At 42.7% G+C, this 72,089-nt stretch overlaps 1 protein-coding gene and 1 long non-coding RNA gene across 2 annotated transcripts; both read right to left on the bottom strand.

Annotated features, from left to right (window-relative positions):
* Nucleotides 1-34,402: 34,402 nt before the first annotated feature.
* Nucleotides 34,403-37,591, bottom strand: LOC115006433 (uncharacterized). The gene is made up of 3 exons (XR_003832058.1): nucleotides 37,468-37,591; nucleotides 34,729-35,003; nucleotides 34,403-34,502 (listed from the first exon to the last, which is right to left on the bottom strand). It is a non-coding gene; the product is annotated as an uncharacterized LOC115006433 (long non-coding RNA).
* A 144-nt stretch (nucleotides 37,592-37,735) lies between these two features.
* Nucleotides 37,736-50,052, bottom strand: sall1a (spalt-like transcription factor 1a). Its single transcript, XM_029428005.1, has 3 exons — nucleotides 49,206-50,052; nucleotides 40,444-43,853; nucleotides 37,736-39,391 (listed from the first exon to the last, which is right to left on the bottom strand). The coding sequence occupies exons 1-3, from the start codon at nucleotides 49,276-49,278 to the stop codon at nucleotides 38,951-38,953; spliced, it is 3,924 nt and encodes a 1,307-aa protein (XP_029283865.1). The 5' UTR covers nucleotides 49,279-50,052; the 3' UTR covers nucleotides 37,736-38,950.
* Between the last annotated feature and the right edge of the window lie 22,037 nt (nucleotides 50,053-72,089).

Below are 72,089 nucleotides of genomic sequence, written 5' to 3'. Positions count from 1 at the left end.
TCCGCCCTTTCTTTCAGCTTTGGCTCCTCTCTCTGTCTCTCCATCTCCATGTTGCCCTCCCCTCATCCCTCCCTCCGTCCACAGCCCCTCACTTCCACTCCATCGGAGCTCTGAAAGTGATTGAAATGACAGCCTATAGAAAGAGGCTAATCAAATTGTTTATTATCAGTCTGAATCAATATGTATGGATTGTTAAAACATCAAAGTCAGCCCCTGGAAAAGTAATAGTCAACGGCCGGCAGCAGCTGCTCAGCCAAGGCTGGGTCCCTGGGAGCCTCGCTCCATTTAAAGCGACTTTCACTCTTACTTAAGTCCTGATGACCCGACGAGGTCAGTTGGCTGAAGGCGATGTACATGGTTGTGCCACAGCGTCGCTGAATAAAACCCCTCTAAACTTCCCTCCAGCTACTCAAATACATGTCTGTTCGGGCCGACTGATAAACAATCCATCAAGTGAACAAATGAGCCACCACGGTCCTGAGATAAAGACCATCGCTCACCTGCTGGGCTCCAAGCAATATTTTGGACAAGTGGTTGTTGGTTCCCCCTAAAATTCAATATTTCGCACCCGTCCTCTCCTTTGCATCCAACTCTCCCCTCTTCAGGTCCGGATTGCAAATGAGGTCAGGCTGATGAATGAGTCAACTGAAGGGATCAAATTGGTTTGAAATGGACATTGTAGTTGGCTTCAGGCCGCAAGACAAGCTGGCATGGAAGATTGATGGATAGCCATTGTCCATTCATTGGCGCTGAGTGTGAGACCTGACGTTGGTCGGGGTCTCCTTCCACCTCCGACGCCCCACAAACACAAGCCACATCGCGGTTTGATAGAATGATTAGACGCTGAATGATATCTTCTTCTGCGCCGCTCCATCTTGACCACTTTACTGCTCGCAAACATTAAGATGGATCGCAGCGTCTACAGCCAGCGGGTCAAACGTGAGAGAACCTGCGCGGCCTCACGTCCCGCAAAGTATGTAATTTCTGCTTTTACTTTTCTTACTGAGAAAGCGAACAGCTCTGCACCTCAGCAGAATATCAGGTCAGATTAAATCAGGTTTCAGCGTATTAAAAGTGACAGCGTTAGTAACCACCGTGTCATCCGCCCTCATTTTGCTCCCAATTTTTTCTGTCACTCATTTCAGTGGCGTCAAATTGCCAATTCAACGGTCACTACTAATCCATATCGCTGTGAGAGAAGCTTCCTAGTTGGAAGTTCACTCAACTCCTTATCATCAGCTCCATTACATGAGACACATAAAGGCACCATCATCCGTCATACACCAAATTTGTTCCGTCATTTTTCTTTTGGATGGGAGACAAGGTGCCAGGGGGCGTATTGATTTTATAAAAAACATGAAGCTGGGACTCCAGAAAGGGAATATTTGTCTCTTATCGATAATTGCTCTAATAACCATTACAGACAGACAAAAAAGAAGCACATCTGGGCCTCGACCCCTCGTAGAGAGACATGTCTGAGGCTCTGTGGAACGCTTTTCTTTTAATATTTTTATCTTCACCTCAAATTTGTATTTTTTTTACCCTGTTTTTCATCTTTTCATGTTGTCAGGTTATCGCTGCTGACTGCTGTGTTTCATACTGTTTAAAAAAGAAGATATATATATATATATATATTAAACAAACGTGAAAGTCACTCCGATGAACAGCACTTTACTTTTACTCTGCAGTATCTCAGAGGGAAATGCAAACAGTGTTGCGTATGTTGAGTCTTACTGGAACTATATTTTCTGATAATTATGAGATAAGTTGTATCTCCAGTTTAATACTTTGTATTCCTCCACCGGTTTATTGCACTCCTATAACTTATACTTATACTGGTGACCAGTTTTAAAGTCAAAGCAGCAGAAGCAGAGAGATGACCTTTTTTATTCCACATTTTCTTCTTCCTTCAATTTCAATGTCTTCGGCCCAGAACGACATGATATCCTTCAGTCTGGTTTCCTTCCTCAGGCTGCTCTTCTTCACCGTCTCCGGCTCATCCGGCCCGATAGCACCGACCTTCTATAGCTTCAACCTTCTGTGCAATGAAATCACTCGGGTGACTTCATGTTGCTCAGGTCACACGAGATACATTTACTTTAGTAATCTGTTCTTCAGGCTTCCAGAGAGACTCAAATGAACTGTTTCATCATCTACAGTTTTGCACAAATTCCATAGCCTCACCAATACATAATTATGCCCCCCACAAATGTGTACACTCTCATCGTCCCTCCTTCCTTTCCCCTCTCTCCACCCCCCACCTCTTTCTCTCCACCAGGCAGAGCCAGCTATGAGCGGTAGCTGATGGCAGGGTTACAGCAGGGTTCTTGCCAAAGTGGTGCTGGGCACGTCGCTGCATAGTAAACACCCAGGGCTCCTGCTCTTGACATGACGGGGGTCTCTAATTAAAGAGTGCAATGAGACACCCCTAGCCAAGGCTCTCCCTATCAGCCCTACACCCACAATTAAGTCCTCCATGGGATCCAAGGCGCTGCATTATTGATGGAGCAGAACGTTTGATTAGAAACTCTTAACACAGCTCTGGAACAGACCAGCCAGTCCACTGTCATTAAACACCACTTAAACCAAGTCAAAACATAGCAGTTAGACATGCTTCTTAAACATCCGGGTTATGATGGAGATGGGGGGGGGGGGTAACTGTATTGAATATCAATGCTTTGTGCAATACCTTCTGCTAGCATATGCTGAAGGCTTTTACAGGATAGCAAGATAAACATATATATACCTGCAGGCCAGTTAACAGACGTTTTCTTAAAGACTTGCAGGGAAGAAGAAAAATAGTGGATTTCACGTTCAGGAAACACATGTAGGAGATAAAACATAGCAAGTGAACCGCAGCAATGTCAGCCCTCCGTATGATGAGTCAGGGAATGTTTAAAATTATAACAACCCCTTCACCAGGAAATATGTACTCACATCAAAGCCCGGCTGCTCTAAGTGGGGCTAAACAGTATTACCGGCCCACAGTCAATCAACTGTTGCCCAGTGCGTAGATAATGCATCGCTTCATATCAAAAGCCCTGCTAATGAGAACAGCATGATGTATACAAAACATGCATACAGATGTGTGGATGTAACATGTAGATGGGGATGTAATGGGGTGTCACATTAAAGAGTGCATGCTGGAACATGCAGACTGAGGTGTAGGCTTCACTTTTAACATATATGCTTCCCCCCCCCCCCCTCAAAATAAACTACAGTGTTACACAGCACATGAAGCTTGTGTTTGTGTGGGAGGGGATTTCTGCACTCGTTTGCTCTGCGTGCGCATGTGTGTCTGCAGGAGAGTAGAGGGAATGCTTCGCCTCTGCAATAGGCCTAATTAATACACACTCAAGGGTTGATAACATTGTGGCTGAAAGTAGATCTCCTTAAGAGATACTTAATCCAGCTAAAGATTGCACTGCTCCCCTCTCTTCCATGGCATCACAATCAAAGGTATTGGGTGGGTCTCTAGTGGACTCATTAGCAGACTGCTCAGCGGTGGGGGTCTCGGCTAAGGCGCAGCTCCCCCCCCCACCTCCTCCTCCACCCCTCCCACGCCCAAATGCACGCACATAAACCTCATCCTCCCTACACACATACACACACGCACACACACACCACTCGCTGACCTGAGCAATCAGAGATGCTGGTATTATTATGACATTCATTAAGTATCACTGATGGAAACCTTACACACTCTCATCAGTACTGTGATTAATCACCACCTTATTGGCAAGCCTCAAACCTCCCACTATCTGTGTGCGTGTGTGTGTGTGTGTGTGTGTGTGTGTGTGTGTGTGTGTGTGTGTGTGTGTGTGTGTGGTTGAGGTCTCTTCTTACTAGGGCAGGGGTCAGATATCAGAGACAGGAGTGATCAGTAGCTACTCAGTGAACATCATCCAGGCTAATGAATGTTCTGGCATCGTCCTCTACACAAGCGTTGCCACCTGAATGTATCTCAAGGCAACGAGTCCAACACCTGATCTGACCAACAGGTATTTTAAGATGTAACATGTACGCTGTCTTGTCTGTGTGCTCCTTAAAATACAATTTATATACAGTACATAAATGAAGAGAAATAAATAGTTAATACTTGGTACATTTTTATATCCAACTAGAATGTGAGTGGGAGAGCGCAGACCTCCTCCAACGGTGCGTTCATGTGCTCCTTGGATATTTCCTTTTCCCGAGTTGGGAAGTCATTCTTCCTCCTGTAAAGTGGAAACAACATGGACTCTACAAAGAAGATGTGTTGTGGTTTATTGCTCAGAGAATTTGAATTATGATATGATATCTGTTGTCGGGGAGTTCATTAGTCGGGAACTCATTTTTACGATTACTCCGACATTGATTTGATTTGGACCCGCTTTAAAATTCTATGTGTTCTTCATCGTCCCGTTGTGCACACATCCACCAAGTTTCATAAAAATCGTGCCAAACGTTTGTCCGTAATCCTGCTGACAGACAAACAGACGATCAGAGGTGAAAAAGGTAAACAATAATGAGCAAATATATAAAGATAAAGTTAATAAAACATGCAGTCTCTATCTAAAAGTCATGACCCCTGTATGGAAAGTCACTGTGGTCTTTTTATCAGGAATAATCTGTATATCTATCCTTGTACCTGATGTGAATTCATAATACAGCAGGTTAGTAAGTGGGATCAGGTTAAAGAGTGCTGAGCCATGTTAAACCACTGCAACACAGGGAGCATGCATCATGTCCACGCATTAATAAAAGGCAACTATGCTATCATTATAAGCACCATACGTGCCCGGGCTCCACTTCCTGGCTGCTCTAATAGCTAACTGGTCAAGGGTGATTTATCTGATAAACTGCTTTTGTGTTCCACAAGCCTGAGAGATGGTTTAGTTTAGCCTAGTCTGCCATAATGTGCTTTATAAATACAAAAACAAATGGTTGCCTTGGGAGGAGGAAAGATGTAGCTTGTATATTTGTGTTGGGTGGGGTGGGTGTGGGTCAAATTGTATCCTCTTGTGCCTCCGGGGGGAGACAGGAAAAGCCTGAGTTATAACTCTTCCATCACCTGCCTCCTGCCCCCCCCCATGCATTACTCAGGATATAGCGCAAATTGCAGCCGGCATCCATTAGTTCTTTTCAGGGTTAATATTGATGTAGATATCATTCCTATCTGCTGTGTCATTTATTTGAAATACTATGTGCGAGGAGTAGCTCCGGCAGTGAATCAAATCAATTGATAGAGCAGTTAGCCTTGCAGCCCGGGCTGCCTGCGAGCTGCCGAGCGAGCATGAAATATTATGGAGATTGTTCTTTAAAGTGATCTCTTCATCATCATTTGTCTGCAGCCTGGGCGATCCTATCCCCTACTGCTGCGTTCCTCTTGGGCACCAGCTGTCATAACTAAATCAGCCGGATAATGCAGTCGTGCGCACAGTTCTCTCCCGCATGCCCCCTCAAACACCCGACTTCACCCCCCGCTTGCACCCGCCGCCTCCCTCCTCTGCTCCCTTCACCTCCTCACTGCTGCAGCCACACATGTCAAGGAGCATCCAGAGAGTCGCTCATCATCGCCACTGATGGCCCTCCTCTCTGGGGCCTGCTTGTTTATGTCACTTCCTATGTGCGGGGATGCTAGTTCATGTCACCCTCTGTAGCAGGGGAGGGCACGCCTGCTGTTTTACTTCATGTTTGGCTGCTCGTGATGGGCAGCGAGCTACAGCAGTGACAGTCCTCTTGGATGTTATGATAGCCAGTTGAGCTGCCAGTCTGCAATATGCTGTAAGTGAATATGACGGAGACAGTTTTTATGGCGCTCTTCACAGTCTGTTAGCATGCGGCAGGATGACTGTTTTTACTGCCCATAAATGGAGCGGCGTGCATATTTTCTGAGTCATTAGGAGGACAGTGAGGAGACATACTCAGAGGGAGACACACGCCACTTAGGCCAGGCCGTTTACCATTGTAAAACCCCATCACCGAGCCTCTCAGAGTGATGTAAACTCTTACTTGGGGAACATTTCCATGTGTCAGTGAGAGATGAGATGAGAGGGCATCTTCAATGACAGGGCCCAGAGGATACAGGGCCCCGGAGGAAAAAGCTGCATTATTCAGTGCCAGGACACCCAGATCCGGCAGCCAGTCAGTCATGCCATCCTGATCAGTGCTTCATAGCCTACTGATATTACAGTCAACAGACTCTGGCTATGGTGGCAGTAAAGACGGTGTATAAAATACTAGAAAAGTAACGCACACCAAGGGTTGTGATGAGGTGCTTTGAAAGTAGGAAGAAAGTGCCGCACACTCCGGCTCCTTATGCGATTCTTCTTTTATTTACATGACTTCTCCGCCCTCAGACCTTCAACAATAAGACGCAGGCACATATTTGTGGGCAACACCCCAATCACACATCTGATGGTGATTAGATAATCATGTTCAACCATCGGGGTGAGTCAAAACAATCAGGAGGCGAGTCAAAACTTCAAAACAAACAGTGCCAATCAAATGACATCAAACTAAATAGAGCCACTACCACATGCCATACATACAGATATCACAAACTGCTTTTTGGATAACACATATGTTAAAATGCACAAACATTTAAGAGATGTATAGTAGAAGTGAACATCATAAACTACAGTAAAGACGGTGCCAACTCTGCAGCTTTACAAATGAATAATAACTAACTAACTAACTAAATGCAAAACAAAACTATTTTATTTACATAAAATCCTGACATTTTATTGCATGTGACCTGATCTGGACACACGCACGATTACACCACCACCCCACAAACAGCCTGGATATTATTCTCTGGCAAAATAGTATCAAGTCATACATTTATACCGATTATGTGCTGACAAAATAGGCATTTATATTGTTGAGACAATGATGTCAGACTACAGCCCGTTACATTTATATTTTCTAAACAAGTCACTCTGGGCAGCCTGGCCGAGGCAGTGACATCTGCATGACTCTCAGTCAGAGGAACAATGAGGGCTCTTAGCAGAGAACAGAACCGCTATTTGTCACTGTACGCTGATAAAATTCATACAGGGGCATTGTATGGCTCTGAAAATGGATGTTAAATCCATTCATCAAAGCCAGATGGATTATGTGCTCTATGGGTTATGTGCTTTTGCTTACTCTAGGAGACACAGAGGTTTAAAAGGCCACGCTGTGTGTGTGTGTGTGTGTGTGTGTGTGTGTGTGTGTGTGTGCGTGTGAGCGAGTACATACATACACATGCACTTGTGTGTGTCAGTTCCCAATGAGTGATGATGACCACTGGCTCACCATATTGATCAAGAGAGCATGAGGAGGGGTGTGAGATAGATAGCCACACACACACACACACACACACACACACACACACACACACACACACACACACACACACACACACACACACACACCAAACAGCACAAGCATCTCTGCACAGAGTAAAACACGGCGGCGGTGAGAAAGTTCACGTGTAGCTCGGTGCACGTGAAGGCTATCATTTAAGTGTTGTTATTATTTTTGACATCATAAAATGATTAATTAAAAGGGTTAAAAAACTAAAAAGGTATGCAAGCGAGTTAAACAACAAGATGCTTAAAAAGCAGAAAGGAAAAAAAAGGATCAAGGAGGGAGCAAAGAATGCCAGGGTTAATAAAAGTAATGGCTTAGAATACCACGTAGACCACCCATCCTAAAAATGTAAGCTATGCACTCACGCCACTGTTGGCATGTGTTATGCAGATGTAACCATCGGTGAAGACCTGCATTAAAGGACTGAAGCTGAGTGTTGGCTCCATCTCAGAGAGAAACGTTTACAAGAATCAGAAGGTGTAAAACGTTGCAGCTTCCAGCTTGTGTTCAAATATATTGATTTGGTTCTGGTGTAGGATTTAAAACTAGAAGCTCAAGTCTAACGTCCATGTGGATGTATAGTTACAGGTTTACACATTCTCTTTCACGTTGCGTTTTTCGCAAATTCTTGAACTTGCCTGAAAGAAAGTTCTGGATCTACGTAATAACAGAGAACACGTATGTTGGACGGCCACAGCGGATTGTGACTCACACTGTAACACCAGCTGGATGCCATCCCTGCCCAGCTTCTGCTGCGTGACGGACGTAAGTAATATTGTGAGAAGATAATATAACTCTTTTTTTTTGGGTTTATTGCGTATTCTTGGAACTGTGTGCACGTAAATTGAGAGCCACTAGAAACCGGAGTGGAATTCCTTGTACGCGTAAACATAAACCTTTCTTTGGTTTTATTGGACAGGTAGACGCAAAGAGCGTGTTGCTTTTCTCCGCAACTTTCCACAGATTCAGCAGGAAATATTTTATAGTGCATTTTTTTGTCTCACCAATCCAAACAATGTGTGTGAGCTCCATACTGTCCTACACATGGCTCTGGTTTGACTTGGCAAAGTGGATTTCTCTCTCTTTCTTCCTGTGGTTATTAATTATACAGATATTGTTCTGGCACAGAGTGCACGAGGGCTGCTAGATAGCTTTGGAGGTTCATCTAAAGTCAGACTCTGAAGTTTAATTTCAGCGTCCGACTTTAATATCCCTGTGCGTGGTCTAAGTGGTGCTCTGTTCTGTCTCTGTCGGCTGCGCAGTGCTGGGACACGCAGGGCCCTGGCAGTGGGGGAACAGCCGATGTAGGACGGCCTCTCATGGCTCCCTGGGGGCAGATCTGTGCAAACTACACTACAAATTACACAGTGGGTTGCTGTGCACCCTGAGCCAGTGTAAACAACAACACCATTTCCCCTCTTACTATGAATCAAACTGAACTTATATGACCCATGTCTGAGTCCACACCCATACTTTGTACGCCCCCCCAAACCCTTTTAATGACACACCTACGTAGTAGTGCTCAGCCCCGAGCTAGCTTCCTCTCTCCTCCCCCTCCCACTGGCTTCATTCATGAAAACTCCTCCTCCCTACGCCCCACCGCTCTCAGTGTGTCACACTCTGCAGCTGTTTCATTTTAGGAACCGGGGTCTCCAGAAGTTTGCCTCGCAGCCACCAGACTGCTCTCAGAGCCAACTGGAAACCACAGCCAATACTTGTCCGAAGTGCTCTGGCAAAGTTAAATATAGAGCCTCTCAGTTGTTGTAAGAGATTTAATAAATTCCTCCTTCAAAGTTTGCATAATGCTCTCTGGTTTAAAAGACCAAAGTCCTCTCGTTTGTTATTTCCCAGGCCTATTTGCTGAGCTCTCATTGCTGGAATATAGCATTTCAGTAATGGTCTGCTGGAAACCAGCTGATGTGTTTAATACACTTTACTGAGCCTCAGTCTGGGAGCTACCTCCCACTTAGTTACACACATGCAGGAAGGCAGTGGGCCATAGCAGTGGAGAATGATTCATTAACACTGTGAATTCAGCAATTAAACACATATATAACTTAAACCTATAATCAATAACCTATTGGTCATAGCTTAGGATATTTATCGTAATTAAAAAAAACATAAAAAAAAAAAAGTCAGGTCCAGAAATGTACATTCGGTTGATTTAAAATAAATAAATATATATATATAATGCTTTTTAATTATAATTATATGAGAACAGAGTACTTAATTTAGTAAATTCATATAATATATGTGCTTATTTAGGATTTATTTATGCGCTGCTGTCCTGTAATGCCTCACATATTTTTCGACTGTTTTCAACAAAGTAATCTCATACAAGCGATCTGATTGGTCCAAGATGTGTGGTTACTCGTTTCCACGGCAACCAATGTGATAAACAGGAAAAAGGAAACAACAAAGTAAAAACATTCGTAAAATAAATTCTGATTTGTAGCCAAAAATATTGGGACAGAATTTATTTATTGACAGTAAAAATGTATTTGAAAAGTATTTTTATTTTAAATTAAAGAAATTAAAGAAATTAAAAAATGATAAATAAATAGCTTTCACTGTTTGTATAGAATAAAATTGCCCTCAGTAATTATAATTTTGTAGGGTTTAGTAGTGACAGGATTACAAATATTGGAAGGAAGAAATAAATAAATAAGTGCTTTTAAAAATAATATAGCAAAATGTATTTGTGTATTTATTGTGTTTTCTTGGAACTGTGTGTAAATACATTTAGAATTAAAATTCCTTGTATGCGTAACATACTTGATTTAATTATTCTGTCTATATTAAACAGTCTGTGCTTATTTTTTTATTTTGTATCCTTCAGCATGTAAAGCATCTTTGAGACCAGCATATCGCGTATTATTATCATCAGGAGCTCATAAAGCTGATTCAGATTCTGAGCTGGAGGTCACAGTTTCCTGACGTTACTACCACGCTCTCATATCTCACTTTTCCCTGTTTATCTAAAAGTATTTATCAGCGTTTATAAAAAGTCTTGAAACCTGCAGCCAGGGTGGCACATACGTACCCATCGTCAGATATCAGTAATAGTAGTCCTTCACCAATATGTGAACCAGCTGCGGGCCTCAGCCTGGCAGTGTGCTCCGCTCCAGACAGAGGGGGCTCTGTGGTGAAGGTCTGTGTCACGCCATCAGAATGTGTGGCAGTGTGCTGTGGGTCCTGAGAAAAAGAGCCCGGAGCTCTGCATTATCAGCTGGGTTGATAACAGCATGGAAAAACTGAGGCCAACAGGAAAGACACGCAGGGATCCTTCCCAGACCTGGCCACTGTTCTCTTTCCAACGCCAATAACCCTCGACATGGCTGGTGTTTACAAAGTGTCTTGCCAGGATGTCAGCTCAGAAAGTGGAGTCCGCGAATGCAGGTCAAATCGGCTTTAACCGATATTTTACACCCGTAATGTAGAAAATGACACTCGGAGTGATTCATCACGTGAATTCGCAGCTTCATGGCACGTTTCAGCTCTTTGTTTAGCAGATTTGACTGTTTTGGTTCATTCTCATCGCTCTCACACAGTCGTTTTCACATGCAGATGTCAGATGTTTTCTGCAAAAAAGCTCTAGAATCCAACTGTACACGACCTGCTGAGCAGCAAACAGCAGAACGACACAGTTAGAGACCAGCTGGTGAACATAGTGGAGCGTTTAGCAGCTAAAGAGACAAATATTTAGCTATAAACATGAGAAAGAACACTGGATTTATGTTCACCGGGTGACCAAACCTTAACTCCAGATGAATGATAATGTTGATCCGTTACTGTCCATGTTTAAAAATGCATCCAAGTAGACGACAACAATGAAGAAAGCACATTATATGGAACAAGTTTATGACATTTGTAGTGCTGTAAGTGGAGGTTTTAAATTGAAATTTGTATTTAATGTAAAATTATAAATGCAACACATTAAATACAACATTATAATTGGGACATTTTAGGTATTATATATATATCGACTAAGAAATGTCGAAATAAATAAATAATATTATTAAAACCAGTACGTATATATATATATATATATATATATATATATATATATATATATATATATATAATACATTTATTTTATTTATAAAATTATTAAAATCAGTACGTATATATATATATATATATATATATATATATACGTACTGATTTTAATAATGTTATAATATATATATATATATATATATATATATATATATACGTACTGATTTTAATGATTTAATTTATTTCAAAGACATTTCTTAGTCGAGATCTCTTCAGTGGAAAGGAATTCTTCTGCTCACATCCGCCCTTTTCCTGCAAAAAAAACAACAAATTCAAAGACTCACTGGGGGTCAAGCAGCTTGATGTGAACGTTACTGAATTAATAGGATGTGTTGCCACATGGAAAAACACCTCCATCCCGCTAACCCTCTTCATGTTGTGCGCACATGATGTTACTTCCATACATAAACACATAGCGGGAGCGGCCATGTGAACACAAGGCAGTAATTAATACCATGTACAATCTCCCCTATCCCTCTTCCCCATCGCACATCCCCCAGCCCCACATTAAGTTGTGGAGAGGAGCCGAACAAAACGCCCCTCTGCTCGTCTCCCCTCCCATCTCGTCCTTCTCAGAGGGGAAGAGTGCAGATGTGAGGAGGGTCAAATAAATAGCCGTGATTCAGCCGCAATTCCACTTTGACATCCACTTAGCCTCAGGTTCCCTCTGCCAGCAGCCACCTGTTGCTCTTCTTTAAACACTGCCTGCTGAGGAGGAAGTCCTCTCATGTGGAACTGACCCCCCCCCCCCCTTTCTGATACGCTCCCAGGAACTGTAATGGCTTAAATAAAATTGTACGGGGCCTCGGCAACGTCATTCAGGCCTTTTACATGCTTCAGAATTATGCAGACAGGAACAGAGAGGAAAAAGGGGAGACAGAAAAGGAGGGGGGGGGGGGGAGATAGAGAGAGATTCAGCCATGTGGCCAGATGCTAAGGCCATCAGGTCTGTGTGTGAACAGACAGACAAGAGGGATCTACTGTACAGAGCTGGATATAAAGTGGCAGAATACAGACATCTGGTGCGATGGAATTAAATATGAAAGGAGAAAAACACGCTGAGGGGTCAAAAATCAAAACCAAAATGCACATTTGTATTGATTTTTATTAAATTCTTGAAGGAGCTGATTATTTTTAGATATTTAATCTATACAATAGATTTTTATTTCTGTGTCATCTCACATGGGATTACAAGACACCACTGTTTTAAAGCCACTCCAGCTCCTTGCAGCAAAATACAATACGTCAGGTTTAAGGTTGTTTGTCATGTCAACGTTTTTATAGATGTGCAGCAACTTTGTGGAACTTTGCAACTTCAAATTACTCGAAATGCTCTTTTGATCAAACCTAATTAAACACAAGCAATTACCAAAGTGAAATTAGCAACATTTAAATGCATCCATTTACTTGATTAAAGTTAGATGAAGAGAGTGAGATAAGTGAAGACCAATACTGGAGGAGATGAAAGCAATAGGTCTAGATATTGGGTGTCAGGTGAAGTGCGCACGGACTCGGAGTGGGACTGTGACAAAAAAAAGAAGAAAGAAAGAAATAAAGGACCCACAGGTAAATAAATGAAGAGCGATGACCGTGTCACATCCTCCCGGTCGAGCTCCACTGGGTATCGTGTAAAGCTCAAAGCCTCGCCTCGGAGTGTCGTATGCTCCCACATGAGCCCCGCCGCAGATGCGACGGGCCTCTGGTTACAATGCAGAGAAATCCTGCCTGCTCAGACCCGGCTCTATTACTGAGGCCGGAACAAAGATTGAAGGGTAACTGCCTGCCTGGAGTAAATGTAGAAGCGTCCAGATTTATGGAGCTCAAATGTGTCAGAGAGGAGTTCTCTTATGTATGATGCAGGGCTGACAGGGCTAATTATGATCACATTAGCAGCGCTGGTGTCACTACTTCTTCGTGAACCTGGTGAACCAGGTATTTTACCAAGTGCCCACGTGTTAACCGCAAGCCGGACAGAACAAGCACCCAGCAGGGAGAAAGCAGTCAGAGAGAACCTATTATGTTACTCCACAGAGCCCCGGCTGCTGTGGATCTACGTGCGGGCTACCGCTAACAGTAAAGCATCTGTCACCCTTTTAAATCCCCAAAGGAAAGAAAAGCAGGTCCAGGATTTCACCGGCCGTTCTCACAGCAGATGTCATAAAAAAGGTCCCAGGACATTCATCCAATCAGAAGCATTTAGCAAAGCAACTCTGCCTAACCAATAATTAGCTCAAATTGACCTGTTTCTTCCTTTCTCTCCTTTGCCTCCTTCCCTCTGATATGAATAATGAGGCAAGGGGTTAACTGTGGGTCACACAGAGCTCCCTATCTGCCATGTTATTTATTCAGTGGAATGAGAAATTGATCACATTATTGTGTTAAGAGGGACCTGATTCGTTATAATCAGCCTGGTATTGGCAGGCCAGGCCCGCGGGCCTCACTATTGCATTAGGAATGCTCAGGCAGCCATAGGTCACCCTCACTCAGGCCGTTTTACAACTTCACGTCACCTCCTCGACCTTTTGATGACCACTGACAAAGACAAAAGAAGCGCAATATATGACGGCGCAATATTAGCCGCCGGTTGAACACCGTGCATCGTCACTGCAGGAGGCGAGAGATGTAGTTACTGTGATGTCTCCCACGACCGTTCACGTGTGTGTGTGTGTGTGCTACTACACAAAACACTCGTAGGCCGTGACCTATGAGCTATAATTCTGTCAAAAAAGATTGACATTTATAGGAAAGGCAGTCAAAGAAACTCAATCATTCAGCTATTTAAAAAATTTACAATTCCGAGTATCGGCTGGTTTGAAACGGTTTCTTTGACCCTCAACGCGGCATTTCTCCAAATGAATGAAAATCTGTGTAAACGACCAGGTGCACCAACCTATTTCCCCCCGTGGTTACATCATGCCAGCTCATTAATCAAATGAGTCTGCTGCTCTGTTTGCACTAGGCCAGAACGTATTGGTTAGTGCTTGTTGATTTAACCACAACACCTCAGCACATAAAAATGGCTTTGGATCCGAGTTTAATCTTCAACAAGACTGCAACATTTTTCATTTGATCAGCAGACACCAACCTGTTCATCAGCTGATTAACTTAGTTTTTCTTATTAATAGAGGATATCGGAGAGGAAACATGAAACCTAGCACGGTTATCACATGGCTCTCTACACTCGTGGTGTCCTGGTCCAACAGTGCCAATAAAGCTTTTTCAAAACAGATGCAGTGCATTCAAATGAATCAGTTTTATTTCCAACTCTGCTGCTCTGGATTGATAAAGTAAGTATTTTCTGAGAGAACTTGTGTTTTAAACGACTGAACTTTTTTTTCTTTCGTGACGTTTTAAAGTAATTACTTTGTGTTAATACTTACAACACTGTACACTTCAGCCTTGTTGGTAAGAGCCAGTCAGCTCATATTATTCCTGCAGAAACCACATCACAATGCACGTTTTGCATTGTGCAAATGTGTCGTGTTTAATGTCAACCTACAGTGTTCTTAAGTTCGCTTAAAATACTTTCTCGAGCCACCTCCGGACAAACTCCCTTACTTTGCTTTAATTAGAATTTAAACGACGCAGCACCACCACCGCCCAAGCAAAATATTTCAGTAAGCTCTCCACCTCTGGAAAACACTCATTCTCACTCACGCCCGCTTTCATCCTCAGACTCCCCCCAGATCGCTACGGCTGTTTACAGTGAAAAACATCTGCATTGAAATTATTCCACTTCCTGAGGCTTGAATAAAATCAAGTTTCCACAAAACAACAACAGGAAGAGGGCCATTTTTACAATAGCTGTGTTTAAATATGTGCAAGAATTTCCGAGATGCCTGTGAGCGGATAGATATAGTGTCAGCAGGGACCTGGTGCAAAATAGCACCCTATTTACACATTAGCAGACAGCGGGAGAAATATCAATAGAATATCAAACCTAAAACAACATCTGTTGTTTTGTTTTACGCACACAAGCCGGGGAGTAGATCCATTTTCAAACCTTAACCGTTGACAAATCAGAAAATCACATTATTGATTATTAAATCTGCATTATAGCCGCCATTTTGACACAGAATCGTTTACTTAAATTACGAAATAAAAACTAATGCACTCCTAAAACACCTTTTTGTCTTTGCAGTACACGTTGTCCATTTTCTTGTCTCCTGCGCGTCTGTGAGTCTACTTCCCATGCGGACATATAAAGAGCACTAACTGGTCAATCATTAGCCACTAGCAGCCTCTGCCTTACCGTAGGCACTTAAACACATACAGGTCGGATTTGCTTCCCTTTCGCACACTGAACGATGGAGGAGAACGAAAACAACTCCAAATACTGTATTTCCATTAAAGGATCCATTAAATATAAGCAGCTGAGGTTACAATGAAAGAATTTCTGCTGATAGAATCAATGTAGAGGAGAAGAATAAGTTATTTATTGGCTGCACTGGACCACGTATGAGTTGTGCAACTTATTGAAGGCATTTCCAAGGTGGCTAAGCGAAGGTGGCAGCAGTTCATAACAGGAAATGATATGAATAGCTGTTTTTAAAAAAGTGCTAATTTTCCTTCTGTACTTTCTTTAACTTCCTTTTTTTCCAAAATGAACAAATTCAGCCTCAGGACGTTCAGCGAAAAAGCTACAGGTACTGGTGTAAACAACCCCCGTCATTCTTCACGCCGCTTGAAACTTGTTTAAAAAGGTCTCAGCGTCACCCTGAAACGTTTACACAAGCAATTGTGCACGCAGAATTAATCTTACGGCTTACAATGAGGAATTTCCCTCGACACGAGATGAGGCTGGCAACCTTATTCTCTCCCCTAACAGTAGCCTTGAGAAAGTGTGTGTACATAAACCTCCTGTGGTTACTCAAATGTTGTAAACTGTATAACTAAAGCTTAGGCCTCATTCATAAGCTGTTTACCTTGTCGATAAATCACCGTGTCCCTCAAGCGACAAGTAGTGACAGGAGGCTTAGCTGTAACCAGAGACCTGGATACTTTAAGTCAGAGACAACAAATAGAAATTATCTGCTCAAATAATTACATTAAAATCCAGGCTTTGGGCACAGAGGAGAAGGCTGTGAATTGGGCACAGGTACAGCTGCTACAGCAGCGGCTGTGGACCGCCGTGTGTGAGTGCATCAGAGAGCACGGGCCCGTGTCTCAGGGCATCGGGGAGACAAGATGTGTTGGAGATTTTAAAGAGTTCAACCTTGCGTGAGATATATAAGTAGCATAAATGTGTGAAAACAAGAGGGAATCTTTACTTATTTATTTTAGCCTATTTGATTTGATTATTTATGGATGTACAAAAGCAATACAATAAATAATATGTTAAAGTGACAACATGTCCTCAAGGTGTTAGAAATAAAACATGTGACGCAAAATCAACAGAAATCTTAAAAGCAAAACCACATCAGTGCAAATTACACAAAACAAATAAAGAAATAACCACATTAATAGACATAAATACAACAAATACACATTAATAGACATAAATACAACAAATACACATTAATAGCTCAAGTAAGAATTAATAAGCTCGGACATTACTTGTGTTGGTTGACTCTAACTTTATGTTAAAGTAACAAAAACGAGCATCTGGCTCCATTATTTACTCAAACAACTGCACATGAACCTGCTCTCTCTCACACACACACACACACACACACACACACACACACACACACACACACACACATACACACACACACACACACACACACACACACACACACACACACACACACTGCAGCTTGTATCGCAGCATCACTGCAGCGTTACTCACACACTAACGTCTTCTCGTTGCATCTCAGCGTCTTGTCACTGTTTTGTGTTTTGGGAAACGTTTGTTGTTAATATTGTGTATTACTGCAGTCAGGTGGAGCTCACACAAAGAGGACAGAGAGGTGTAGTCCCAGACAGACTGAGATGTGTTTACAGGCTGGTGAAAAGGCCTAACAGGTTCCTTACAGGCTAACCCTCTCGTGCTCAGGGAGAGAGCAGATTACACTCACACATTCCTGGAGACGCTGCAGTCTGCTGGACACCACAGCGCCACATTCCTCGTAGTTGCAAGTAAGTGTTCACTTGATACCCTCTTCAAAAGGATAGCACGAACGACCTGCGCCACGCGTCACGCAGGGAGGTGATGGATGATCTTAAACATTTCAATTGGGTCTCCAGACAAAGAGAGCTAAATATTCAGAGGTTGAATCTGATCCACAGTTTGTCTTCTGCCATGATTGTGAAGTGACAGGCCGCATTATCCACAGATGAATTAAGTGCATATGAAACTGTCAGTGACAAAAGTACACCAGTGTCCAATTATTGAGGCACAATAGTATCATATCTCTGTGTCTCCATTACACCTCTGAGGAGAAGCACCTGCTGTGACAGAAGCCCCAGGGGGTGTCCAGGGTCAGCGTGTTCGCTAACCCCACCTTTGGTCGATGAGTCTTGACCCAACTCCACTGAAAGTCAGTCAAGTACGCAGCGAAGGAAGACTAAAGACTAAAACACGAAATATTTTGTAAAAAGGAAGTCACTGCAGCCTGTAAGTCAGGGGTGTCAAACATGCGGCCCGGGGGCCAAAACCGGCCCGCCAGAGGGTCCGATCCGGCCGGCGGGATGACTTTACAAAGTGTAAAAATGAGTTGTTTTGATCATAAAGTAAAATCCTGTTCCAGATACCTGTGACTGAAATGTGTTGTGTCTTTGTAGACACACTGATCTGTACGTTGTAATAATGTTTTGTAAAAGATAACATTTGAACATCTTCAGAATGAACTTTCTTGCACTGACACGAAGGGAAACATTTGGAGATGTTGTTATTTACAGGTTATCATGCTGTGATGTTACTGCTCCGGCCCACCTTGACATCATATGTTGCTGCATGTGGCCCCTGAACTAACATGAGTTTGACACCCCTGCTGTAAACCCTGCGAAGAACAACAACTAATTTGCTAAATCGTCTCTCCACGCAACACACACACACACACACACACACACACACACACACACACACACACGTGTTCCCTTTAACTACACCTGGAGGAAGAGATGAAACTCATACAGGATTCTACATGACAACAGTTTAGTTCACTCACATTGTTGTTACACCGTACTTATTGTGTCGGAGCTGGAACTGTACCAAGGTTTGAAACTCCTCGTTTCTGTCAAACTTAATATTTATAAAACACAAACACAAGTAATTGTATTTAAATATTGATGTTTATTCATTATGGTGCAGACAAACAGTGGCCACTGCACTATTTATCACTATCAGTGTCATATCACTTGGATATATGCTGTTACTATCGACTGAAAGGTCCTGAACTTTTATTCTTGTAATGAATAAGTCATTTTGGAAACCTGCCCTCCAGACTGCAGACATTAACAACAGGAACCTCCCTGCAGCAGACCTGCCGCTGCACCAGCAGTAACATTGTGTTCACCTGGTGTGTAGCCCACAGCGAGTCTGGCGGGGCCGACGCGGCGTCTGAGAAAAAAGATACCCGGTCCAATTTACGACTGGCAAGCCCAGTAAAGCTGGAGTCAGTCTGCAAGCGAAGGGTGGAATAAAGGAGTTTCTCAGGTTTGGAGAGCGCTGAGCCTCGGTATATTACACTCTCACTGCTCAATTAATCTATAAACTATCTGATAACACACAACTGCTGCATCTGCAGGGAACACGTATCATGTAACTCACGCCATAAAGCTCTTGATTTAAGTCACACGAGGATATTTCAGGAAATACATTTTAAATAATGACATTTTAACTCAAACAATCTGCATAAACAAGTTGGAAGTGTTTTCTCTCTAAATAGCTGTTATGGCAACATATGGGATTACAGGAATTACTTAACAAGCAAAAGTGCTTACAAACACTCTTTCATTATGTATGATATCACTGAGAAAGTATGTAAGTGGAAACGACTAGTTTTACATTTCTGGTCATGGAACTCTGCGGCGGCACATGGCCCCTTTGTCAGAGCGGGATTATCAGGAGCGAGCGCTCACAAAAGGAAATGCTTGTGGAGCTACAGTAACAGAAGGATAAAATCAGCCGTGTGATGATTGGGGTGACACATTTGTTTGGCTGTAATGGAAATAAGCCCATTGATGGTGCATTCAGTCATAGGCCAGAGCCCCCCCACTCCACATCCTGTCTCTTTATCCTTCATACAAGTGGCAGACAGATAGCGGCTCGGGGGATATTGCAGCAGCCAGTGGGTGAGAGGGGCTCAGTGAGTGTGTGTGTGTGTGTGTGTGTGTGTGTGTGTGTGTGTGTGTGTGTGTGTGTGTGCAGACCTGTCAGCCTGTCACTTTGCATATACTGCTGATGTGTATGACGGAGCTGTCTCTGCTGCTGCCCACCAGCTAATCAATTTATGTTAATTTGCCGGCTTTACAGGCTTTAAAATACCACACTGAGTGACATGAAAACAAGTTAATGCAGCTCTTTTAAACTTTAGCGCACTTTAATAGAAGTTAAAAAATGAAATACACCTATTGTAATTTGATTCGATCCACGCTGAATGAAATAAAATAGTGAATGTGAATTATTGAGTATTAGAGATTTTGTGTCTTTGGTCGATCCCACTCGTGAAATTAGTTTGAAAACTAAATGTTATGCAGTCTTGTTTGAATACACCAGTAAAAGAAGTGCAGGAAACACAGCCATATAAAATCTTAGGCCGCCATCTGGCACAACGTGTGAGACATCGCAATGAAGTAAAAGTTGAAATGTTTTTGGGCCTTCTCACCGTCCATATCACTGAGCCATGGCTGAGGACCACAGTGCTGATAAAACATCAGGCCTGATGGTAAACCCAGAGCCCACTTAAAGCGTTTGATCCTGGGATAGCGGCTATATGACTCACCCCTCTGTGTGTGTTGCAGCCACTGGGCATATGAAGACACACACACATGGTTAGAACATCCCTGCCAGAAAGCGGCCTTCAGTGTACCACAGGGCGACTGGATTCAGACTCTGCATCCGTCACAAAGCTGCTCCCCAGCCGTCTGCTCAACCAAAGCTCAGGGCTCAGACATGCAACACACAGGCTTCAGATCAGCGTTCAACATGCACATGTTCACACTGCCAAATGTCTCGGTAGCTGCATGCAGCTGTTGTACGAAGACTACTGAAGTGGCTCCGACGAGATGATAAAGAGAGCAGCAGGCCTTCAAAAGAAAAGCATCGCTCTGTTCTGGTGACGTTGAGCAAGACAGTGTGTGTTCTGGTGTCAACAGTGCACTCACACGGTCTGATGCAATTAAGTATGACATTATTAATATTATCAGAGCATATGTTACATGACGACAGCTTGCATGCCCTCAAGCGCAAAGCTGGAACGCTTCCACTGTTTCAAAACCGCTCTGATAATGTGAGTGAATCCCACTTCCTTTCCCCTCGCGCCGTAAACAAGCAGTTTACAGTTACAGAGTCTGAGAATCCCTTCGGATCGGAGATGTATTCATCATGTCCTGCGTGTTAAATGACCAACAGAAGGCACACAAGCTTACAAGTTAATAAACCCGCCATGATGATAATAAAAACATTTATAAATTAAATATATTTTGTTCTTTTATTTATTTATTAGTTTCTAGAAAAGCGCTATACAAGTCAAATGTATTATTATTATTATTATTATTATTATTATAAATATTAAACAATAACAATAATGATAATAATTTAACCTACTTTGAAATATTTAAAATGATAAATATTGTAGTTTTAAAGTATTTTGGTGGGACTTCATTATATATGTTAATTATTTAATTATTTTAAATAATACATTGCTATATTTGGAAATTAAATCCGTGCGTACTTTCTGCAAACTAAACCCTGAGCAGAAGCCTTCAGTGTCTGCGGCCCCAACCAACTAAATACCAGAACAATAAAACCATTAATAGATGAGCGACAGAGTATTGGCAGTTCTCTGACAGGTAACCTCTTGCAGTTGTGTGAGTAATGACCGCGTCTCCAAAACCACGACACAAAGAGTTGTCAGCAAAGTAAGAACCGTTGAGCCCAGAGTCTGCATGTCTCCCAAACACACTCAACGTTTTGCTTTTATTAACCAGAGAAAATTACAAACGTAGTTTGGTTGCCTAAACATAACCATTAATTTCTTTTGCATAAAAACAAACTGGATGCTTCGCATGAATCATAAAATAAAGTAAAAGACGGTACAAGCAAAGAACACGATGATATTTACCAGCACAGACACAATATATATATATATATATATATATATATATATATAATATATATCCTATATTTTCAGTGGCTTCTCTGTGCTCGGGCATCTCTAAACCACCGGCCCCCACCTCTCCACCCCCAAAATGTCTGTGAGCGCTCTGACATCGTGTTGGTGGTATTAGGTGTTACACAGGGGTCCATTTCCCTCTCAGTTGTCTGAGTGGAACACACCCGCTGCGGCAGGGCTCCCCCTCAGCTCCATGTGTGACAGTAATTTTACACAGCCGGGGCCCTTGGTCCCGGAGGTGGGCCATTAAAGTTCAGGTGAGGTTAATTACAGAGAATTGTTAAGCCTGCTGCTGTGCACTGGACGGGTGGGAGGGATTTGACGCCTCCAATGTTGATTTCTGTGTGACACGGCTCTGCCGGCTCCACGGGTGTTCAGCAGCAGATTTACACACAGCACCTACAAGCGCCAATCATTCACCGAAACAGCTCCAAATTAAAGCCCACAACACAGCCACATGAAAATACTACAGCTTGTTATTACGCTCGACATATAAATTACCACACACAACATGCAATTCTCCACATGAAATACACTGGAATTGAGTGTAACTACCTTTAAATGAACAGCCAAATTTAGGAAACTTATTTTATGCATGCGCAGAAAGACATTTATACTTTCCAACGAGAGGATGTGTGTTAACCTGAAGCTGGAAAACAAGCAGGAAAAGAGTGACTCAAAGATGCAGTCTGCTGTGTTTGAGTAAGGATGAGATTATATTGGATTAAAGGGGATTTTTGCAATGCAAATGAATGCACCTCAAATCAATAAGGCCTGTTCTACTCAATATACAAACTAATTAAGAGGTAATACAATCAAACCAGAATAAAATAGATTGTGCAGCTTCCTCAGAAAGAAATCCAATCAAACCTTTTTATGTGAAAAGATAAAATCTAAAGCGATCTTTCTTTGTACGAATAATGACCTCGGCTTTGTGTCCATTTAATAAGGAAAACTTGTCTTAAGAGGTTACGCTCAATGTGCATATTCTAATCAATATGAATTACATAGGGTTTTATCTATGTTATCTGCTCCAGACCGCTAAGCTAATTAATGTTTTATCGAGTGTTTTAACTCAATTATTTCGCAAAGTCAAAGAGGTTCAACACAATTTTCTATGAGCAGCCGGAACATTTTCAGTGAAGGGGAGGTCGTCGGATTCTGCAGCTACCGACCACTAGCCATGTACTAAACTTAGAAATGTTTCAAATACTGAAATGAAACAAGGAAAGGGCTTGTGAAACTCTCAGTGTAGTGGACTATTGTGCTTGTGTGTCGAGCACAATGCCTCTCCAACACGGCGTTACATTTTGCGTCGTATCTGTCGGGTCTCATTACTAAAGTTTGCAGAGCCCACCCTCCTCTTGCGCTTCATTCCAGCTGATTGCTCATTTTCTAATGCTAATGGTGCTAGGCTGGGGCTAGGGTTTCTCCCCTGTCAGCTGGCCACTGGGGCTGTGGGACGGATCTAATGGGCTCTGACAGGAGGGAACTGATCTCATTCAAAGGGGATTTGATATGTGGCATGAATGTGGTGACCCTCAATGGACATATTAATGACCGTTATCATTCACAGACTTTGTGCCATTCATAAAGCCCCTTTCTGTTGGATGCCCCGGTGCTGCGCCAAATGCCATGACTTATGGATGAGCTGGCCATATATTGTTTTCCCCTGCCTTTTAGGTAACACGTCAAAGTGACTCAGAGCTCTGCTCCGGTGGCAGAGGCGGTGGCTGGTCGAATGGTTTGAGCAGCATAGCGCAGTAAATAATAACATGGTGGGTGTTGTTTACAATTCAATTACGACCACACGCTGGCGGAGAGAAAGACAAAAGCCTACAGTCACAGGAGACATCAGTATGGAGTCACACAGTCAATATTTAGCTTCACCCCCCCCCCCCCCCCCCCCACTGCTATTTATGACTGAGGCTTCTCGTCACGCATTCAAAGTATTGTTTGTGCTCATTTCTCATTATTACTGCCTTTACCCCAAGGTAAGCAAAGATGAGGAAAGTAGATACACAGTGAGGTAAAGCACTGAGACATATGGTGGTAAGATGTTCTTCATAAATTACATACAATTCAGCAGCAAATGCTAAAAAAGAAAGTTGGCAAAAATGATGAATGAAAAGTCATTAATGACAGATTACAGTTCATGAAATAAATTATAATATAAATAATATGATTTATATCAAGCAGAATCCTTCCCATCACGATCCAACACGGTTCCTAAAACCCTGAAAACAAGTGAAGCCAAAGGAAGGAAAAAACAGTTACAATCAACATGTGGACGCTTTTGAATAAACAAGCCCTAAAAAGGCACGCCACTGCTTGTGCACAAAATGGAGCAGCCACAATTAAACGTCTTGGGCAGGATGTTCATCAGAGTGTGGTTTTTCCAAAAAATTCCAAACAAATCTAGCCGGTCTATAAATGGGAGAAGCAGCCAGAAAAGTCATATTCAGCCATACGTGCATCCAGTGAGAAGTGAAGAGGAGCGGTTCTTCTTTACACGAGGGCGACCGCTGCAAACACATGTTGGCCGAGTGGCTGCAACTTGAGCTAACCCTCCTGGTACCTGGCTAAGATATCTGTCAAAGACCCACAAACCCTTCAAAAGAACAACAAACACATGATGCAACATTCAAAGCTCCGTGCATCCTGTATTAATCAACAATGGGAGAAAATGTATTCATTCATTTTAACAAAAGGAAACAAACCAAATTAAAGTCTGCTTTGAAATCAGAGAGATGTATTTCTGAGAAACCAAACGAAACGGTTACTGTTACAAATGTATCATCGTCCTGTGATTTTAGGGTTACTATGATTAATTATCAGCATATCCCGAGTGTTTTCCACTCCCCCAGTTCCCCTGCATGCTCGATGAGCGGAGCTGAGGTGCAGATTCGTGCAGCAGCAGCTTGGGAGGTGCTGGGAAGTGTTTCTTGGCAGCTGCACAGGAAGTTACATCCCTCCACACGTCGAGGTGTCTACTAGCAGTATTTTAACATTTCCAATTTTAATCTCAGATTCCTGCCATGTGTCACCTTCAAAATGAAGTCCTGCTCCTGCATCCTGGCTGCCTCCAAATAACAATGTGTGTGCTGCCACGAGATGCCACGACGATGCCTGGCCCCCGCGCACTTCTTTGTTCCGCTCTTCTTTTTACTTCATCTAAACAACGATGCAACGTGAAATCTACTCACAATGAATTAAAGTGCAGGGTATACACATGGCTGGTACTTCATAATTAGCTCATCATTAGTGATGAAATATGAAATATTAATAGTATTTATGTTGCTTTATGCTTACTCCATTATTTAAAATCTATACTATATGATAATCTTATGAAATAATGAGGCATTTTTAAATCTTAAATGACCAAAGTAGTCATAATTAGTTACACACTACAATATTTAAATGTTATTCACATATCAACAACATATATACTGCTATAGTGCTAACACAGTATTTGACGCTTACCTTCTGCTTATTACGTTTATACTCACACATACAAACGATTGCTTACTTAAGTAAAGGATGCACTGTGAGTATTTGGAGAATCTTTCAAGGAAAGACATCATCTGATACACAGGTGCATTGTGTTTCACAGTGAGCGTATCATTAAACATCCTGAAGCAGATGTAACACAAGAGCACCATCAACATTACCAACACGCTGTTCTTCACTTCGAGCCGGACATTTTTTGCCTGGCTTCCTTCACAGCCTGGAAAATCCTCCCCACTCTACTACCATTGTGAGAGCTACTTTGCTTTCACAGTCCAAAGATCAAAACAGCAGCCATGTTTTGAAGGAACAAATGTCTTACCAGCTGGGCTGGTGTGAACACAGATATAATGCTGACAGGAAGCCGAGGCAGTCACTTGTAGAGCCAATTATGGGCAGAGCCGTGGGGGAAGGTTTACAAACACTGCATTTCTTGTGTCGCGCTGCTCTGAGGTATATGATTAACTTCCTCAGAGTCTGCCCTCTTTGTAGGTGGCAAAGCTGGTGAGTCGTGGCACAGCTCCGCCGACACCAGACTACCGAGCAAAACAAAAAAGTGGGCTGTGTCCAAAAGGGTTCATTTTGTTGTTGTTTTTTATTACTGACTGTATTTCCACATTCTTTGGCTTTTAATGGTGCTTCTTTAGGACATGTTTAACCGTTTGGTGAGGTTTTACAGTGTTGCTATCACTGGGAGAATGCAGGTTATAGGCCCCAGCTCAGCGTTCTCCATTGGAGTCGGGAGGAATTCAAATTGACCCATCCGAAGAAAATACCTCTGCTTTCGGAAGACTAATTACAGGCCTTTCCCATGAATGGAGGTTAAAGGAGCAACTTAATTAAGCAGCCTCTAGATTACGCCGCATTATTCCACTGCTGCATTCCTCCCAATCAAAATCATCTTCTGGAGGATTTTTTACTGAAAAGAAAATAAGTAATTCCCTGGTGTTTGTCTGAATCAGAAATACAGAGCGTCCACAGTGAATGCCTCTTCCCATGTGGCATTGTCATGGTGGCAGAGCAGGGTTACCGGCAAACAACAGTCTTTTAACTATCCATGGTCCAGCAGCCCTCCTTCACTGTCGAATTTAAAAAGTTCCTTTCACCACATCTGCCCTATTTGTGCGGCCTTTTCTTCACCTGACTTGCTCAAGAGATTCCCTTTATCTTAAAGGTCATTTCATTCAACTGGGCAACAAACAGAAGTGAATATAACTGTCCCCAATCTTTCCCTTGCAGAATTCATGCTTGAGTTGCCTCAAATAAAGAAGGTCCCTGCCAGCTAGAAGAAGGAGCTCACAATCAGCTCTATAGGGGCAGCTCTATAGAAAAGACTCCCTGTATCATACAGTCCCCCTTTACAACTCCACATTTCCATGTAATGACACCCTACATATTAACCCTGGTCAGCATCCAATTACACAGAATAAGTGAATTATCTGTGCCAGCATGCAATTTGAAAATGTTTTTCATGAAATGCGGGGACAAGGGGGAGCGGGGGGGGGGGGGGGGCCTTTTCTTCATCAATCCAGCGTTTATTAAAGTGCGAGTTATTTCAAATCTATTCATTCTAAATACAGGTGATTCCCAGTCCCCTTTTTTTACACAAGACCACCGAGATTCCCTGTCATGGAGTGTTACAGGGGTGTAGAATGACACCAACTAAACTGATTTGATGAGCTTTTCCTCCCCAGGCCAGCACTCAACCAAACAAACTGGCCGGGCAACCAACAGCACTCCATTCATATTTAATTACAGCCTGCTAACATCGCTCGCGGATAACATTACACCCGGCAAACATGGAGGAAAGAACTGCTATGACATTCTTAAAAATATAATGAGGATTTTATTTGTGAGGGGTTAATGTGATATCATTTTGAATTCAGGTCACACAAAGAGGGTTTCTGATTATTTTATCCAAATCAGATAAATAGAGAGTCAATGAGGGCAGCACCCATCTCTCGTTTAATGGCATGTAAATAACACCAGGTGGTGAATATTAAGTATCAAACGTGGGACACAGCAGTCTGTGTCACATGACCCACCTCTGTGGGTGTAAAGTCACTGCTGGCCTCCCAGGCGACAAGCTCGTGTGTGTGTGCGTGTGTGTGCGTGTGTTGTGTGTGTGTGTGTGTGTTGGGGGTTTAAGTTAGCAGAGATGACCAGATGAGAGGTGGCTGAGTCCAGCCAAGGCATGTCAAGTTACTGAGTGCTGCTCTGAGAGCACAAACCTGCTCCTTGTGACTCACGGCTGAGCTGTAGATACACACCAGAAGAAAAAGAAGTTGTTTAGTGGTGTTTCTTTTATATTTCCATAATATGTAGCCAATAGTAATAGAATACAACCTGCAGCCTGTCTAAATCTAAAACATCATCAGTGAATATCAGGTTTTGGTGTTGATATGATCGTTGCAATCTGCCATTTCCACTGATGTTTTTGCAATCACACAGGTGGAGTCCATCCAAATAGCTGCCATTTTCAAGCCCCCCTCCCACTTGTGTTTGTGGTGAGAGATTTTCTCCCATATTCTAATCACATTTGAAATCCTGAAAAACTAGCCTCTACACTATACATTGTAATGTCGGAGAATATAGACGAGGCAGGTTGAAGGACATACACACACACACACACACACACACACACACACACACACACACGCACACACACACACACACACACACACACACACACGCACACAAAAAACCTGATAGCAGTATTTGATCACAGAATAATTCCTGGAATACATCACAGAGTGATGATAACAATTCAAGAGTATGTGATGGCCCTTTTATATCTTGCTGTTTTGCAACCATGAGGTAGCTGTCTGTGCAGCGGTCGGTTTGCCAGAGATCCATAGAGTGATCAAAGAGTGTCCCTCTTTCTTTTCTGTATTGCATTAAATTATCAATACTCTTTGTAACAAACCACCAGACAGGATACGTGACTAACTGATACATCACCAGCCTTATGCTTGTATTCCTGCTCGTCCATATGTGTAGGATAGACTGTCATTAAGAGTCGATATCTCTGCCATGGAAATGAGACACTCACGCACACTATTCCACCTTGTGCGTCGTAGTATATATACAGTAGGACAGGTTCACTTTCAGCTGAGAGCTATGACATGGAGAAGAAACTAATGATATGGGATAGACACGTACTGACACACACAACACATGTCTCTCACACACACACTCACAGTGTGTCATCGTCTCTTGGCGCTCTGGCGCCTGTCACTCAGCGGGGTCCTGGAATATGCACCGGGGCCATCGACAGGCGTCTGTGTCAATGCCTGACAAACCTCAAGGCACCAGGCTGTAATTGGAACGACTGGCCTAATCCTCAGATCAAGACAGACTCATTGACAACCTAAGCGGGCAGCAATCCCAGCAGCGCCTTATTAGTGGAGCTGGCCTCTTCGCTGGGAGCACTGATGTCATCGCTGCCAGCCAAAAGACGCTGCCCTTGGCCAGTCAAGACATTTCACGAAAACGCACAGTAACACAGTGTTTTGTATTCTGGACGTATGATATAGGCTGGGGTGCTGCATATTTAACTTTCATATTTCAGGTTTGTCTTCATGTTTTCCCTACACACAGTCACACCTGCAAACTACAGAGAACAAGCAGGTTGGGCCAAAGCTAGTTCATACGTGGTATGTACCTTACCTTATGTAGAAACATAAATTATAATTACACTGGCTACCTGGACACTACATCAGATTTGAGTGATTCCCAAATAGGGCTGTCACAAAAATCTGAATTTCACTAAACGATTATTGTTGCCAAAATAATTCACATCCACGATATTATAGGGACATCAATCGTCTTTATTTTATTTCTTGTGTGTTTTGTCTCCTTTTTGAAAAAGGAATCCACAAGGCCTAACATCGGCCAACACGATATTATCATAGTGTATTATTAACATCAATATTTAGGTTTTTTAATATTGACACCTTAACTAATGTTGGAGAAACCTGCATAGTACTGACGATAATCTAATCTTCCTCATCACTTTCCTGACTTGTCTTCAGATCAACAGTGACTGTCTGTGTACTGTTTGAACTTTGAGACTATTGATGGTACCATCCCTAACCAATGTGTTTTGTCCAAAACATAGAAAAGTGAAACGTCAGCTTTGGAAGAATAACCGACCAAGACAAGCTTTCTGCCTGCAGACGATGCGGTACATGTAAGGAATCACTCCAACTAACACAGCTCGCATCGCTTGAAGCAGACAGCTAGCAGAGAGGCTCTTGCACCCCTTCAGTCTCAGTTGAAATAGCCACAGTGTTCTCTCGAAATTGCCCTGTGTCCCTCTGTCTCACCTCCCAGACTGGTAATCTGCTCTCTGATGGAGGGGAGCATGTAGCAGAGGTCGGCTCTGACACCTTCTTGGCAGAGCCACAGACCCTGGCTCCTAATTCCATTCTCAAAAGCCAAGATGCCCAAAAACTCCAGACACAGTGTGTTTGTTTGTGGCCCCTTCTGACTGCCTGAGATCTCCTGTCGATTAGCATATCAGAGAGTTTGACAAGAACAGAGACATACAGTATGTACACTCAAGATATAACACGTTTTACACTGAATATCTTGCAGATAAGGTGTCACAACTGTGTGAATGCATCCCTAACAGACCAGCAGAGGGAAAATCAAGTGGAATGCACATGTAGAGATTATTTACCTTCATGCAATTATCATGTTTCACATCATAATATGCTGCAGAGGCTGATATGGTCATATGATATTGCAATTAGTTACAGCAACTCATTACAAACAACACAAGTGTACTTTTCTTTCAACGTGCTAAGAAGTCCTTGGCAAAACTTAAGCGCCATCAACCTCAGGCTGAGCACGACATGAGTGTTTCTGTGAATGTATGTGTGTGTGTGTGTGTGTGTGTGTGTGTGTGTGTGTGTGTGTGTGTGTGTGTGTGTGTGTGTGTGTGTGTGTTTGTAGTTCCTGGCTTTTGTAAAGGCACCGGGAAGCTCGAGCCGTCCACCCAGGCATGCCTGTGCAGTGTAACCAAGGCTGACTGGCTGACCTCAGACTGTGTGGGCCCTTTAGCAGAAGATGAAGGAGCTTTTTCATTGACACAGGAACAGGAGGTATCGCCTTCCCCTTGCAGCAGCACTCATTCATGCCAGACACAATGCGTTATTATTGGTTTTGAATTGAAATGTTAATTTTGGGAACTGGGCAACTGGGCCTGAGAGCTTGCCCTGCTCATTTCTCATTTTTCACTTGGCTGAGGTCGTCTGTTTCGATGGGGTGGGGGGGTGGGGTTAACCCTCAACTCTCCTTGTATTACAACATCTTGGTTCAGCTAGGTAAAGGCCAGACACACCCAACTGACATCATGGAAACTACCAGCGAGGAAGTCCGACTGTTGCGTCGCCTGTGTCCCGATCAAAATGTTGCACTTGAACACATCGCAAAGCTTACAGTCAACTAGCACGTACGTTCTGCGCCTCCGTGAGAGGAAATAACTCTCCTTACCAGCAGGAGGCAGTCGTCTGTATTCATCATTCAAATAGGGAACCCTGAAGACCTAAGACTACTGCAGATGTACAAGCTGTTACCATTTTAGCCATTTTCACCACTTAATTCCAGATGGCCTTGTCTTCAACACATTTGTGTATTGGAATGATCAGATGAGATGAAGATGAACAATGAGAAGAGCTTTCTGTGTGCGCCCTCTTTCCTCACCTCCGTTTCTCTTCTCATACACTAATTTGCTTAAGCTGAACAGCCAGTCAGAGTGATTCCTCTAACTGATGGGTATCACCGCCGATTCAACAATCGCTCAATCGGCCGAAAATGTCGCCGACAAAGGCTGACTATGGCCAAGGGTGCGGAACACACCGTGAAACCTACAGCCACATATGCTCGGCCCAACATTGGCCAACAGCCAACTGCAGCCTGGTGTGTCAGGGCCTTGAGGGCTGAGGGCCGATGAACAGTGCTCCATCATACAAGAGCTGAGAGGTTAGTGGTAAGAGGTGAATACACCGGTCCATACCCAGGGAGCAGTCACTATTGATCCACAGACCACAGAGGAAAAACCAGCTCTTTCAGGGCCGGTGGTGTGAGGTAGGCGGGTCAGCATTCTGCTGTACAGCCTCACAGAAATGAGTGCATCAGCAGGCCCGGCAGATCTATATGACGGGAATTAAACAGCATAATCAAATTGTTTGCGCAACCATTTAGCATCTCATTCCCTCACTGCCCTGGGCCAGACTGACCACTGGAGACCGGCCATCCACAGCAGTAACAAAGTAGGGCAATAACTAACAGCGATTAAGGGAATATTGATGGCCTGTGACACACAGCATCCTGAAAAATGCTATTTGGTCAAATAGCTGCAATAATTAAGTATATGAGGGTCAGTCAATTTTATCAGCTGCTTTTATTTGGATCGATTATTTAGTAAACTGGCCAAGCCTCAGAGAGCATTATTGCTGAGTGGGGTGTTGATTTCATAGCGCAAGTGCTTCAGCCAAGTCACACAGTAGCAGCTCACGCTGGAAAGGAAACACACAGTTGCAGTAGAAGTGTGGGATGTGGGGAAAAGAAACAAAATATCACCACTATCGCTGTAAAACGTTTTTTGATATGAGCTGGGACTTTACACTGTCACTTCCTGTACAGGTTGACCTTGTTCTGTGATATTTTAGCCCTTAAAATCTCTTCATTCTGTCCTTTCATTTCAAAACATCATATTCTTGATAGCTGTAACCTTTCTTACTTTTCCCAGATAAACAAGCATAAAGGCCTGGTGTAACATATTCTCACCACAGATTGATAAACATTAGCTGAAAGCTAAAATAATGAGATTTGACTGCGTAAAAAACCCTCTGTGCATTTAATGTGATGCAGTGGTTAAAAATAAACTAGGCCATTTAGAGGCTTCTCTCCCAGATGATTGATTAAACATTAACTCGCTGGATCTGGGATATCTCTTATTAATCACAGGTGGCACAGACTTAACCGAGCATGAGGAGGGCATGTACAGCAAGGCCCAGGCAGCACACTATAAAACACACACATTTACATGTGCATGGAATCATGTAATAACAACATACGCCATTTAGTGGATGCTTCAATCCCACGAGAGATGCCGTGTTAGCGCTGGTGCGCCCAGTGGGAGTCAAACATCTAATGCTGGTGGTTCAATTGAGTTATACACGCAGACTCACACACACACACACACACACACAGGCACACACATCTCCATATCAAACAGCACATTGTGGGAATTGCCATGACCTAATGCATTTCTTATCTTACATTTGATTACACTTTTCACAGAGGAAACCATTTTCCTCTTGCCTACATCAAGTAGTCCAATGAAAAAAAACCAACCTTGACTAAAGAAGTGTCGTATTTAAAGGAGTGGGTGGCAGATCTGCAGATCTTGACCTGTTAGATATACACTGTACAGCCGCCCAAAGTCCCATTAAAGACAGTAGAACAGAACAAAATCTCTATCAGACCTTCCTAATGTTCCCACAGTCAAAGAACCTATCACACTCCAATAACGTCACTGAATATTCAGCCACTGTAGCAGGCCGCTGCTTTGATCCAAGCATCTAATGTGGGTGGCCGGTATCCACAACTACAACAGTCTTTAATTTGGGTTTGACAGAGCACTGAACCTGCCTCTGAAATAGCTACGTTTTTCTTGCTGTAACCACGGGTGACTTTCTTGTGCCTGAGGAGGCTTTTATGAGAAAATTGACAAAGTAAATATCCTTTCAGCTGTTTCCCTGATGAATAATGTACGTGGAGGCTGATGGACTGCTTTCAAAGTAAAACAAAAAAAAAACCTCCTACAGCTTCAGGGTTGTCCCTGCACATCAGCTGTCATCGTGTGATGCGGGTGGCGGTCCTGGCGCGGGGGCTTACGGCAGCACACAGGTGCCCTTTTCACTCCCAGGCCGAAAATGACAAATTCAATAAACTCAAGACATCTCTCCGGAGCACCTATGGAATCAAACACACCTGACAAGCAGCTGAAGGGCTTCTTCCTAGTCGCTCTGACACCCCGTCTTCACGCTCAATATCAATATCTCTGCGGCCGTGGAATATCTTTCCATCTCACTAGCATGGTTTGACAGTGTGAGAAAGAATACGAATATGTGTCAGAGGTTGTGGGACTTGTGGTAAGACTGCGATGAGGAAATTGAATCTGTGAGATGACATTAACAGAGAGTGTCCCCAACTCTGTGTGTGTTTCAGCCCCAGAGCAGACAGGCCTGGCTAGGGTTACCAACCGTAATTCTGATGGTGAAAGGGCCACAATCAGCCTACTTAATCTCCAAGCTGTTCTTTAAACCCAAAGAAAGACGATCTGTCTCCATTCTACTGTACAAAACAAGGAAACGTGATTCATCTTAAAATGGAAATGCACATTAAATTAAATTTGCCTTCAGGGGCAATGAGTGCAACCCTTGACTGCAGGTTTTTCCGTGATTACAAAAAAGGTGCTTGTACTCTGTCAAAAGAGCCAGTCTCATAAACCTATCGTGACCTGAAAGAACAAACCCTAGACATCGCATTTTAAAGAATTAGCATCACAATGGGCTAAATGCCCCCTCCCTTGTAGTAAAAGCCCAGTAAAACGGGCTTGCAATTTCAGTGGTGATGATAAACTGGGAGACGCAGATAGCGGGAGCACTGTGCGTGAGACAAACCCTCACTGTACGTTCATTAGCATCCCTGAAGGCTCCCATCTGACGAGGAGGGAAACAGAGCACTGTGGCCGTTCTGCAAGCATGAGTGCGTTATTAAAGAACGGGCCAGGGAGCCTCAAGTTGGGTGAGTCTGGCCCATGAGGATCTCACATTAGGGCTCCCACCTGTTTGTCTGGGTACTCATTTGACACAATAGGTCATGAAATGCAATATGGGCCTGTGCCTCTCTTTCTCACCACACAAAGCCAAGGAGCGGATGGACTGCAAGATAAATGACCTTGACATTTGGACAGTCTCCAGATTGTGGTGCCATAAAAATAAAGCATGCAAAGACAATCTCATAAGACCAAAGCACAACTTCAATGCAGAGCAAACAGGAGCAGAGAGAAGGGGGGGGGGAAAGTGTCTGGTTTTGAGCAGGATTGATATTTCCTAGAAGACTTTGATTGCTCGTCTGTGATAACTGTGAGAGTGTACAGGCCTGAAAGATCCTGCTCCATGTTTGTACTTACAATCTGGAGGTCTTGTCTTTCAACCAGCTGTGTACACGCTGCAGACAGGCTCCTTTTTTCCACAGGAAGCACGACAGGAACCACAGGGAGATAAAACCAGCATGAAATGGCTGGAGGAAAATGACAACGCGGATTAGGGTGAGGCACTAATATAAAAGAATCATTTTTTATACGATAAAATACATTTAAAGGCCATATTAGGGAAATTAAAGGCATGTAACAAAATAACTCATATGACATATTCATCTTACAGTAATATATATTTCAACTTTATATTATAAAAGCACCAGGGAAGTATGTTGTTGCAGGAAGTAGGCCTCTGAGCAGGTCCATCACCTGAGCGTGATTGACAGCGTGGGCAGGTGTGGCGGTGCATCCGGACAAAGTGAACCACGGCCGGCTAAATAAGGCTCTCCATTGTTCTCCGCAGGTCTTTGATCTACCAGCGGTGGTCCAGAACCTCAGTGGGGAGTCCAGGCCGGGCCCCAGGCTACGGTTTGTATCGACTCAGGAGGGCTGACAGCACAAGGCAGAAGGTGTGGGAGGGGGCGCCAGCTTCCCAGGAGTGCCTACGTGCAGCTTCTACTCAACCTACCCTGCACACTGTACGACTGTGGAGCGTGGAAACAAGATATCACAATAACAGAGTTGAGTCCAGAAGCAGTTTACTTGTTTGTTTCCTTCGTTTTTACTTCCTGTAGTTTTGCTTTTTCTCCTGACAGAGTGACACACACACACACACACACACACACACACACACACACACACACACACACACACACACACACACACACGACCCATCTTAACTTGCGAGGAGTTGTAGAGCTCATAGTAACAAATGATTCTATTATTCTAGCTCCAGTTTTTTCTTACATGTTTTTTTTCTTTCATTCCTAGTCATAAGAATATCCAAACCATTAAAAGCTAAAGAGAACTAACTAAACTTGTATTAGAAAAGATGTTGTGCAAAATAAATTCCAACTCAAGTTAAGTTATAATGGAAACAAATGATCTTATTTTACAGCGTGGCAGCTGTGCATACAGCCCGTACCTAAGGCCAGCCTTTTAATGAACCTTCAAGTGTACAGTAAGTGGACAGGAGTGGCTTACAGCTTAAGAGAGTAATGTTTCTTTGCTGATGGTTCCCATCCTCTCCAGACACTGCAGCAAAAAGCCATCAAGCCATTTAACTCAGACTAGGGGTGGTGGGGGGGGGGGGGGGGGGGGAATAACCATCACTAAAATAAAAACACATGAGATAAAATGTAAAGAATAAATCAATATATGCAGGAGTGTGTTTATGTGAAGCTGGGAAGGTGCAGTGTGTGCACATCTCTCCTATGAGTGTGTTTATAATAAAAAGTGTACATAATCTCTGCAGCAGAAAACATTGTCAGTGTAGCTGCAGAGCACGAGGCTCTCAGCTCTGCGATACACTGTGACAGTGAACAGGGCAGACGGGGGCCTGCCCCTCTTAGATTCAGTTTCAGTGTGTTCGCCCGGCTCTTCCTGTGGTGCTCTGTGTTGTGGAGCAAAAAGCCACTGCTGGGAGCCACAGTGGAAGAGATCAATTGTACACATTCCTGCCACCTGAGATTCAAGTGTTTCTGTAATACTGCACAGCTCAATCGATACTTAAGCGAGGAGCCCAGTCCATGCGTAGTGGTGGGACTACTACACAGAGATAAAGCGTGTATTTACTCCTGTATATTTCTGCTCCACACTTGTTAATAGCCCACAGAAAGAAATGAGGCATAATGCTTTTTATCTAAACAACTCTCTCTCGCTCTCTCTCTCTCTATATATATATACGGTATATATATATATATATATATATATATATATATATATATGCATATATATATATATATATATATATATATATATATATATGCATATATATATACGGTATATATATATATATATATATATACATACTGTATATATATATATACCGTATATATAATCATGTGCAGTATTCCTGTTAAACTACTGTAATCATTAGCAATTTTGTGAGTCTTCAGTATGTTGGAATTTGCATTTTTCTCCTCTTATTCCAATTATTAGGGTACTTTTATTTATAATCAAATAAAACATTAGAAATAACGTCTTGAAAATAATAATAATAATAATAATAATAATAATAATAATAATAATAATAATAATAATAACAACAATAATAATAATAATAATAAAAACAATAACAGCAATATTAGTATTATTAAAAATAACAATAATGATAATAATAAAAATAATTATAATTATTATAATAAAAAAGAAATAGCAGAAGAAATGCGGACTTTTAAATACATGTGGAAGTTAAAGTAAATATGAACGAAGTATTTGTCATAATCAGCAGAACGGTGAGAATTTGGAGCAGTTTTTCTTTTTCTTTCTGTCCTTTGAAGGAATCTGTGAGGAAGCCGATGAGCTGCACAAACACAGCTCAGGGAGCAGATGTGACTGTTAAAAAGAAAACAGGCACTGTGGGCAAGGATCATTTAGCTTCGAAGTCTTGAAATATAAAACGTAAATATTGGAGATTTCGGCTTTGTGAAGAGGAGGGGAGAGCGCCGAGGACAGAAATTAACAAATCCTGTATTGCAGGATGTGCAACGATGTGGTAAATTAAATGCAGCTGTTGAAATACAAAAGGGGAAATTTTTCGGTTTGCAAAGGAATAAATGCAAGGAAAATGCCTTCAAAGGGTTGATCCGGATAACCGTGTGATCGTTTTGACAACTTCTTTTGACGCTTTGTGGCAAATGAGATCGTCGCATTCTTAGTGAAAAGGGAAAAAAAATCCTGAAAAGACATATTCAGTCCAACACTTTAGTAATGCTGGATTTTGTGTGCACACACCATAACATGTTTTCCCCGCTGAGACTTTATTTATTACAATCTGGTGAACGTGCATAAATAAATGGCAGAAGGGAACCTTTTCCTTTCCGCGTAAAAAGCCTCGAGTCTACTTGATTCCGAGGATTAGCGATTAATGGTGAGTTCAAGGATTGGCAGCGGAAATTATGAGGTTAAAACTGAAATCATTTTAAATTAAAGAGCAGGGAAACTCACACCATTAATGACTCCATCCAAACCCCCGTTTCTGCTTCTGCTGCTGGTTAGGGAAACTGAACAGAGTTGCACGAGCTGCACGAGCTGCACGAGCTACACGACGGCCCTGAGCACACAGTATTCCAAGATAACAAGTTATTGTTTTTAAATTCTGCTCTTCTTTCAAATGATTGTCAATGTTTGATGCGTCAAAAAAAATTGTCAGCATATTTCCAATGATATAATAAATAAAGATGGAATAAAAGCACACACGCACACACATTGTTTCTTTTGGAAAACTGATGTATTTGATTATTAGAGTAAAGAATTACAGTATCTTAGTTGTTAGTAGGTATTAAAGTGTAGAGAAACTGGACCCATAAAGATCTTCCAACTTTCCAAGAAAGTGCATGTAACAGTCCGAAGGTTGTCAAACCCAATATATATTTATATTTATAAAAACACTATCATTTTGTCCCCTGGCCGTGATGGACTTCTCTTGTGTGAGCTCTATGTACATTTTCTTACGGGGGAAGTTTGTATTTCCACGTCTGAACATATTTACAGAAGCTTCAACACATAACTTTGCACTTGATGTCAGTGAGGATGCTGGGACATAGCAGCAAGTGGAAATCCAGCTGAGAAACTGAAGGAGAATCCTGCTCATTTGATTGGCTGTCTCAGTTCCAAAAGCCAGGAAATAGGCCAGACCGAATGTTCCCTTCTGTCTTGCTTTCAACAACACCAAAATACGAGCAACGGAAAAAAAAGAGATTCAGGGAAATAAAATATGGAAGTAAACAAAAAGTAGAAAGTACAATACACAGAAACGGTAACAACAAAACAAGTTAACACTAAAGAAACCCTTGAAACGTAGCAAACTTCAATGTTTTGTCTTCCTTAAATAAAATAAAGGTAAATATCAATTAGAAAGAAAAGAACGACCACATCATTTAGTCCCTTGCCTGAATTTCATTGTTTTGCTTTGATGAGGGGAGGGGGCATGAAAACACAGATGTTAGACCATCTACAGAAGATCAGTGTACATTATTTACAGCAAGTCTGTTTGCTTATTACAGGGCTAATGCATCACATGAACATCGACAGTTCGGTTATAGCTACTACAGACAGAAAATAACTTAATGCCAAGGTAAGGTTATCTACCCAGATATTCTAAGTTTCAAAAGCACATTTTTTAAGCACCCATACATACCCATTCTGGCTTTAAAACAAACAAAAACCTAACTGTTAATGCTTCCACTTGGTTTCAAGCAAGGTTATAATCACTAATAAATAAGCTCCTTAAAACTATAACATGTACATTGTACAAAAAAAGCAACTTGTCTTCACACTCATGTTCGTAAAGATTCAATGGCGAGCAAAGCAGTTCAGTTGATTTTGTCCCTGTCTTGTTCTTTCTTTCTCTTCTTCTCTGTGTCTACATATGTATACAGTATGCCTTCAGGCATCTTCATGTGTCTGTGCGCATCTGAGGACATACACCCTAACTGGTGACAATTTCTTTATTGTCCTCCATGAAGCGTGTGAACCGGAAGTGGGTCCCATTCTCTGTGTTGGCCATTTTCTCCAGACCAGCAAGAGCAGCGTTGGGCTCCATGCTGTGCAGCTTGTCTAGGCTGCCGGTCAGGCCACCAATGGGAGAGTTGCCCCCATTTCCCACACCACCTGACATGTGTGGGATGCCTCCATTCTGGATGACAGAGATTTCATTTGTCTTCATTGCCAGGCCGTTGGAGAAGGCTGCAGCGTACTGGTTCCAGAAACTGGCCGGGTCCCCATTGCTTGCCCTTGATGCCATGTCCTTCTGAAAGATCTCAGGAAACTTGACCGAGTTGGCACCCAGGAAGGCCATTGGCCCATCCACGGAGAGCCTGCGGCCACGTCTGGCAGGAGCGCTGTTCCACATGTGTGTGCCCATGTGGACCTACAGAGAGAGAGAGAGAGAGAAGGGGAATAAAAAGGGAGGAGGGAGGTGAAAGACAGAACAATGAGAGGGATGCAAATTAGTGATGCTTACAAACTTGGCCACAAGAGCTGCACATGAGATGATGCAATGGAAAAAATAATAATAATGCTCAACTCCAAATTAAAATAGCTTCACACCCTGTGTGCAGTAGACCAGTTAGTTGCTTATTCTGTGAGAGGTACCAGCATGGTGTAAACATCTTATTTTGGCAAGACTGATACATGCTGTTTAATCTAAACCTAATTTAGATTTGCCACCCTTTGGGGTAAAATTGCACTGTCCACTTTCATTGCTCTGGCCAGTATTGCATGTGACATTTCACTTCTGCCGATACCCTCTACATGACAAAGGCAATACATTTTTTCCTGCTTTATAATCTTTGAAAAACACATTCAGGTTTTAAGATATTTTATGTACAAACTACTACAAAAGAACCGGTGTGCTTTAGTTAAGCAACTAAAAATGCAGATCTCTATGACCAGTTTTAACCAAAAGCCAGACCTTTATAAATTAAAAATTAACATGCAACCCAAATTCCTCTCTAGGATTATAGATTGACGCACTAAATAATTATTCTCCCACGTTTCACATAATTAAGTTACCATAATTCTCCCAAGTTTTTTGTAGATCATTGAGCAAGATTCCTTTCTTAATGATTTAGGCCTGTGACAGTTTTCAAAGAGTCCGTTATGGAAAACTACAGACTGACGTAGCGGACAATGATTGCCTCTGATAATTAATTATGTGCACTGAATCATTCTTAGCTGATTACATTCTGGAATTCCAACCCAATAATCATATTAGTTGCATGATTCAGCCTTTCCACTAAAGTAACCTTTTCTCATAGAGCTGTGCCTTTCATTAATTATACAACATTACCACCTCTTGATGCCTAGTGCACTGACACGCCATATAAAACTAAATAGGGGCTTGGAGACTCATTTTTCAGAAACATTCTCACGCACAAACTTTTAGGAGACCAATAGTTTTCTGGATGTTTCGACATTTACCTTGAGGTTTCCTTTGGTGGTGAAAGCCCGACCACAGATACTGCAGGCAAAGGGTTTCTCCCCTGTGTGGGTTCTCTCGTGGATCTGTAGCGCACTGGAGGAGGAGAAACACTTCCCACAGGCGTTGCAGAAGTGTTGCTTGGGCGTCCTGCGTGGTGGAGCACCAGAAAGTACAGGGGAAGTGGAGGCAGATGATGTGACCAAGCCAGAGGGCAATTCCTTGTTGTTTTCTGGGTGGAGGCAATGGAGGAAGCCGTTGATCTCTGGTTTGTGAAAAGAGCTTATAGAGAGGAGGGAAGGGGTTGGGCTGCAGGACAGGCTGGTGTTTGACGGCTCAAAGAGCTGTGAGGGCAGGTCTCTCATTTGATGGGTTAGCATGTGCTGCTTGAGGTTGCCCTTGGTGGAGAAACCCCTGTTACAGGCCGTGCAAATAAATGGTCGTTCTTTGGTATGGCTTCGATAGTGAATGTCCAAGGCACTCTGACAAGCAAAGGTCTTCCCACAGATGTCACAGGATGTGTTCCTGATGATGCTACGCTCACGGAAGGGGAATAACATGCCCAGGGGATCTTTTGAGGGATTGACAGATGTCAGGTCCAATGCTCCAATGTTGGAGGGGTGAGAGTGCAAGAGGCTTGCAGTGGTGTGCTCCAAGGATAAGGCCCTCTGGTGCCTTTCTTCGAGGCTAGGGGATTTGCGTGGTTGAGGCTGCATGCTTGTGGGGGATGGCGCCTGCATGGAGGAGGTAGATTCTGACACAGCTGGACTCCCGGCGCTTTGGCTTTCAATATCCCCTCCCAGAGACGAGGAGTCATTGGTAAAGCAATCCCCCTCAACTAAGCCATTTGCCATAGCCTTCATTTGGCTGACTTGTAGCGCCTCTGTTTCATTATAGAGGGCAATCTCTCGGCCAAGTCTCTCTTGCTCTTCCTGGATAGCCATTTCAAAGGGGGCTGGAGAATTACATAAACTGTCATGGGAGGCATCAGCAGACATGGGTGTGTCTGGCACACTGCTATCTGGGCCCTCCTCCATTCCTTCAATATTGTCATCAGAGAAGTTGTCTAGATCATCAAAGTTTCTCTCCTCAAATGAGCCTGTGTCAGAGACCATGGACTCTGGATAACTCTCTGGCAGAGGGGTATTGGGGATATGCCCACCCATGTGCATGCGGATATGTTGCTGTAGAACCACAGCATTTGTGAACTTCTTCTGACAAATGGGGCAGGAGTGATGGACTCTAAGAGGAGGCATGGCCCTATGGACGCTGTAGTGGGTCTTAAGATTTCCCTTGGTGGTAAACGCCCTGCCACAGATTTTACACTTAAACGGCCTTTCCCCAGTGTGAGTGCGATAGTGCATTTTCAGAGCACTTTGGCAGCTCAGTACCCGGTGGCATATGACACATTCGTTTGGGTCTGTCAACTTCCTGTCAATGTTCTCCACAAGCTGCTGTAGCTTTGAGGTCTCTGACCCCTGGAGAGGATCCAGGATGCCTCCAAAAGGGAACTTAGCCTTAAAATGATCCGACATAAGAGGCATGAGTGGGTTGGTCATCATTGGTGGGCTGTTAGATGTTGTGTAGTCAGCAGTGCTCTCTGAGGCAGAGCTCACATTTGTCATGAAGCCTGAAGAGTGGCTGCCTTCTTCTGTTCTCCCATTTGAGGTAGGCAGAGTTGCACCTTCACCCTCTTCAAACACTCCATCATTACTTTTAGCTAAAGGCTCAGCAGCGCCTGAGACACTATTTGCAACCGGAGGGCTAGTTATGGCTATTGAATGATCTTCCTTTTTGATGAAATGTGGCAGGCTCGGCATGGTTGGTGGCAGCAGCATGCCGACTGAGGACGTCAGTGTCGGCAAAACGGGTTTGCTGTCCAGCCAGCTGGTGACAGGTTTCTCAGGGGGCATAGACATGCCATATGGAATGCCGGTGCTTGTTGGTATGTTGTCTAAATGCTCAGGAACAGGGTAGGGGTTCATCTGGATGTGTGGGTATTTTTCTTTATGACGCTGGAAATGCACCTTCAGGTTACCACGGGTGGAGAAGCGGTTGCCACAGATATTACACTTGTATGGTCTCTCGCCAGTGTGAGAGCGCAGGTGGATTTGCAAAGCACTGTCACTCCCAAACACCTTGCCACAAAACCTGCACTTATGCTTGAAGAAAGACTCGTCAGTGCTGCTCTTGTGTTCAAATGAAGTGACATTTGGCGGCTTGCCTTTCCTCTGCTCGGCCAAAGCTGCTAAAGAGTTGAGGTCCTCTTCGGTGGTGCCAATACTGGGCAGAGAGCAAGAGAACATGGGGTTTCCAGGTGGGGGCTGAGGTAGAAGGGGATTCACTGCAGAGCTTAACAAGCTACCGATTCCAAATGCTGGCGTGGATGATTTAGTTAGTGAGGAGTTGCTGAGCTGAGATTGGAGGCTACTCATATGACTCGGCCTCTTGTCAGAGGACTGGGTATTGACTGTTGATGGCCCCAGTGTGCTAATGCTCTGAGATGTCTCACTGCTGCTTGGGTTGGACTGAGGTAGCTGTGCCGCTGCAGCCAGCTGCTTTAGGCTGCTAATACTGGCTGACTGACTAGCCAGGTTCTGCGCTAGGCCTGCGGCTGCAGCCAGCTGTTGAGAGAGATGTGAGCTGAGTGTGGTCAGTGGACTGGCAGCAGGCCCCATTGTGCCTGAAGCAGAAGTTGGGGGTACCTGCAGTTCTGGGGACTGTGAGGCCAGTAGCAGTATCTGATGCCGAATCTGCTCGATAAGCTGCAGCTGATGGATCTGTTGCTGTTGTAGGGCTAGGAGTTGCTCCATAAGGGCTGGCACTGCCACCCTTGGACCCCCTGTGTTACGGCCCTCTTGGGAGAATTGGGCCACAGCCACTTTGGTGCTCTGCAGATTTTCAATTATGACATTGCTGTTGATCATGGAGAAGTTTCCCATTTCAGTCAGGTTTCTGAGCTGAGGTAGAGGGGCAGGGATAGCCGAAGTACCTAAAGCAGGGCCAGATGTGCCCCTGCCACCATGGCTGCTGAATATGTTGATGGGGCTCCCACTCTCTGTATGACTGCCTTCCTCTTCATGACCACTGCTCATTCCAGAAACGTCGACGTCCATGGCTTCGTCTTTGTCAAGATTGTTAGGCTCCAAAAGGTCACTGAACTCTGTTTGATCAGTGTTATTAGCCGTGTCATTCATCTGGTCATCGGGATTTTGGGGAGGAGACCCAGGCGAGAATGTTCCGGTGGGGGAGGCGTGGTTTTCATTCACTATCAGAACTAACTGATTCTTAGTGCAATTCTTCTGGTGATCCTCAAGATCTGATAGTTCAAAGAACTCTGCACAACATCTGCTACAGACATGGGCGTCTGACTCCTTGCAGGGGGGGTCCTCTGAGCAAAGTTCTGTGTCCCCTGAAAAAGAGGAAACAGAGGATTAGTGATTAGAAATGTTTTGCAGCTGAAGAAGCAGCTTTATCTCCTCAAATTCCATTGTTGTTAATCTTAAATTAATCAGTTTTACACTTATCCCCTTGATGTGTTCACAAGAACAACGATCGAAAGGCAACAATAAGCCAACAGAAAGGAGAAAAAAGGGCTCATTCAATGCAGTGGCCTCTGAAACCCGATAAGAGAGGATACAAAATCAATGCAAACTACTCAAATATTGCTTAAAAGTGATCTTTGAAGAGGTACATCTGGGTTTCATCAGCCCAACCAAAGGTAATCATTTTCTCCAGATAATCCATCAAAAATATAGAATAGAGTGAAGTGAGGACATTGGGTCTTAATGAAATTTCATAGAAAGGCATTGATTTCCTATATTCCATGCCCTTCAAAGTCTACTTGTCCACTCGGCGCAAATCAAGCATTTGAAGGACTTATTAGACTTTCAATTTGCTGTCAACTTTGCTCATTTTCAGCCAACTATGGGCATCTTGGACAGGTTATCTATGTCACTAAACTAATTTGTATCCACTCAGGCAGCAGTCACACTGAGACATGAACATCAGAGCCTGTGGCGTCTAGGCTGGTACGTGCACACACTAAACACAACAAGCAAAACAAAAGAGGAAAACAATTAAATAAAACGTAAGTTTATGTATTACATATGATATGAATTTATTTGCCGTGCCTGAAATGTGTGCAATTTAATGAAAGGGAAAATATTTATTTAATTTTTAAAAGTCAGCAGACTTTTGTTCAATAGTTGTGAATAAACTGTGAACCCAACACTCATCAGTAAGTTCTTCAGGGAAAATGCAACGTAAAAAAACTATTAGCTTAAATAAATGACGTGGTGAAAACTTAAGAGAAGGGCAGTACATCAGAATGTATCACAGACTTGCCAAAATAGAAACACCAGTTCACAGATTGTGACATGCAGACAAAGCAACTTCTGTTGTTAGTGAGATGAAAATTCAAAAGTAATGACCGCCTTTCAAATCCACACAGAAACGTGTTTTTGAATTTTCCATTTTGATAAACAGGACGAGTCAGGGAGTGGAAAGGCAAGACGACACCCTGCCCCCAGAGCCACTGCTGTGCTCCAGACTTTCCTGATTCTTTTCCCTCTTTGTCACACTAAAATCTTGCTGTTTAACATACAAGTTGATTTACAAATTGCATTTCTCTATGAATCGCTTTCATTGTGGCTCCGGCCCCTCAACACTTTCATCAGGGCCAAGAATTCATTTGCAAATGAAACCCAGAGAAGTGCAGCCCTGCCCCACAGAGAGACAGGATGCCTTCCCATTGTTCGCGCAGCATGGGAGCGGCGGGGATCGTCGGCACAGCCTGGCCCTGCTCATCTCAGTCGACTCAAAGCAGATCCTGTTTAATTCAGGGATTATCTCCCTCAATGTTTCTCTGCTCAGAGACATCAGATAACGCAAAGTTGCCATGACAGTAAACCCTGGCCCTCACACCAGCAAACCATGCAAACAGGGAAGACTCAACTTTAATGATAACTTTTCATGTTAAATCCCCCCTTCCACCCACCCGTCTACCTACACCCTACACAGAAAAAAATGAGTTTGATATATAGTGTGAGAAATGTGAGGATTAAATAAACACCATTTCTCTTTTCTCCAAACTGACTGTACACAAATCAGTGTGAAGAAAATCCAATCCTATGACACAGAGTGGGATGAAAATAGGAGCCATAAAAAAATAAAACTTTTGTCTAACAAACTTCTGGAGATGCAAAATTAATAAATATATAAAATATGTGTGTGTGCACGCTAAAGTCAATTCACTGCATAAGAAAAAAATACATTTTCTATTTGAAAAAACTATAGTGCATACTGAAATAAAATTAATTCACCATTTCAAACATACTAAATAAGTATGCTTCTTTGAAAAAAATAATTTCTGAACAAAGATAGCTAATATTAACTAATATTTTATGCAGTGTGTCTTTTCAAAGGTTCTGCAAATAAAAAGATTCTCAATAATAGAGTTTTTAACATGCAACTGCAAACAGTAATAAAACTATCCCTACAATATATAATTACAGAACAGAGATAACAGATTATATTTATGCATTAAATCATTTGTGGATTTCAATTTCACCAAATAAGGAACTGGAGCAAAACATTTCCAACCATATTGTGCAATGCAGCAGAGGACAGTCTGCTCTTCACCAACTCTCTTAAATTTGAAATTTGAGAGAAGGAGAAAAAAAAATTCCCTTACAGCTGCAAAACACAACATATTACATTAACGTAAAAGCTCCACATATCTTACAGATTTGCTCTTTTAACTGTGCGACACTATGTTTTACTGTACTTGATGATAAAAAAGAATCAAAACTAAATCAAAGCACTGAGTACAAATCCACTGTCCACATCAACTAGAATAGCAAACAACGCAGATGCTAGCATTAGGCTTAATTCCCAAAATAGCAAGGATTAACTTCCAATTAAAATTAAGATAAAGTCAAGCTTGTATAAAGATGGAGTCTGTAAAACTTCCATTGAATCTCTATCAAAAGCACAATATAAGCAGTGCGCAGGGCTAAAGGGCGTCAGGAGAGACAAAGAGCAGAGGACAGAGCCTCAAAGAGACTGACCAAAGTCTGAATATGAGAGACAAGAAAGCGAGGATTAGTCGGAAAAAGTTGACGGAGAGCTTTGAGAGATCCTACATTATTTTTTCGCAGGGGGCCTCTGTGAGCCTCTTGACACTTGTAACTTCAGGAGGGTTTCTGCTCTCATCGTCTCCAGCCCTCAGGACTCATCCCACTGAACACTAGATGGGGTTCCACTAACGCTGCCGTGGTCCAGGACAAGACTCACATCTGAGAAGCTCTGCCCCGGTGACATGCTTAAAGCTCAAGGGGAGGGAAAGAGGCAAAGCAAGTCCTTTAGGCTACACCTAGACTCACACCACATAAACACTGGCAAAATGACAAGCAACTGCACTCTCTGTTTGCAGGGAACAACAGAGCAAAGTGGGCTGCCCTGCCAATCTCCCCTCTAGGGGGGCCACTCTGATAGGGCAAAAGGGGGATGGCCACAACATTGATAAGGCCTCACACTCACACACTTAAATGAAAAGACGAGGCCTCGCTGGGCCGCCTGCAGCTCCGATCAGCAGGGTCAATGGCGAGGTAGAGAGGAACACACTGGGCCCTGAACTCACATCACCTCCAAACAGAGGGACACTGGCAAAGGTTAAAACAGCTCAACATCCCACCCTCTGTGGCTCTCACTCCGACCTCCCAGTAACTACGGCCCCTCAGCATCACTGATATTCAGCTACAAATACAATGACTTTCTGTTTTCACTTCCGACTGCCACAACTCTGCAGGACACACACACACACACACACACACACACACACACACACACACACAGCACATTTTCCACCAGCTAAATACTCCCCAAACCTAAAGACAATGTGTCCATACCTTTAAAATTAGACACACAAGACACTTGCCAGCAATTTTAGCATGTGGCATAGAATTGGACATAATTAAGAAAGGTTGCATTCTGCCAGGGTGGATGACAAAGTAACTCTTCACTAAGTTTATTAGATTTAAAAGGAACATGCAGAAAAAAAAAGCATTCAGGATTTAACTATGTTTAGCATTAATCATCAAGTTCCTAAAAATCACGTGAAACTCAACGCAAATACCTTTTCTACACACACAACGTCCTGCTGAAAGGAGCAAGTGTGTATTTCAAATGCTTTGCAGTCAGAACTAAACACAAGAGTATTTACTGCATATATTCCATTTAGAGGCCTCATCCAACAGGGCTACAAATATATTTTATTTTATATGTGTGTAGTAGTTATGGCATGTTTTTGTACAAATTAAAATAATGAAAATATGAAACAGTCAAATTCGAGCACACTGCATGACAGACCAAAAAAAAGAAATGACAGCCTCCATTTAAAATTACCAACATTTCGTCAAAAATACCGAAAAATAAATTATTATTTTCTTGTTAATGAATCATTTGATAGAAAAGTCCAAAAGTCGGTAAACAAAAATGAACGTTACAACGCAACGTCCTGTTACGAAAGGCAGCTGATATGAACCTTTATCCTGCCATCTTATCACGCCGTAGTGTTTGTGCCATTTTACTTTTATTTTCTATTTTTAACTCGCATTTAACAATTTATAATTAATTACAACTTGACTGGGATGTGAAGCTCCGAGGTCCAGCACTGCATTGACACTCCTGAACACCACTTTGTAACACTGATTTCACATTTTACACACAGCACCGTTAAAAGAGAGTATTTTACTTTGCGAGAAAATAATTATCTTACTTATATTTTTCACACTCTTAAGCCGTGAGCTTCTCTAAAGACGTTAAAGTAAAATTAACATGCACATTTATCAATGTTGATTTTAGTTGAGAAAACTATAAATGATTGTTTTTGGGATACAAACAGAAATGGAGTGTGTACGTGTGTGTGTGTGTGTGTGTGTGTGTGTACGTGTGTGTGTGTGTCAGAGTGAGTCACTTCTATCTGCTGCTATTTCAACAAAAAGTGTAAACGATGAGTAAACTCTGGATATTGTGAGGATGAGGGAGGATGTGTGGCCATCTGCGCTCTTTAGGGCACTTTGTCCTCCTTTCATGTAACTTGTGTTTAGGAACTGACTTTCTGAGACTTTCATAAAACGGTTGCAAACATTGTACGACTACAGCGCGGGGCTGAAACACGCGGATGGGGGGGAACTGTGTGTCCGTGACCCAGGAAAAAGTTGCGAGTCCCGGCAGGAGCGACAGGGTGGTCCATCCGAGGCACCGAGCGCTGAACGCAGGGAAGCCCCGGAGAAGAGCGAAACTAAGCCGGCTGCTCCTCACAGCAGAGCTTCAACTTTAGTTTAAAAACACGATATAAAACTCAAATTGATACTAAAAAGTTTGGGAACTTTTAACACACGCACGCAGCGTAAACATGAAGAGAAATGTAGAATACTTTCCTTATTATTATTTAACTTATTTGTCTTTTAGTTCACTTTGTTTAATACCGATAATTGAGTTTTTAGTGTGGAAACAAATGTAAAAAAGCTATTTCTAAATTCCTCTTTGAACTGGAATAACGTAAATGTAATCAAAACACTTTCTGCAAAAAGTGTTACAGACTTTAAATCACCAAGACGATGGAATTATCAAAGAAACAAACTAAAGTCAAAGTATTAACTTTAATACTCAGATGTGGCCACAGACCCCATAAAACAGCCCAAAAAGTGGGACCTTCGTGGTGCTTGGATAAAAGGAGCGATAGGTTACGTGGACTCACCATTGTGCTCCGATAAAGGCAGATGAGGGTCGGATTGGAAGTGTTGCGGCTTCGCTTGTTTCCTCCGCGACATGCTGGCTGGCACATCAGCAGGCAAAGAATAAAAAAATGACTACAAAACCTTCTCAAAAATTACGTAAATCGAGCCCATCCACCGCGCATGTGCCCCGTTATGATTATCAATAATGCTCTGCGATTAATCATACGGGGGGCTTCTTTGAAAGGCGATTGGCACCTCGCCAGCCCCCCTCCTATTCAAATGAAGTCTCTTTAATCAATTAGCTCCTGATTTGCTGGGGACTCTTGTCTCTCTCTCAGCTCCCACCCAATGAGTTGATCCGTTTGGGGAAGAAAGGCTGGGTTTTCCAAACTCCCTTTAGATACGGTTTAACCCCTTCTGTTAGCCAAGTCAAAGCTTATCTTGGCTACTACATGGGAATGTCAGCGTCTCGAGTCAATGCCTGCGACAGTATCTTTCAATCTTCCACATTGATCAAGCAGCGATCAGTTTTCTTGTCTTTCCCCCTCCTGTAGATGAGCAGTGGCTGGACGCTCGCAACTCAAACCTCCGCGATCACCAACCAACTTTCTTCTCTCTGCAGCTCGGTAGTCCGTCCTCCGCTCTTGCATTAAGATCGTTGTGGATCAGGTCTTGGTGAACACCGACACCTACTCTCTGAAGAGTTTCAATCGAGGCTCCCGGTACGTTAAAACGCAGCGTCGCACCAGCATGTTCCGTGCGTAAATGGCACCGGTACGCGTTCCCACAAGTCCACGGTGTGTTCCGACGTCCCAATCAGTTTCATTTGATTATTATTAGTCGAAAGGGGGGTAACTTACTAACACGTTTTCATCACACACTGCATTCCGCGAATAAACAAACTTTGAGGGCCCGTGCAGCGCTGTGACAAATGTGGAGCCCAACCCACCGAGGATCTGATTGGACACCGGGGTATTCAGTCACGCCGCCATTCACCTCCACCTCCTCCCTCCCTCCTTCTCTCCCTCTCTGATTGCGCACAGCAGATCCAAACGCTTTGTGCGCACCGGGATGATCAGTGGTAAAGAGAGCGGAGACAAGTATGTTCATCTGAATAGGGATAAATAAAGCTTTTAATTTATTCCTAAAACATTCTTCTTCTTTTTAAGTGAATGCCTGCATCACACTAAGTCATGTGGACTCATCTACATTTCACACCATCCATTTAACTATTAGAAAAATAAACTTGTTTGTCATTTTATCGTCGCCATCCAGTGGGTTGTTAAGCGGGAGGAGTGACTGCATGATGTCCTTATCAACAGTTTGATGTTTTGAAGGCCTTTTGTTGCCTTTTAATTTCTAAAAATGTGAGTTTTCTTTAAGGTAGTGATAATTTAGATATATAATACTGCCGATAACTGTAAAGCAAAACAAAAAAGAAGTCTTAATCCAAGCTGTAAATACGTTATGGACCACTCACACACTACGTATTATATTATTATTATTATCATCATATATTATTATTATTATTATTATTATTATTATTATTATTATTATTATTATTATTATTATTATTATTATTATTATTATTATGAGCGCCCTAAATAATGCACTAACAGGAGTGCGCCTCAGTGGGGATGTTTTAAGAGGGCAAGAGGTCCCACAGGAGCTTCATGTGAGCGCTGAGTCGAGGAGATTTATTGCGTGAAAAAGATAAACGAAGCTCTCAGTCGAGCTGATTTTGAGAAATGAAGATAATAATGTTACTATAGGTGATGCCTCGGATGCCATTATTTTTCACTGAATATTTAAAGAGCGGCTGCAGGCGAGATGGATCTGGTCCTCTCTTGTGTCAGCTATCTTTTAGTTTCGACTAGCCTTACTATTTACTTATTCATGAAAAAAAGGAAAGAGCAGGGGGAAAATCAACTAGCACTGATGTCTCTGAGTGATCTGCTTTATCAACGCGTTATGCCAAATATTTAAAGCATATACAAATATATGTACATTTCACACATATGTGTGTAGTATTGGATAGATGTCTGAAACGGTCTAAAAATATGACAACGTAACCAAATCGAAATGTAAGCAGTAACTAACAAAATCACACAGCAAATGATCATTAATAGGAGGAACGTGTCTGTGTGTGCCGTTAAAAAGCTCGTGCAATTATGTGCAACAAACTTGAAATTGCTGGGAGAGGAAAAAGGGGTCTGCAATATTGTAATGTCCCGGGCGGGAAAATCAATGGCCAGTTAATTGATGTGAGTGTTGGTGTGAGATTGTAAACAGGGTGATTTGCAGCCCAACCGAGCGGGAGACATTTTAAATGGGATTCACTCAGGACGGCGAGGATACAGTGTTAACAATCATGGGCTGAATGACACAGACGGACACAGTTTGGGGACCCAACAGACATAACTCAATGCCAGCGCCAGGAAAACTTTCCAACTTCAAATATATTGATTTAGCCATTCAGGTGCAATTAGCCGAATTACTTGTTGATTATTAAATATGTTTTTAATAAAATCCAGCACAGAATTAATTGTACATTTGGACAGATTTGTGCTTTGACAGAGAAGAGTGGAATATTCTCACCCACATTTTCATCATTAAAATAAAAGTATACATAATATTAATAATATAGACATCTAATATTAAAGTTTATTTTCATATAAATACAATTATATATATTTTTTATTAACCTAATAATAATAATAATAATAATAATAATAATAATAATAATAATATAATAATAATAATAATTAAACAGCCAGTTGCTATTTGTCAATATATAAAAGAGTGTTTTCTGCAGGGGGAAAATGACAAATGCGCACTTTTTATGCGCAAAAAGCTTCTGTCTGTTACGCGCAATCAATGCTGTGCGCAACATATCACAGAAGGTGCGGCCCGGGTGCCATCACTCACTATTATCACTGACATCCCATGAGTGATCATATAGCTCAGAAACACTGCGCGTTTGACCGCATAATGCGATAGTTAAGGGGGGGAATCTCCCAGAGCGGACTTGTTAGTGATCCTCAGCCACTGTATTTCTGTATTTCTGTATTTCCAGGCAGAAAGCCCCCTTTTCTGTGTGACACCGCATTCAACACGTGGTGGGTTTCTATTCACGGTCCTGCTCCCTGCTCGACGCGATGCCTAAAGAATTACAACTAGCTGGATCAGGCCTTCATCTAGGTCAGCTGCACGTGTGTGTGTGTGTGTGTGTGTGTGTGTGTGTGCATGTGTGTGTGTGTGTGTGTGTGTGTGTGTAAAGATGAGAAAACGAGCAAAACTTATAGAGGTTTAGGGTTTATAAGGGTGTCTCAAGACTGCAGTTGTACTTGTGTCATTATTACACAAGATGATTATTTGATAGGTGTAATTTATAATGTAATTTAAATAAAATATATAATAAAAAAAAATACATGGCTATAGAATTAAGACAGGAGCTGCATTTAAATAAAAAACAAACAGTAAAATGATATCATCTGATACAGACAACATATATTTAATTACATATCATTTACTAAATACATATAAATTCATATTTATGGATTTTAGGGATATTCTTGCTATGCTGAGCCTTATTTTTGATTACCAGTTAATGCTGAAGCGTTTGACCCCCATCGTCTCCAACACAAATATCAAGAAGTGCATGGCTTTATTCATGGCATGCTGACGTCTTGCAGAGGGATTAGGAGCTTGATTAAAGGGATTGTTGTAAGCTGGCCTCATGCTCAAAGAAATAAAGAAATAGGCCCACATTTCCCTTGTATCAAGTCACACACGTCGTCACTGTATGGCTCTTAATGGCGCTGTGCGGCTTTGTTCGAGGTGTCCAACTGCAATAATATAAAATAATCTTGTAAAATGTAAAAGATATTTTCAGAGTAACTATCATTTGCTTGTATAGGATGCGTGAAACTATTCATATTTGTGGTATGAAGGGAACACACTTGGTCTTCCAGATGAACAGAGTGCAGCTCTGTGTTGCCACTAAAGATACCCATTTGAGAAATGGCCTGCATTAGGATTCAGTACCTGTAGCAGCAGGGAATAGCCTCCATTAATTAAGAGATCAAACCCTTTCTATTGTCCCGCAGCAGCCCTGCCACCACTTGTCCCACAGATTGTCTCCCCCCATTGTGCCCCCTGACAACTTCCTGCAGCATCACCCGATATCAATGGGCCATGTTTGTTTTTACATTATCTCAGCTGCAGTTACAGACACCCCCTTTCAGTCCCGTCTTGTTTGAGGGGAAACAAGAAAACATTCAAGTGTGTCACAGAGGTGCCAGAGGTCACTGCTCCATCACACACACACCGTGTCTGCAGCTCGCGAGCTTGCATGTGCCACTGGAAGGGTCATTTGTGACACACACTGTGCCTACTCTGTGGGTGTGTGTGTGTGTGTGTGTGTGTGTGTGTGTGTGTGTGTGTGTGTGTGTGTGTGTGTGTGTGTGTGTCAGCTGTAGCTGCTCAGGTACAAGTGTACAAGTGTTAGGAGATGTCTGCCAAAGGATCCCTGACTAAGAGTCTCGTCCTCCCAGTTATTAGAGAGAGAGAGCGTCCTGTCCTGACTGGTGTAACTGGAAACCAGATAGCACAGGCGGCGTGCACTCACGCAGAACTCCACACACTCTTTTATTTTGGAAAATAAGCGTTAATATGATATATAAAAATAATAATAACAATAATAATAATAATTAATATAACTTACTGCACTCTAATCATCCTTGTGTGTGTAAAACACAAACACAATGTACTTAAGATTCACTTTTAGACAATTATAAGAAGAACACCAGTCATTTTAAATTGTAGAATAAAAAATAAACAAACTCAATATGTGCTTATAAACACAATTATATAGTACATATACAATTTTACTTCCGTAAGTTTGATTAACAGGCCTTTATGTCTGTTTCTCATTACTAGTTTTGGACAGATACATTCACAGAGATGCAATCATTACATCCTCAAATTGTTATGATACAAATTCACTTGATTGTATCTGATTAAACATGCTCGCTTGAGTTGCGTTAGCGGGAAACACCACGGTGCTGGACGACCACCAAGTCTCCTATTTTAGCTCTTTTCGTATTCTTAAAAAACACATTCTGCTTTCATATGACATTGACAAATGATATTTGGACGAAGAGAGATGCTGAGGTCGTTAGATGTTTCGCAGAATGGAGCCGGATTACGCTGACACACATCACTAAGACTGGAGGTTACAGAGGAACCAAACACTGCAAACATCTTGAAGAAATTACAGACATCCCCCCCCCCCCCAAAAAAAGAGAGTGTTTATGTATTTTTAAGAACCTGGAAGCAAAACTAAAAAATTACACATTGAATTATCCCTACATTACTTCACACGCTCGTAAACACAGAACGTACAGAATACACACATGTGATGTCTGCGTCCCAGCCGCAGAGCACGCCGGGTGAGCAGTGCAACCACACAACAGAGCAGCATGCAGGTAACCACCGAGCGAGGAGACCCGCCACGTGAAACAAAACAAAAAAACACACACACGTTCTTACAGTAAATACAACCACAAAGTTGAAACCTATCAAGTGGTTTATTCACAGCGACTCTGGTCACAAGATGTTTATCAACTGCCGCCAGACAGCTGTGTTGGTTGGCCAGCAGTTAACTGTGTCTCAGACAGCCCCTTATTACTATTGATAGTTAGCATCAGTGTCCCGGCTGAGAAATGGGACCGCTATGGGCAAACGCAAGCTATTGATCTCCAGCTTGTCCCTGACCTGCCTGGAGCTAGAGGGAAGGAAGGGGAGTGAAGGCCGGGTGGAGCCTCCATGACACTCCCAGACTGGCTGTCTGGCACCTGAGAGGACTACTGCTGGTGCTGATTGTACTCAGTTATCACTCCTCCAGGTTGTTGCTTCGTATTTAAATTGATATTCTGCGTCCATTATTAATGAAGTGATTTAATTCTTCTCAGTTAACGAACGCTGTCACACGTGGAACACAGGAAGTCGTGCATTTTCTCTATTTTTAACAAAATAAAATCAACTTCCTACAACATTCCCACTTCTTCCACCTCTTTCCTCTTCTTCCTAAAATAATTCCCACTTATGTGTATTGATTATTCAGCTGGAACAGAGCCATTCACTTGGGCGGACCGTGTTTTGCACAGTGCCATTTTAGTGGCCGATAGCGTGCAAATCATCAAATGGGCTACTTCAGTTTGCCCTCTGCTTCCTTTACGCCCCTCCATATTCCATATAAAGAAATCAGTGCTAAATATGACACCTTTCTATACTTAACTGCTCTTTAAAACAAGCACAAACACACATTAGACTGCACTGAGGTTTTGGAGGTTAAAAATCAGCAATCTGTTGGAAAGAACAGTGTTGGAGGTCCTTTCATGTGTGTGTGTGTGTTCTCTAACTCCCTCTGACCACACAAGAAAGAGCTCTAAATGTATGTCTGTGTGTGTGTGTGTGCGTCTCTTTTTTGGTAAAGTGTGTTATTTAGCTACCACAGGATGAAACATGGAGGATGAAACATTTCTGTGCTGCAAAGATTTGGCAGATCTTTCAACAAAGAGGAAATGAGACGTTATTTAGTTGAAGCTGAATTTGTTGCACACCATGTCTGCATTGGAGAGGAGAAGAGGGGAGAAACCTGCCTCTGGAGGTGAAGGGGTGGGGGGTGGAGGGGGGGGCTTGTCATTCTTCATTTACCCCACTTGTAGGAGTCTAGTCGGATACGGGACGTCAGAGAAGTCAGGTCCCTGATGACTAGCGAAAAGACTTCCTCGGGGGGTGAACTCAGTGAAGTTCGAGCACTGCCACCACTTCTTTCTTTCCATGTGTCTCTCCCGCCTCCTTCACAACTCACTCCCTGGCCCCCTGTTGTCTACTTCTCCCTTTTCTCTCGCTCGCTCTTAACTTTTAACCAAATTCAAACGTTTTTATTGCCATAAAACTGAAGATACCCGACGCACAGCAGTGCTTCTCTGCTGGGCGCAGGCTGGTGCAGGATAAACACAGTGAAGCAAGAACAATCAAAGCAAAGCAGAGCACTAAGATAGACACTATGCTATTAACAGATTACATTAACAAAACAAAAAGGAGCAAACTAACATTGTAAACTAACATTATTGTTAGACAGGAAAAGATTATGCATGCATTTATGCAAAATGCTTAAAAGCCTCTTCTGTGCCCACTTGTGTGTGTGTGTGTGTGTGTGTGTGTGTGTGTGTGTGTGTGTGTGTGTGTGTGTGTGTGTGTGTGTGTGTATGTATGGTCAAACCAAACAGTCCCTCTCTCTCTCTCTCTCTCTCAGCTCATTTAGGCTGCACGTCAGACAGAATGGCAATCAGACTCTCTCTTTAAACTCCACGGCCCTTTTACTTTGCCTCCTACCTCTTGGCTCGACTTGTCTGGCAAAGTTGCTGCTTTTTAAACTCCCATCAAAATGTCTGGCGAGGGGACACAGCACGGATCTCCTTACCTTTTCACAAGGCCCCCGTGATCCACCCACCGTCTTTGATGATGTTACAGTATTTGTTATTTGTGTCTCTCAGTGATCCAAACGTCAAAAAGCTAGGTTGTATGTCAAGTCCAAAAACTCTTGTTACAGGTAGACTATACGTACTCATCATTCAGGCAGACAGCTGCACACAAACACTTGCATGCATGCATATGGACTCACACACACACATACACACATACACACACACACACACACACACACACACACACACACACACACACACACACACACACACACACACACACACATACACACACACAGGACTCTTTTCAAAGAAGTTTGCTTTTTTTATTACTTCCTTTCCCATTCAGCGGCCTCCCCACTTTTCCAAAGTGCCCTGGGTGTGCAGTGAAAGAGCCGTGCTTATTATGTGCTCCGGGCTCTCCAAACCCAGCTTTGTTTTGTCCAGATAGCTGGTTTTCTCTCTCTCTCCCTCCCGCTCTCCCCTTCTCTGTCTCTCTTTAATATTCACAGTAAGAGTCTTGGCTCTCACAAGACGGCTGTTTTCCCAGTTTTCTCCCCCGCTAACAGCCAAGTGTGGCCCCTGTGAGTGTAAACATGCAGAAGGGAGGGACATCTCCTGACAAACATCTCCAAGGATGTGCCACCCTGCCCAGTGTCATTCATTCTCTACCTGGCACTGAAGCTAAACTGTTAACACCGACGTGTGAGTGCCAGAACCCTAAAGGACTGCCAGCGGCTGCACATGCCTGGTGTACCTAAATCCACACCACACTCACATCTGCTCTCCACACAAGGAGGGATGCAGCGTATCTGAGCGTGTCATTGAATGTTTGCATTTCTCAACAAAGCTGTAAAGTCTGTGGAACTTCCCTAAATGGCTCGTGGTATTATTAAGTCACTTTCCATTTAAATGTTCTTTAGAATTTGGGCAATCATGAATCTAATTTGGGACTCCACATCATCTTCATATACGCTCAATCCACTGTGAAGTCTGTCCTGCATTGTCCTCTAACACTGTGCTGAAGGTCCTGGTGGCCTTGTGTGTCAGCATGTTCTGTCAATGTGAGTTGTGAATATGTCACCATGATAAATTCCTCCACATTCATTGCACTTGGCAGTTAAGGTAATTCTCATTTGGACTGCAACGTCTTCCAGTGGTCCTTTGTTTAACCAGGTGGCTAACACAAGAGCCCCCTCTCACTGAGTGACTTGCACCCACTGGAGAAAATCGTCAGTACCTTGTAGCCCACTATCTGCCAGTGGCAGCACAGCACGAGCAAACGGCATGAATTAGGAGTGGAGCCTACACTTAAACAGAAGATCACTCCAAACATTGATAAGGCGCCGCACTGCATGGCAGTCAGACCCCTGGTGATGTTAACAGCACTCTGCTGTTATCGCAGGTGTGATCGCTCACCATCCCACAGCCACATTTACATCTTAATTACCAGCCTAATCAATGGGGTTGCACTTTGACTTCATTTGTGACATTCATGAAACCTCATTTAAGATGTAAGAATAGGTCGTCGTAAGTATTGGTGGCAAGAGAAAAGCACCTATTTTAACAAAGGAGATGCAAAAAGTGGCAACCTTTTAAATTCTCACAGGCACGATCACATCGCACTGTGGGGTTGACAAAGTGAGCGCTGGGAGATATTTATGATAATTGCATACTCCTCCCAAAATGACAAAGTAAATTGGTGAGACGTGCAGCGTATGACAGAAAACGGATGGCTTGCGGGACTTGAGCCGGGTGATTTAAATGGCAAGTGATTGAACAACAAACTCGCATTAAGACCGTATTGATGAGTTCAGTGTTTCATTTGGGATCAATAAGACGATTGGTAGAGGCCGAAGCCAATACGTGCAGCAGGGAGAGACTGCAGAGAAGAGAGAGAGATGAGAGTGTATTGAACTGCTTCGGCGTAGAATAGAGAAGGTGCTGGGATTTGTTTATCTATAGCCGCGTTTCTCTTTTGTTTGTTTTCAATTTGGAAAAGTTCTGGATAGTTTCTTTTAATACCACGTCAGCCGAGGTTCCGAGCGAGCTGAGCCGATACTAAACGCTGCAGACCACTGATTGGTCCTGGAGAATCGTCACTAGCGCTTCATGAGACATCCTGCACAAACTCGACGTTTTTTAAATCGCTAACTGCCGTCAATAGTGATCGCATTTTCTTTTTTTTACTCAAACCAGATTTAAATAAGATTTCAGCCAACAGAACTACGTCTTCCACCACGCCTTACAGTTGATGAAGTGCAGACGTTCCTCCGTTTAGTTGCTAATGAAAGGATTCAGTGAGTCGTCCGCTTACACGGCAGTTTCAAGAGCTGATCTCCGCCTACACAGAGCTGTTACCATCTCCAGTGGAAAACAAAATGCTGATAAGTACCTGATAGCACAAGTGAGTCGAGTCGAGCAGAGCCGTACCGTGTGTTGGAAACACGGTTTAACAGGAGGCCCTGGTGAAAACTCTCGCAACATACAGGACCGTCTGTGTGGTGCCAGGAGATCATCGTACTGGGGAAAAGCAGAAAACAACGTACAGGGATGTCAGATTATGTAAGTATTACTTTAGCAATCAGTTTCTGTTAGCCAGGATTATTTCAGACAACATGATCTCTAGACCAGTGACTCTGAACCGAGGGAAGACTGACGCAACTGAACTGTTTGAGGTTCAGGCTGACAAAGTAAGCTGCCTGACTGTTATTACCTGAGTCACACATTACCACCACATGTTGCAATTAAATGCATACAAACTAGTTAGCAAAGCGAGCAGAACTTGTATAATATTTAGCTGGCAGTAACGCAGTAATGCATCAAAAGTAAAGCAATGGATAAGTAATTGATAGTTAGCTTAAAATCATCGACAAAACCGTTGTAATTGTTGGCTAAACGTAAGAAAAGAGAGACAACTGGTTGCTCTGTATTCTCAAATGTAGATGACGGATGCGTCGGGTACGCTTGGAAATTGGGGAAATAACTGGATAAACAGGGATGCGACGCAGACCCTCCGAAATGTAAGAAGAAGTAACCACGAGGAACGGAAACATAGGTTATACATAGCTAGCTAAACTAATTGGATAAACCGTTAAATGGGTGAATGGTAGTAGCCCGGCAACAAACTTGAGCATCGACTTTTAGATAATTAATAACAAGTGTTCAATGATCTCCAGTTTTATAATCAACAATCTGAACGTCACAGATGGAGTCTAAGAAGAGGAACGTCTGACAAACCACTGATCTGGACGACTAGACGATATAAGAATACATGGGATTAATTAATCCAAGCCCAGTTTGGTTGAAGCGGGCGATAGGGGTGAGAGGCCTGGTACTGTAAAGCTCAAACAAATCCCAGCTGTGTCATCACTCTCCTCCCACAGTGTGACGGATGATGCTAACAATGAACATTTCATCTTCAGCCACACCACAAGCTCCCATACGACAGAGATGAAGTGCGTCGGGCAAGATGAATTACTGCACAGTGATTCATCACGACAGGCCAATAGGAAAAATACAAATGAACAATTAGCAAATTTAGCCTTAATTAACCGCTCCCAGACAATAGATGAGTGTGTAGAGTGTGTGAACATGCTTCCAAACAGTCAAAGCACAAGCCTAATCTTCATGTAGTTTGTAGAATATTACAGTGTTAATTAGGGTTAATTGAATAATTTCCTTCACTGCGTACTGATTATGGATGTCAAACACAGAAGGGGCTATCTTGATTAAGCAGAATGTTCTGGATAGAGGACATACGGCTGACGAGCCAATGTGCAGCCAAGCTCAAATTCCTATACAGATCAAATTAAAATCAAAATGTCATTTTTAAGCAGCGAATAAAGGCACAAAAATATTATTGATCCTTAAAAACAGGAGGAGACTTCACTTAGTTTGTAATGCTGTTCTACGTTAATGTGAGTTATTGCATTATACAACAAATTAACAGTTAAATTCACAATAAAACTATAAAAATGTGGAGTTTGCCTGGTTTGAACGATCACATGTGTTTTTCATTCAGCACCTGATTTGGGAACACGCTGTTTCTCACACCATCTCCTCATGAGAGTTAATGCAATTTTATTCTCAACACTGGCTTAAGAATTAAGACCCACAAGATCTGCTTTGTTACAACGCACAGACACTCACACATGCATGCAAACACGCACACGCACACGCACACACAGCAAAAAACAAATTAGGACATATCTCATAATTCAATGTCACCAAATCCAATTGCAATCAGGGAAATTCAATTTGTCCCGAGACCCAGAAATAATGAGTTGATTTGAGTAGAAGTTCTAAAAATATTAAGTGTTGGTTAAAAAAAAAGCTATTTTATGTTTTTAAATTGTGTAAATAAGTGGGATTGCACAGAAGAGTAGTGTGAGCCTAACGTTGGTCTAAGAATAGCATCTAAATGACACCAGAGTGCTTGATTTGATATTAACAGTAGAGCGTTGCACTGTCTGAGAGGGAACGACCTGATTCTGCACAGAAGGAAAACATTTCAACATTTCATCCTTCAAAATATATATTTTCATAAATCTTAGATGGCTGTTTGCCTCTCTGTGTGTTTTATTGTGTGTGCGCTGCGGAGACATAGGATGATGCCATCATCCAGAGGGTTGGCAGCAAATATCTGGCTAACAAATGATGATGTGAATACATGGGCTCATAAGCCTATCAATCAGACATCCCCCTACAAATTAATAGAGTTCACAGTTGACGGCTGAGGAGTAATATCGTAAATTATGTTTGGCACATGAAAATGGCATGTCAACTGGAGGGTAGACCTGTGACAGACAGACCCCCCCCCCCCCGACTGTTTTTTGTTTAAATAGAAATTACGTACGTACTTTGGCACCTTGATAATACATATCTAATACATCGTTATGACATTTTTCCTGAATTCAAAATAAATCTGTGAAAACAACTCTCTTCGTCTTCTTCAGGGTTGATTTAATTGTTTTAAATATTATTTTCAATCCACATGTTTTGTTAGAGACAGAGCCGTGACACATCCGTGCGAACGCATCACATTACAAACAACACGGAAATGGCAGCGCAGACTTATTGTTTAACGGCATGCGGATGACAGTGAAGATGAAGGAGGAAAAGTCAGTAAAAACAGGGGAAAGAATAAAAAGTGACTGCAGAGAACAAGAGAGAAAAAGGGGGGAGGGCTAAGTATCAGGGAGCGTGTCAATGTGGGGGGCTAATGGTGGGGGTACCAAGGTTGCAAGCAATTTCTCTTTGTTATCAAGTGAAATGACTCTGCAAATATGACAATAAATCACAGTGGAAATCAATCTGAGAGGAGGCGACTGTGAGCCACTGATAATGCATCAATCAATATTTAATGTTTAGACTTTAATTAATCCACAGGCGCCAAGCATTCTTTAAGTGACAAAGGGGGAGGAGAGGGGGAAAACGAGCGGGGAGTGCTTTTGCATAGAATAGCTCTTATATCAAACGGAGACACTGAGCTGAGCCGCCCCATCAGTCGATTTCCCACAGCTTCCCTGTGTTGCTTTATTACCGCTCCTTTTATTTACGGGAGCTTGAAACAGAGCAGAATGAAAGCAAATGTAAGTGTTTGGTCAAAATATAGAGATACATAAATACCTTCAATGAGTGCATGAATTGTTTTATCCACACAATAACACTGCTTAAAGATGAATCCACGCCCCTCTAGTGATGAAGCAACATCTGATCTGGATGCACTCAAAGGTTCCCGGTCAGCCTTGATTCACTAATTATAATAAAGGCTAATAAAATACTCAATAATTAGTCAGAAATTATTAGAACACAGTACTAAAAGCCAAAGAGGTTGCTTGATGCATCCCTGAGTTAAGCGTATTTAGTAAAGTGTAAATTTAGTTTAACAGAGGCTCAACACATCTAGCAAGGCCTTGATCAACCCTACGACTTAAGGCCAGGTTACACTTGAGAGAGAGAAGTTGTGTGCAACCTGAATGGCCACAGCAGAAGGCAAGATGCACACAGTCTCTCCTGCAAGACATTCATATTGTTGCACTCCTTTGCACAGATAAAATCTGACATCATTAGTTGTGTAAAGAACGAAAACAAAGGTCTTGAGAGAGAAGTATAATGATGTCTTTTATTTGGTTCTAAGCTGATGACACACACATTTACATTGAGGTCGCAGCAGGTATTGCAACGTCCGGGACAATGACGTGACAAACACTGGCCCAAAGAGCTCTGTTCCCGTACATCACCACTGCAGAAGGTGCGGCTGTGAAGCGGTGAAAACACTTTTCGAGTAGCATTACTTAAAGTAGAGATCTTTGCATGATACAAAATAACTAATTTGACTGTAGAAAAGCGAAACACTGTGGCAACAGAATTGATTTCTGGGACACATCAAGAGTATTGGTTGTCTTGTTTGCTCTTAATTTAGCTTGTTAGCAGAGACTTAAATACACAATGTCTAAATCAGTGCCCTGTCATTCACATCGCAGTAACTTCCCTGCTGCAGAATTACTTTCAAACTTGTATAAACTCATACTTTTGTCTGCCAATTGTGGGAATGCAACTCTCCAGGCTGTGAGAACACTAAGACCCACCTCGATACACCACCTGCCCCGGCCTCCATACCTACGCACCACTGACACTGCTGTAACGTCTGATTCAGGGGCTCTGTGGAACAAAAATCCCTGTCTGAACAATGTACCACAGAGCCGTTATGAAGGACCGCTTGAGCACGGAGCCATGCTTAGCCCTCACCCTCTGATCACACTGACACATCCCACAGGTACTAATTACCGAATCTACTCCACGGAGGAGAAATAACATGGAAGACGCTTGACATTTGGCTACCTGCTGGAGGATTCACTGGGATAATTGGGACACAACTGAGAGGGAGGTCCAGCAAGTCTGTTTTAGTTGATAAACTGGCTTTGGGTAACTCTCCAAGTAAGGCACATCACCAAAAACATGACCTCGGGAGAGCCGCGAAGTGGGTCAGCGCAGCACAGGCATTTCAAGTTTAAAAACTAGCAGACAATTATTTGAGGAGTTCCTTGAGATGCGGATAAAAGGCTTACCCATAACAGCTGCTGATATTCTTGACCGCACATATTGCGTTTGATCCATTGTGCCATTGTCCACAGATTTACAGGTCTTTTATCTTCAAAGAGGACCCGTCTGGAGCTGGGTGGAATGTGCTGCCAAATGTACCATGAACAAGCCATTCTTGAAAATCAGTCATTTAAATATCAGTGGATCTGCGCTGGAGAAAGTTTCTGTTATTGAATGATCGCTGTGGATATGTATTTATGAATGAGTACAACCTGACACTAATATCCTACAACAACAACAACGCTGGAGTTCTTCAGATACATCTTTTCAACAGAGAATAAAAGCTGCAGGAATAAAAAAACATCTTCGTCCTTTCAACATATATTGATCGGAAATGGAGGTTGAGTGTGGGGGGGGGGGGGGGGGGGGGGGGGGATAGTATTTAACTGACTTTTATGACAGTTGTTAAGTCATTTCCTGCAGCGGTGGTTTATGTCTTTGCATAACCTCCATGAATGATGTAATGAGGGATTATGATACTTCCTCTCATTTATGATCTGTACCTCTCGCTTCATGTCAACACACTCGTGTGTGTACCAATGTATCAGGCCGAGCTAATATCACCTTCAATGTATTAAACAGGTCGACTGGAAGTATGAAAACATCCAAGGTGTATCCATCACCGCTGATACGTTGAGTTAGTCTTTAAAATCTGCAATTACATTTTCTTAGCACATTTTATGTATCTAATTACTCAGTGTTTTTTTTGTAAATTAATTCCCTGCAGTCTTTTATGTTTGTGCTTATTTCCACGGCTGAGTCGGAGTCAATCGCAGCATCTTAAAACAAAAAGAAAATCAGTATTGATTGTCAAACCCTAAAGATTAAAACATGAACACACAGATTGGGGTGTGAAGGTTTGGACACACAGTCCAAACATGACAGATATATTTGTAGCATTTTGATACAGTTCAATTAAACTGTGATTAGGATTTAATATTTTTATTTTTTTAAATAAGTGATATTAAAATAATATTTTGTTTTATTTCCAATAATTAGAAAAGTATGTCTTCTGCCACACAAACAATAAAAAGGCAGAGATTTACTGGATTGTTCACTTATTCATGGCCTTATTCATTTGAATGAGGCCAGTACTTTGACACAGTGTGTGTGTGTGTGTGTGTGTGTGTGTGTGTATGTGTGTGTGTGGGTGTGTGTGTGCAAAAAAAAAGTAAGATCACCTGACAAGAGAAAGTATACTCTTGCACACAATGTGTAATAAGCAGATCTGATTAAGTATGCTGACACCTTTAAAGGTGCAAGTGTGCTTTGGATGTAGCATTATGCTAACACTAGCGCTGCTTCCCATGCTTCGACTGCACCTGCGTGTTTAATGTTTGCTGTGAGTAAAGATGTCAGGCAGAAGTTGACACAGAAGTCCGACATTTCTTTTAATTTCTTGACGCAGGCATGTGATTAGAGAATGTGCAGAATTTATCTGACTTTTGCGTCAGTAAATATTTACACCCCTACCTACAAATATATGAGTACATATGTAGAAAGACAGACATACAGACACTGGTAATCACACACAACATGCAGTTTGTACCGGTTCACGGTAGATGGAGAGTCACATGAAACATGTTTACAGACTGACACACACAAGTTAAGAATCCAGAGGGCCCTTTTAGTTTTTTCTTCTTCCTATCCACAATGGTCCAGTGTATGAGAAGAGCAAGATGGTTGCCAACAGAACATATCCAATTTGTCACGGTCATTAAAAACGTGGGACTAAAACAATCTACACTGAAACTGAGTTATTTGAGGCGGAGACAGCGAAGGAGCCACTGGTTGATATATCAGGATGTTTAAGTGTGAAACGCACAGCGAGTAACAAAATAATCTAAAGTGTGAAATGCAGCGAGCCGTGGACAGACAGGGCCATAATTTACAAGAGGCCAAGTATGACATTGGCCCGAGAAAGACAGCGGAGTGTCACATATGTCTTAATTCCCTCAGACGTATGTGAACATGTGTAACTGTGTCATCAAACCCCCAAAATGCCACAGGCTGTCATGTCTGCAGGCAAGGCCATGTCTGAGAGAAGGAGGTAATAGCAGCCCGCTGTCACGTCCTGTCACTCTCAAAAAGTGAACTGACGGACCGAAAACGTTCTGCTGAGACGACAGAAAACACGGCCTTTTGGGTAAGTGGACTTCAAAACAACAGCATTTTAGATTTGACATAATTTGACTGTGTAATGTGAGTCCAATGACCTTGGTAATCACATCTGACTGCATCTGCGTGAGAGATCCACAACGACTTAATCTCATACCTCAGAAGAAGGAAGATTCGTTCCATCTGTTCATGTCTGTGTTTGTTTTTCTTTTGCTAAAACAAAACATAATGTTTGAAGAAAAATCTAAGGTTTCATTTGTGGTTTCAAACATTGTATTTCTACATAGAACTAGTGAAATGGTTCTTCCAAGTTCAACGTGTCACAAAATGAAATGTACCTGAAATATGTGGTCAGCTTGGTGACGGAGGAATAGACACACAAGTTGGTAAACTGCTGTAACTGCTAAGCTAGTCACTTAAATGCTAGCTAGTTGGGCTAATGCTAGTCTCTGTACCGGGCTGTTTACTGCCGCCTGGCAACGCACAAATAAATATTTGTACCATCAACTCCTGTGTCATAACTGTCTGCAAAAAAACATGCCTCTTTTGTGAAGCTGTACTAACCCAAGAGAAAGGGTTAAATAAAAGTGTTAGCTAATATGCTACAATAGCCTCCTCCATTTCCTCTTCCAATGTGTGGCAAAGTTCACCTGAGTTGAACTCGATGCCAAACACTCGTATGGCTTTACCTCGCCTTTGTGTGCAAATTCTATATTTATTGAATATATAAGGATAAAAAAAGACAGATTTTGCTGCACAATTCCACTGCTATGAACGATGGTGTGACCAGGCCTCAGTTCGTTTACCCGCAGGTGACAAGCCTGCAGTGAGGGGGTTAAATGGTAACAAGCTGGACACGGGTCTGACAAAGAGGATTTAATGCAGCAGCTCCTGAGTTGCTGAATGTTTCACAAAGAGAAAAGTCTCCAGTTGTTGCTTCATAAAAAACCCAAATAGGCTGAAGAAGGTGAAAAGAAACAGGTGATGGTAGCTGCTCTCCAGATGAACATGAAGCCGTATGATGATGTCACTCATTTTAACATCCCGCTGATTAATCCCTCTGTCAATTTGGAGCCCAAATTTGCTGCTGCGGATTTAAGAATGCACCCAAGCAATATACAAGCTGATTGCACATAAAGTCATAGGCTTGGTAATGTTGGAGCGCGTGCATGTGTGTATGTGCATAAGTCTGGGTCAAGGAACTTTAGGAATGCCGTGCTGCTCTGTCCTTTTGTGCAGACTTCCTCCTGTGCCAGGACGAGGGCCTCGTCTTTAATCCATACTGATTTGGTAAACACTGACATTAAGACCGCTGCAGGCCAACATCTAATTCTGTTGTTTTCTCCTCCAAAGAAAATGTGTATTTCTTTGGACATGTCTTGAAGCAGATGGAAATGTGGAGGGATAAATTTAATCTGACTAAGGCTCATGCTTTGATTGGACCCCAGATTAGGATTGCAGCCTAGTATTTTCAATAATTATTCTCTAGTTGAATTAAACGTATCCTCTTAACACGAAAAAACATACGTATGTCGTGCATGTCTGCCCGAACATCTGTAGGACCGCTGCTTTTAATCTCAAAATATTAATTAAGCAAAGGAAGAGCTCAGCATGCGCAGACGGCTACATGCATGGACAACATTCGGTTTACAGTAGCTGCAATTAATCTGTGTTGGGAAAAAACTACACGTGACATGCAATTTCCTGTACATCTCCTCATTTACACTGTTTCTTCTGCTTTCGACGGGTTCGTGTGACACAAAGGACACGATAACTGTGTTACAGCATTATTTGGAACATTCAGTCGATTGAATTCATCCCTAAAGCGAGCCACCTCCTCCCCTCCCTGCTGTCACCTGGACAAAGGCCTGGAAACTTATCTCTTAGCTCGCCTGCTCCTCACTGTCTCATATCAAACCTGTATTGTTTTTCTGCTTTTTGTTTTTTGTCTCAGAGACAATCCAGCCACTGAGCTTGTTTGCTAATTGATGGCAAAGTGGCCGGGGCATTCATCCTCAGGCCCCTCTGTTTGTAGGTGTGGAGCTGCGTAGCCTCTCTTCCTGTCGTGAATTAGGACCACTTACCCAGCCCGCTTAAGCCCCATTGTTCTTTTTATCACTGACCATTTTAATAAATCTCAGGTGGTAATCTCCAAAGGCCGCCCACCAGACTCTCTTTAAGTTGCGTGTAAAAGCAGCTACCTGCCACAACAATGGCCTCGTCGGCTGATTTTATCTGACGAGTGTTGACAAAGAAGGCAGCTGCCCTGCTGGACATAAGGTCAAGCTTAATACTACCCCCTCCGCCCGCCTCCCTTCCCCCTTCTCTGCTCCTTCCAGGAGGGCGTAGAAGAAGAAGGGAAGAAGAAGGAGGGGGGGGGGGGGGGGGGGTGCACTGCGTCTCCTTTCTCAGATTTTATCAGGACAGCTGAAGACCTGCTCTCCTCTTATCACTGTGGAAATGAAACTGTGTAATTCACTGTGTGTGGGTGCGTGCATGGTTTAATAAAGGGCTAAAAAAGCCCAGAGCAGCAATGAGGCAATGAAATAAGAAGAGAAAGATTAAAAAAGCATATGTTTTAGAAGTCATTAAGAGGGACTCAGTAGAGCCTGCTGTGGACTTGATTTACACTGGGCGGTAAGCCGTTGGTGGGTGTAAATAATGTATTAATTTTTAAAGAGATTTTTTCTCTCTCTTCTTTCAACGATAAAAAAAAATCTCCATCTGGTCAAGTGTGAAGTAGGACAGAGCTAGATTAGAGAATGTTCTGTGTTATCTTATCTGAGCATGGGCTTAATGTCTGCACAATCAATGCTCCTCCAACAAGTGGTTCATTAAAACAGAATGGCAATGTTTAATTCCGTGTATTACAAATGTGCACTGGCACAAAAACTGACAAGAGAGGAATCAAAGTGCAAAGTGGGATATGGATTCACATTACTGTCATGAGTGAATTAACAGGAAATATCTGAATCAGGATGACAGACAAGTGTTTAAGTTGCACAGCAGAGGAGACCAGGATCTATAACCGACGTGGAGCTGAATGATTAGATCATTAATCCATCGACGCAAAATAAAAAACCTTTAGATTAACAATAATTGTTTTGTTTTTAAGCAAACATGGTTCTCCAGCGTCTCTAATATAATATCATACGTTTACACAGAAGATATTTCGGGTTTTGGACGAAACAGCAAATGTGATGGGCAGGTTTTTAAAATGATTATATTATTTGTTTTGACGCAGACTAAAAAAGTTAATGGATTAATTGAATTATCTACAGATCAATAAATATAATTATTTGCAGATATGTTGAAATATAATGAAAAGTGTAATTTATTCTTTTTAATATTTTCTAGCCAAAAAAGCAGAAAAACTAGATTTCTTAATAATAACAATAATAATAACAATAATAATAACAATAATAATAATAATAATAATAATAATAATAATATTACTAATACTAATAATAATAAGCTTTATTTGTATAGCACTCTTTAAAACTCGCTGTAATGGATCCGTTTGTCAAAAGTATTTTAAAAACACATCTGACTCGCCATCAGCAGTTGTCGGCGTCTCATGACGGCCTGTCGTTTTACTGCCAATGAACTGCTCCGACACGCAGGACCTGCTTTATTCAGCTCCCCATCATTAATCTATGTGAGCATCAGCATCCAGCAGGACTACAGGGACGGCGCCGCATCAGCCGGCCACATCCTGTCCTGTTGGTCCATCGCTCACATGGCCTCGGCCCCAACCGTTCAGCCTCATATCTATAATTCATGAAGGTCCGCTGGCTGTGCTCTCACACCACTGCCGGGCCCCTATAGAGGAGAGCAGAGGTATAAAGCTGTTTGGTGCCAATAACTTGTCATGCTCAGAATCGCAATGGCTTGGTCCGGTCTATCCATCACAAGGGCGAGGCGAGGCCTGCCGTGATATTACCCAAATATTATTAAAACTTTGAACCTCCTGCTTCCATAAATTAGTAACAAATCACCAGGAATGCCACTGCATGGGGAGAATGTATGGGCGGCTGTAGCTGGGGAGTAATTACACACTTAAAGAGGAAGCGTGGCGGAGCATTGAAGAGAGTGGACACAACGTACGAAGGGAAGCTGACAAAAGTAGGAAAAGATTTGCAGTCGGCTCATTATAGTTCCGGGTGTCTGTGGTGGTGGGGAGGGGGCCGGTGACTGAAGATTGCCACTTTGACTTCTTTGGCTGTCTGGGAAAAACTGGGTGGGGATAAGTGAATGAGTAATGTGTCTCTCCTTTCCCGCAACATGTACTGTTGAAATGCCCTCAGGCCAGGCTCTATACCCCCGCCAGGAGACAGGACACAGAAGAGGACGGGGAGTCGGGAATATTCAGGGCTTTGCTAATAAACCAGCCAGCAAACGTCCCTTTTTATGAGTAAAGGTTTAAAAAGAGAAATAAATATCTATATTATTCATTCACTAGGTCAGACCAACCTGGATCGGGGACCATTACCGGAGATGGAGAGACCAAACATCTGTTGTTAAATGCAAGCAGGCTGCAGTGTGACATGTTTGCAGTCTTGTCCTCTTCAGATGTTTGGCCTACAGTGATCCACTTCAAACACTTGGCTTGTGTTGCTCTCTCTCTCCTGATCAGACTCTTTCTCACTCTCTCATTTCAATCTTTCTTCGTCTCAGCTGAGCCGCAAGGACTGATACCCTCTTCTCCTTGACTCCTTCATTCCTCTCTCCAGTGTATGTAAGCTGTTTTGTTTCTCTCTTTCTCTGCTTCTGTTTCAACTCTCTCTCTCTCTGTTGTTTCAGCGTCTGTCCTCTGTGCTGTGCTTCCTCTATGTATTAGCATCGTTGGGCTTGCGTGCTTGGAGATGAGATTTGATCCCACATGCTGGATGATCCTCACCTTATATCGCACGCCAGATTCTTAAGCAGGTTAAGTTGTACGTCTTAAGAGGAAAGGACACACCGCTTCATTTTTCTCCCCTTGAATTCAGTGCGACACAGGCTAATCTGGCATTAAAGTTTAGCGATGTGTCCGTCAAACTAAGTACTAACTGACAGCACGCTTCTCTGCAGGGCTCATGTTGTGTCGCTGCGGATAATGTAACTATAGCAATGTAAAGGCCGAACATCAGTTTTATGATTGTAGTGTTGTAACAGATCAAATCAAATGTATTTATACAGCCCAATATCACAAATTACACATTTATCTCAGTGTTTACAGACTGTACAGGATACAGTAGACCCTCTGTCCTTAGACCCTCTGTACTTAGACCCTCTGTCCTTACACCCTCTGTCCTTAGACCCTCTGTCCTTAGACCCTCTGTACTTAGACCCTCTGTCCTTAGACCCTCTGTCCTTAGACCCTCTGTCCTTAGACTCTCTGTCCTTAGACCCTCTGTCCTTAGACCCTCTGTCCTTAGACCCTCTGTCCACCCTCTGTTCTATAGACCCTCTGTCCTTTAGACCCTCTGTTCCTTCCACCCTCTGTTCTTAGACCCTCTGTCCTCAGACCCTCTATCCTTCGACCCTCTGTCCTCAGACCCCTCGTCCTTAGACCCTCTTGTCCTCAGACCCTCTGTACTTCAGACCCTCTGTCCTTAGCACCCCTCATGGTCCTCAGACCCTCTGTTCTTAGGACCCTCCTGTCCTTAGACCCGCTTGTTCTTTAGGACCCTCTGTCCTTAGACCCTCGGTCCTTACACCCTCTGTTCTTAAGACCCTCTGTCCTTAGACCCTCTGTCCTTGCACCCTCTGTTCTTAGACCCTCTGTCCTCCGACCCTCTGTCCTTAGACCTCTGTCCCTCAGACCCTCTGTCCTTAGACCCTCTGTCCTCAGACCCTCTGTCCTTAGACCCTCTGTCCTTACACCCTCTGTCTTAACCCTCTGTCCTTACACCCTCTGTTCTTAGACCCTCGCATCGAACAAGGAAAAACTTCCTAAAAGAAACCAACAATTAAAGGGGGAAACATGGAAGAAACCTCGGGGAGAGCAACTGAGGAGGGATCCCTCTCCCAGGACGGATCCCTGATCAAAGGGACTGGGACCACCTTCCAGGAACCAGGAGTGGGTGCTGCTAGGTGAGGGTGGTGACGAGCAGGCAGTGATAAATGACGGGACATCTGCTGAACTGCAGGTGTCTGTTACTTCACTCCTCTCATCAGAGTTAACAGATGACTTCACCC

This window comes from Cottoperca gobio, chromosome 3, assembly GCF_900634415.1.
Source record: "Cottoperca gobio chromosome 3, fCotGob3.1, whole genome shotgun sequence".
Taxonomy (NCBI): Eukaryota; Metazoa; Chordata; class Actinopteri; order Perciformes; family Bovichtidae; genus Cottoperca; species Cottoperca gobio.
The sequence above is the reverse complement of the archived record's forward strand: the minus strand, read 5'-3'. Positions and strand labels throughout refer to the sequence as shown.

Coding starts and splice junctions, on each gene's coding strand:
- sall1a (XM_029428005.1), bottom strand. CDS start 49,278: ATGTCGCGGAGGAAACAAGCGAAGCCGCAACACTTCCAATCCGACCCT. Junction 43,854..49,205: donor GCCTTTATCGGAGCACAATG/GTGAGTCCACGT, acceptor CCTCTTTTTCAG/GGGACACAGAACTTTGCTCA. Junction 39,392..40,443: donor CCACCAAAGGAAACCTCAAG/GTAAATGTCGAA, acceptor CTCTCTCTGTAG/GTCCACATGGGCACACACAT.